General features: G+C 35.9%; 5 protein-coding genes across 7 annotated transcripts; 2 read left to right on the top strand and 3 right to left on the bottom strand.

Moving 5' to 3' along the window:
• The first annotated feature begins 15,192 nt into the window (after nucleotides 1-15,192).
• Nucleotides 15,193-20,406, top strand: LOC25483369 (carboxyl-terminal-processing peptidase 3, chloroplastic). The gene is made up of 12 exons (XM_013612053.3): nucleotides 15,193-15,574; nucleotides 16,562-16,643; nucleotides 16,820-16,950; nucleotides 17,364-17,450; nucleotides 17,647-17,725; nucleotides 17,878-17,957; nucleotides 18,279-18,314; nucleotides 18,453-18,572; nucleotides 18,965-19,051; nucleotides 19,152-19,301; nucleotides 19,449-19,556; nucleotides 20,010-20,406. The coding sequence occupies exons 1-12, from the start codon at nucleotides 15,260-15,262 to the stop codon at nucleotides 20,256-20,258; spliced, it is 1,524 nt and encodes a 507-aa protein (XP_013467507.1). The 5' UTR covers nucleotides 15,193-15,259; the 3' UTR covers nucleotides 20,259-20,406.
• A 5,152-nt stretch (nucleotides 20,407-25,558) lies between these two features.
• On the bottom strand, nucleotides 25,559-49,199 carry LOC25483365 (serine/threonine-protein kinase Nek4). 3 transcript variants are annotated; one of them, XM_013612047.3, is made up of 14 exons: nucleotides 33,455-33,612; nucleotides 33,200-33,329; nucleotides 32,815-32,881; nucleotides 30,640-30,705; nucleotides 30,483-30,529; nucleotides 29,825-29,870; nucleotides 29,178-29,258; nucleotides 29,052-29,094; nucleotides 28,910-28,959; nucleotides 28,596-28,677; nucleotides 28,464-28,513; nucleotides 28,296-28,369; nucleotides 28,148-28,199; nucleotides 25,559-28,066 (listed from the first exon to the last, which is right to left on the bottom strand). In XM_013612047.3, the coding sequence occupies exons 2-14, from the start codon at nucleotides 33,283-33,285 to the stop codon at nucleotides 25,826-25,828; spliced, it is 2,985 nt and encodes a 994-aa protein (XP_013467501.1). In that variant the 5' UTR covers nucleotides 33,286-33,329; nucleotides 33,455-33,612; the 3' UTR covers nucleotides 25,559-25,825. The 3 variants fall into 3 exon arrangements, with proteins under 3 accessions (XP_013467501.1, XP_024632238.1, XP_039682524.1); XM_024776470.2 differs by having other exon boundaries at nucleotides 33,200-33,585; XM_039826590.1 differs by lacking the exons at nucleotides 30,640-30,705; nucleotides 32,815-32,881; nucleotides 33,200-33,329; nucleotides 33,455-33,612 and adding an exon at nucleotides 49,179-49,199.
• On the bottom strand, nucleotides 38,399-42,371 carry LOC25483364 (chaperone protein dnaJ 6). The gene is made up of 8 exons (XM_013612044.3): nucleotides 42,051-42,371; nucleotides 41,863-41,961; nucleotides 40,522-40,623; nucleotides 39,592-39,651; nucleotides 39,394-39,500; nucleotides 39,235-39,317; nucleotides 38,906-38,996; nucleotides 38,399-38,823 (listed from the first exon to the last, which is right to left on the bottom strand). Exons 1-8 carry the CDS (start codon nucleotides 42,171-42,173, stop codon nucleotides 38,619-38,621), a joined length of 870 nt encoding a protein of 289 aa, XP_013467498.1. The 5' UTR covers nucleotides 42,174-42,371; the 3' UTR covers nucleotides 38,399-38,618.
• On the bottom strand, nucleotides 46,092-48,759 carry LOC25483363 (pentatricopeptide repeat-containing protein At3g49740). Its single transcript, XM_013612043.3, has one exon. It carries the CDS (start codon nucleotides 48,606-48,608, stop codon nucleotides 46,383-46,385), a length of 2,226 nt encoding a protein of 741 aa, XP_013467497.2. The 5' UTR covers nucleotides 48,609-48,759; the 3' UTR covers nucleotides 46,092-46,382.
• Nucleotides 49,200-68,828: 19,629 nt separating the features above from the next.
• On the top strand, nucleotides 68,829-69,782 carry LOC112418563 (uncharacterized). Its single transcript, XM_024774965.1, has one exon. It carries the CDS (start codon nucleotides 68,829-68,831, stop codon nucleotides 69,780-69,782), a length of 954 nt encoding a protein of 317 aa, XP_024630733.1.
• The last annotated feature ends 2,307 nt before the right edge of the window (nucleotides 69,783-72,089 follow it).

Raw genomic sequence — 72,089 nt, forward strand, 5'->3', positions numbered from 1 at the left:
AGAGAGCTGCGATTTCTTCAATTAAGGTAAGGGTGAGACTAATGATTCAATAGTATTAATCCTTATGATTCTGATGATCAAATTAGCAAGTTAGGATTGAATTAAAAAGTTTATGAAATTAGGGTTAATAGGTGATTTTGATGATCCAATGATGTTAGGTTGTTAGATTGATGCTTAAAACGTCCTTTGACCTTAGATTATGAATAGGATGAATTCTGGAATCGAAATTAGGCTTTAAACCATGTGAGATGATGAATTTTCGTGAAAAACTGCATTCTGCCCGAGCCTATATTCATCGCTCGCCCTCGCGAACGATGATCCTCGCCTCGCGAGTGATGCAGTTCATCGCTCGCCACGCGAGCCATTTCCCTTCACTTCGCGAGTTACAAGTCGTAGCTCGCCACAGCGAACAACCTTACTCGCCATATCGAGCATGATCAGAGAGCATGTTGAATTCTATAATTTTGACTTTTGAGTTGAACCTTAGATGCTTTTGAGTGCCTAAAGATGTTTATTAAAGATTAGATGATGACTTAGAATGAGATTGAACCTGGTTTAGCTTAGAACAACCTCAGTTGGGATTTTGGCTCGTACTCGCCATGGTGAGTAGATGCTCTCGCTTCGCGAGCACTTCCAGAACTGAGTGCAAGTGAGAATGTCGTGATCTGTGTTGCTTGACTTGATTAGGGATGGACCCTTAGGTAGTAATGTGACCTATATAAGATGTTAACTGCAATCTGTGAAGCTATTATGAACTGTTAAGCTGATTATAATGTGAATTAATGATTAATTGCATTACTTGAAATATTAATGAATGGATGATTGAGTTGATACTTGCTTCTATTTGATGTCTTTATATGATGTCATAATGTTGTGATCTGCCTGTGCTGCTATTGTTATTTAACTATGTTGCATGAGTCTATACAAGATGATTAAGATGATGTTGAACTCCAAATTATTGGATATATATATGAGATGATAATTTAAGATGTTTTAAGAGATTGAGTCCATGCATTAGCATACATTTGTTGGGGGCTCATGCCCTAGAGCTTTGTCCTCACCACGATGGAGCATTGGCTCAAAATAATGATGGAGCTTTGTCCTCACCACGTGAAGGTAAATCGACATGTACAGAATAAGCAGCGGAAAAAAATTTCGATTTACTTTCCTTGGATCATTACGAATTGGAACTTGAACCAGTGATTCGATTGTTACCTTGAACGATTAGTCTGAAACGATCGGTGGAATCTGCGAACCGGAATCACGATCACAGCCAAGCAAACAGCAGAGCCTCTATCAAGTCCACACGAACAGTGCTCCTCCAAAACCTCGGTGCTAGCCAAGAAGACGGAAGTCAGAGAACTAGGGTTTCTGCAAAGAAAAACGTAACCGCAAACTATTGCACTAGGTTTCTATTTATAGAACTCCTTATGTGCTTTGCAAGTCAAACTCGTTATTGACTTCACTAAGCCCAATACGAGTTTAGCAAATTTTGCTAAACCATTAGCATTATTTATGAAGCGCACCCTTTATATAAGTCATACTTATACATATCTCTTTTGACTGCTCTTTGTGTGTGACCCTTTAGGTTCTAGTCACGTTGGCAATGATATTAAATCTAATATTTAATACCATAAACAATGAGCGGTATCTAGCAACACATCATTGCTACCCAAGTGACAAGAATGTCAAGTGATCTGACGAAACCTTTCATGATAACACATAGGTGTATAATTACTCCTTTGTCACAATATCTTCATTGATCCCAAGGCATAGATAGTGTCACCCTTGTATAGATCAATGTTTATTTATCTTGATTCCGAAATATACTATTTAACGAATAAGTCCAATATCTTATATTGACTTAGTTCGGCACGGCCATGCATATTTATAGTCATATTTCATCAAGAGGCCTAAAGATATATCTCCTGTTTATGAGGAGGGACAAATCCCATCTAGGACACTCATGACCCTCAGCATGATTCATCAAGTGCCCATCAACCAACGTTATTGTTATCCTTTTACAAACAACGTTAGAATGGCAACAAAGCACTTGAGTCCACATCTAGAGATCATAGTGGTTTCAGGTCTAAGAGCGATATACATTATTATCATTGTGAGAATATCTTATGACAATTTCATAACTTACTATGTAGTATTCTCACAGTGGGTCAATCCAATATAAATATTACTCCTAATATTTATATCTATGTATAGACTTGATATCTCATATCTATGACCCATGAGATGCAGTCATCAGTCTACATACATAATAGTCTCGACGCTTTATTATTATCCTTTATTCATATTAAAGCTTTGACTACGGATACATTTAAGAATAGCGTTCTATAAGATAATGTAATCTCATGATTAAGTCACACTTAATATATTATTACACGAACTATCTATTCTAAGGACTTTATTAACATTATCTAAATATAATAAAGAGTGTCATATTTTATTCAATAATAAAAGTCATGATACATAAGATAGGTTTAACATAAACTATTGGCCTCTAGGGCTTACACCAACACCACGATGGAGCATTAGCTCAAAATAACGATGGAGCTTTGTACTCACCACGATGGAGCATTAGCTCAAAATAATGTTGGGGGCTCATGCCCTGAATTGGTACCACATGCATATAAGAGGTCTAAGTTGCATAGTCGCATAGTCGAGTCAATGATGAATGGTGTTATGATGCTATGATGATATGAGATGTTTATGTTGAAGATTTATGATGTTAATTATGATTGTTGAATTATATTGATTAATATTATTGTTTTGTGAAATCTCACCCCTTCTGCTTGGAAACGTTGCTCTTCGTATGAGTAACTTGCAGGTGATCGAGCGTAGGTTGTTGTTGTGCTGTCGTGAGTAGCCTTGCCTCACTTAGTCATAGGTTGCTCTGATACGTAACGGGATGGGGTTTATGATATGCATGCTTCATTTTCTTTACGTGTTCATTTATGATGTTTTATGATGTTTATTTGAGATATTATGATGGGGCCTACGTGCCAAGACAATTTATGATTTTTAAATTAACTCTGCTGCGATGATTGAAATATTTTGTTGGAAGTTAAATTGTTATTTAACTATTTTTAGATTATGTGAAATGTGATATCCCGTTTGAGATGTTTACTCTGATATTTGTTAAGAAATTTTTATGTTGGGAAAACGGGGTGTTACAATTGGTATCAGAGCAGGTCGGTCCGTCTGGCCAATTAGAAGAGTCGTGTCGAGTCTTAGTAATAATTGTATTACTATCTTATGTTGTTGTTACCTATTGTGTAGAATCTCAGAATGGCTGGAAGGAACGATGTTGCGATTGCTGCTGCACTAGAAACTGTAGCACAAGCTATTGGACATCAGCCTAATGCTGGTGTGAATGCTGAGACGAGGATGCTTGAGACTTTCATGAGGAATCATCCTCCTACCTTCAAGGGGAGATATGATCCAGATGGAGCCCAGACATGGCTTAAGGAGATCGAGAGAGTTTTCCGTGTGATGCAGTGCACTGAGGTTCAGAAAGTGCGATTTGGTACACATCAGCTGGCTGAGGAAGCTGATGATTGGTGGGTTAGTCTTCTACCTACCCTAGAGCAAGATGGTGCTGCTGTGACTTGGGCTGTGTTCAGGAGGGAGTTCCTAAGCAGATACTTTCCGGAAGATGCGCGGGAAGAAAGAAATTGAGTTCCTTGAGCTGAAGCAAGGAAACATGTCCGTAACTGAGTATGCTGTCAAGTTTGTAGAGTTGGCAAAGTTTTATCCGAATTACGCTGCTGAGACTGCTGAGTTCTCAAAGTGCATCAAGTTCAAAAATGGATTGCGGCCTGATATTAAGAGGGCAATTGGATACCAACAGATCCGAGTTGGTAAACAGCTGTAGAATTTATGAGGAAGATACCAAGGCTCATTAAAAGATGGTGAATGAGCGGAAGACTAAGGGCCAGCAGAGTCGCCCTAAGCCCTATAGTGCCCCTGCTGATAAGGGCAAACAGAGAATGGTCGATGATAGGTGGCCTAAGAAGAAGAATGCTCCTGCTGAGATTGTCTGGTTTAATTGTGGTGAGAAAGGCCACAAGAGCAATGTTTGTCCAGAAGAGGTAAAAAGATGTTTCCGGTGTGGTAAGAAGGGTCATGCATTAGCTGATTGCAAGCATAATGATATTGTGTGCTTCAATTGCAAAGAAGAGGGTCACATTGGTTCTCAGTGCAAGCAGCCTAAGAAGGCGCCGACTACTGGTAGGGTTTTTGCTTTGACTGGTACTCAGACCAAGAATGAGGATCGTTTGATCAGAGGTACTTGCTATATTAATAATACTTCTTTAGTTGCTATTATTGATACTGGTGCTACGCATTGTTCTATTGCTTTCGATTGTGCTTCTACTTTGGGTCTTGATATGTCTGATATGAATGGAGAGATGGTTGTCGAAACTCCAGCTAAGGGTTCGGTGACTACTTCTCTCGTATGTTTGAAATGTCCTTTGTCTATGTTTGGTCGTGATTTTGAGATGGATTTAGTTTGTCTACCTTTGAGCGATATGGATGTGATTCTGGGTATGAATTGGTTAGAGTACAACCATGTTCATATTAATTGTTTTAGCAAGTCAGTGTATTTCTCTTCCGTCGAAGAGGAAAGTGGTGCAGAGTTCTTATCTACCAAGCAGCTGAAGCAACTGGAACGCGGTGGTATTTTGATGTTTTCTTTGATGGCTTCCTTATCTATTGAGAATCAAGCAGTGATTGATAAGCTACAAGTGGTATGCTATTTTCCTGAAGTTTTTCCAGATGAAATTCCTGATGTGCCTCTAGAGAGGGAAGTTGAGTTTTCTATTGATCTTGTTCCTGGAACTAAGCCGGTGTCGATGGCACCTTATCGTATGTCTGCTTCCGAGTTAGTTGAGTTGAAGAAATAGTTAGAAGATTTTCTTGAGAAGAAGTTTGTTAGACCGAGTGTTTCACCTTGGGGAGCACCGGTTTTGTTAGTAAAGAAGAAAGATGGTAGTATGAGGTTATGTATCGATTATCGTCAGTTGAACAAAGGAACTATCAAGAATAGGTATCCACTTCCGAGAATTGATGATTTGATGGATCAGTTAGTGGGTGCACGTGTTTTCAGCAAGATTGATTTGAGATCAGGTTATCACCAGATTAAAGTAAAAGATGAAGATATGCAGAAGACAACTTTCAGAACGCGTTATGGTCACTATGAATACGAAGTTATGCCTTTCGGTGTTACGAATTCACCTGGAGTGTTTATGGAGTATATGAATCGCATCTTCCATGCATTTTTGGATCGGTTCGTGGTTGTTTTCATCGATGATATTTTAATTTACTCCAAGACTGAAGAAGAACATGCTGAGCATCTGAAGATTGTCTTGCAAGTGTTGAAAGAGAAGAAACTTTATGCTAAACTATCTAAGTGTGAGTTCTGGTTGAAAGAAGTGAGTTTTTTTGGCCATGTTATTTCTGGTGATGGTATTGTTGTAGATCCCTCTAAAGTTAAAGCGGTATCGCAATGGGAGACTCCTAAGTCAGTTACAGAGATTAGAAGCTTCTTGGGTTTAGCTGGTTACTACAGAAGATTTATAGAAGGATTTTCCAAGTTAGCACTCCCGCTAACGCAGTTGACTTGTAAAGGTAAAGCTTTTGTGTGGGATGTTCAATGCGAGAACAATTTTAGTGAATTGAAGAAGCAGTTGACGACAGCTCCGGTTTTGATTTTGCCGAAGTCCGATGAACCTTTTGTGGTACACTGTGATGCGTCCAAGTTGGGTTTAGGAGGTGTACTTATGCAAGATGGTAAAGTGGTAGCTTATGCTTCAAGGTAGTTGAGAATTCATGAGAAGAATTACCCGACGCACGATTTAGAGTTGGCGGCTGTGGTCGTTATATTAAAGATATGGAGACATTACTTGTATGGTTCGAGGTTTGAGGTGTTTAGTGATCACAAGAGCTTAAAGTATTTGTTCGATCAGAAAGAATTGAATATGAGGCAACGAAGGTGGCTTGAATTGTTGAAAGATTATGAATTTGGTTTGAATTATCATCCAGGTAAAGCTAATGGTGTTGCAGATGCCTTGAGTAGGAAGACATTGCATATGTCCGCTATGATGGTTAGAGAGTTCGAATTGCTTGAACAGTTTAGAGATATGAGCTTAGTTTGTGAGTGGTCACCTCAGAGTGTGAAACTGGGAATGCTGAAAATTGATAGTGAATTTCTAAAAAGTATTAAAGAGGCACAGAAAATTGATGTCAAGTTTGTAGACTTGTTGGTTGCTAGTAATCAGACTGAAGATGGTGACTTTAAGGTCTATGACCATGGTGTGTTGAGATTCCGAGGCCGAATTTGTATTCCTGATGATGAAGGGAGGAAGAAAATGATTCTTGAAAAGAGTCATAGAAGTAGCTTGAGTATTCACCCGGGAGCTACGAAGATGTATCATGATCTAAAGAAGATATTCTGGTGGTCTGGATTGAAACGCGATGTGGCACAGTTTGTGTATTCTTGTTTAGTTTGTCAGAAGTCAAAGATTGAACATCAGAAACCTGCTGGTATGATGGTATCTTTAGATGTGCCAGAGTGGAAATGGGATAGTATATCCATGGATTTTGTGACGAGTTTGTCGAATACTCCCAAAGGGAATGACGCGATTTGGGTGATTGTTGATAGATTGACGAAGTCAGCTCATTTTCTACCGATTAATATTAGTTTTCCTGTTGCCCAGTTGGCAGATATTTATATTAAGGAAATTGTGAAGCTACATGGTGTTCCTTCGAGCATTGTATCAGATAGAGATCCAAGATTTACTTCTAGATTTTGGAAAAGTTTGCAAGAGGCTTTGGGTTCTAAGTTGAGATTGAGTTTGGCGTATCATCCGCAGACAGATGGTCAGTCGGAGAGGACGATTCAGTCGCTAGAGGATTTGTTGAGAGTTTGTGTTCTTGAGCAAGGAGGAACTTGGGATAGTCATCTTCCATTGATTGAGTTCACATACAATAATAGTTATCATTCTAGTATTGGAATGGCACCTTTTGAGGCTTTATATGGTCGGAGATGCAGAACTTCGTTGTGTTGGTTTGAGTCAGGAGAAAGAGTGGTCTTAGGACCAGAGATTCTTCAGCAGACTACTGAGAAAGTTAAAATGATTCAAGAGAAGATGAAAGCGTCGCAGAGTCGACAAAAGAGTTATCATGATAAGCGCAGGAAAGATCTTGAGTTTCAAGAAGGAGACCACGTGTTTTTGAGAGTCACTCCTATGACTGGTGTTGGACGTGCTTTGAAGTCAAAGAAGTCGACTCCGAGATTTATTGGTCCGTATCAGATATCGGAAAGAGTTGGAACGGTGGCGTATCGAGTGGGATTACCACCGCATCTTTCGAATTTGCATGATGTTTTCAATGTGTCGCAACTTCGGAAGTATGTTCCGGATCCATCTCATGTGATCCAGAGTGATGATGTGCAAGTTAGAGACAACCTTACGGTAGAGACTTTACCGGTGAGGATTGATGATCGGAAAGTGAAGACGTTGAGGGGCAAGGAAATACCACTTGTGAGAGTCGTTTGGGACGGAGCGACTGGTGAAAGCTTGACGTGGGAGCTTGAGAGTAAGATGCTGGAGTCTTATCCAGAGTTGTTTGCATGAGGTAAATTTTCGAGGACGAAAATCTTATAAGTTGGGGGGAATTGTAACGCCCACTTTTGATTAATTAATTATTTAATCGAGACTAGAAGAGTTATATTATATTTATATAATATATGTATGATTTATGTGATTTATGATGATTTATGACGATTTAGATGATTTTAGATGAGTTATGTGATGTGACGATTTTTATGAGGTTATGAGACTTATTTTGTTGTTTAATAAAATAAGATTTGAAAATAAAATAAAATATTTAGTTAAGGGCTGTTTTGAGATTTTAGAGAGTTTTGGGGGAGAAAGTGAGATAAGATAAGATATTAGGAGGAGGTATATAAAGAGAAAACCTAGTTTTAGAAAACACTTTGTACGTACGATCAAGCTTTGGAAAACGGAGGAAAAAGCCATAGAAGGGAGAAGTCAGAGAGAGAGCTGCGATTTCTTCAATTAAGGTAAGGGTGAAACTAATGATTCAATAGTATTAATCCTTATGATTCTGATGATCAAATTAGCAAGTTAGGATTGAATTAAAAAGTTTATGAAATTAGGGTTAATAGGTGATTTTGATGATCCAATGATGTTAGGTTATTATATTGATGCTTAAAACGTCCTTTGACCTTAGATTATGAATAGGATGAATTCTGGAATCGAAATTAGGCTTTAAACCATGTGAGATGATGAATTTTTGTTAAAAACTGCATTCTGCCCGAGCCTATATTCATCGCTCGCCCTCGCGAACGATGATCCTCGCCTCGCGAGGGATGAAGTTCATCGCTCGCCACGCGAGCCATTTCCCTTCGCCTCGCGAGTTACTATTTGTAGCTCGCCACAGCGAACAACCTTACTCGCCATAGGGAGCATGACCAGAGAGCATGTTGAATTCTGTAATTTTGACTTTTGAGTTGAACCTTAAATGCTTTTGAGTGCCAAAAGATGTTTATTAAAGATTAGATGATGACTTAGAATGAGATTGAACCTGGTTTAGCTTAGAACAACCTTAGTTGGGATTCTGGCTCGTACTCGCCATGGCGAGCAGATGCTCTCGCCTCGCGAGCACTTCCAGAACTCAGTACTAGTGAGAATGTCGTGATCTGTGTTGCTTGATTTGATTAAGGATGGACCCTTAGGTAGTAATGTGACCTATATAAGATGTTAACTGCAATCTGTGAAGCTATTATGAACTGTTAAGCTGATTATAATGTGAATTAATGATTAATTGCATTACTTGAAATATTAATTAATGGATGATTGAGTTGATACTTGCTTCTATTTGATGTCTTTATATGATGTCATAATTTTGTTGTGATCTGCCTGTGCTGCTATTGTTATTTAACTATGTTGCATGAGTCTATACAAGATGATTAAGATGATGTTGAACTCCAAATTATTGGATATATATATGAGATGATAATTTAAGATGTTTTAAGAGATTGAGTCCATGCATTAGCATACATTTGTTGGGGCTCATGCCCTAGAGCTTTGTCCTCACCACGATGGAGCATTAGCTCAAAATAACAATGGAGCTTTGTCCTCACCACGATGGAGCATTAGCTCAAAATAACGATGGAGCTTTGTACTCACCACGATGGAGCATTAACTCAAAATAATGTTGGGGCCTCATGCCCTGAATTGGTACCACATGCATATAAGAGGTCTAAGTTGCATAGTCGCATAGTCGAGTCCATGATGAATGATGTTATGATGCTATGATGATATGGGATGTTTATGTTTAAGATTTATGATGTTAATTATGATTGTTGAATTATATTGATTAATATTATTGTTTTGTGAAATCTCACCCCTTCTGCTTGGAAACGTTGCTCTTCGTATGAGTAACTTGCAGGTGATCGAGCGTAGGTTGCTGTTGTGCTGTCGTGAGTAGCCTTGCCTCACTGAGTCATAGGTTGCTCTGATACGTAACGGGATGGGGTTTATGATATGCATGCTTCATTTCCTTTACGTGTTCATTTATGATGTTTTATGATGTTTATTTGAGATATTATGATGGGGCCTACGTGCCAAGACAATTTATGATTTTTGAATTAACTCCGCTGCGATGATTGAAATATTTTGTTGGAAGTTAAATTGTTATTTAACTGTTTTTAGATTATGTGAAATGTGATATCCCATTTGAGATGTTTACTCTGATATTTGTTAAGAAATTTTTATGTTGGGCAAACGGGGTGTTACAGCTGGGGGTAGTATAAGAGAGAAAACAGACCTTAAGGTTCAAACTCTAATTGAGTTCATGGCTCAGAATGAGTGTTGTGTTGAGATTGAGCAAAGTGAGATAGGAGTGCTTGGAGTGAATGAGAATAGTATTATCATGACTAGTCAGGCCTTGATGAGTAAACATATAGAAGCACTTTCCAAACCAATACAAGTCATAAGTATCAGACAAGTTCAAGTTCAACAGATTCACCAACCACAAGTTTTGAGGTGCGAATTTTGTGGTGAAGGACATGCTAATGGTGAGTGTGTACCCGAGGGAGTGAGTGAGGAAGCCATTTATATGAGAAATTATCAAGAAGAGAACCCTTACTCAAACACATATAATATGGGGTGGACACAAAATCCTGACCTCAAATATTCAAACAATAACACCTTAAACCCAATTACCTACCCATCCCAACAACAACCACAAACAAAGCCTACCGCACTTGAAGAAGCCTTGAGTTTCATTAAATTAACCCAAACCAACTTCCAAGAGATCAATTCAAATCAAGAAAGTGTGCAAAGAAATAATGAAGCTTACTTTAAGAACATTGAAACTTAAATTGGGCAGTTGTCAAAACTAATGGCAACACAATCAAGGGGAGGTTTTGGTGGCAATACTTCCAACATTAATCAAAAGAATGACACATGTAATATGATTGGAGTGGGTGATGGGAGAGTAGCAGCTAACCTTATGGGAGTGGATAAGAGTAAGAAAAAGAAAGTTGAGTGTGAATCCAAGAAGGAGGGAGATAAAATAGAGAATCTCATAGATGCAAGCTCCATTTTGAGAAAGTCTAAAAGTCAGCTCCTCAAGGATGGTGATAAGCCTCAAGTGATGCCATACTATGTGAAGTTGCCTTATCCTCATTTCAGTAAAAATAAGGAGAATGTTGAATATCCAAAGAATAAAAATTGCAAAGTCATTGAATTGAGAACCAGAAAAGTGCTCAAGTCAGTGAGTCTTGAAAGTACCAATAGAAAGGTTGATGAAGTGGATAGTGAAGATGATGTTGGAAATGTGCAACAAGAAAAAAATAAAAATGAAAAGAGATTTATTGTTGAATCAAAGTGGAAATATCCACCCTGACTTGGGTGTTGGTGCGTCAAGCTCAATGACGTAAAAGAAAGCGCTTGGTGGGAGGCAACCCATCTTTTTATTATGTCTTTATTTTCAGTATTTTATTTCTTTTGTTGAGTCAAACATTTTTTTTTCTTTAATTTTCATTTTGTATTAACTCAGTTGTATCCCCCTGTTATGTGATTGATTCTACACTTGTTTATTATTGATGAATTTTCTTGTTTTATTGATTTTTTTCAGTTTGGTAACAAATGTTTGTTCAAGTGGTATTTCAAAAGTTCAAAAGGAAGACTGACTTGTGATTCAAAGGCGAAGTGTACGACAGTGAAAGATAGGTAGTCACAACTCCCATAAATCTAAACTGCAAGGTTCATGGCCAAATTTTATTTTTCCAATTTACTTATAAAGAGTGTTCTATGCATTTATATTTCTAGAACTTGCAATTTTTCTCTACTGTCGATTGATTTTTGTCATTAGCACACTGAGGCAAAAGTGTTTGGTCCTGTGAGCCTTTTTGAAGCTTACCCTGTTTATAATTGAATAATTATCCTTTCTTTAGCCAAATTGAGCCGGTAGGTTTAGAACTTTTTGTTCGGTGACAAACTACATTACAAGTTTAGAGACTTTTAGGATTTATCCCTTATTGTTTTTCTGAGTTAGGCATTGTAGAATGTTGCTAAATATTAAGTTTGGTGTTGCTATTGGAATTTGCAACCAACTAAGTTTGGGGTGGGGGTACTAGAGAACAAAGAAAAGAAAAAGAAAAAAAATGAACATTCTCATGAAAACAAAATACTAAAATGGTGTATTAAAAAAAATAGAATGAAAAGGGACAAGACATTGAAAAACCGAGTAACTTAAAACTCGATTGTCCCAATTGTTATAAATAATCTCTAGTACCCTTGCAATAATTGTTGTTCCAAAAGGTGAATGAATGATGGATTGAGTTTTGTGCTTAACTTCCGTAAGAATGCCTAACTCAAATTTTGTGTAGCCTACTTATCCAAATATTATCCCACCTTCACCTAAGCCCCGTTATAACCCTTTAAGACCTCAAAGTGTACATTGACATTGATTTTGATTGACGTTTAGAAACTTTTCAAGCATATGGTAATATGTAGATTGCATGTCGATTGTGCGTAAACCCTTTCATATTGTTGCGTGGAGTTGTGAATTGGTGGTTGCTAACAAGTCAAACTAGCTCATCTTAAGCTAGTAAGGTGTTGAACTTTTGGTACTATCGCTTGATCAGGTAATTGTAATTTTATTATCGATTGTCAATATTACAAGTAAATTCCTTGAGGACAAGGAATGGTTCAAGTTTAGGGTTGTGATGACAGTCAGTCATTCGCTATTTTTAGAGTCTTTTATGATATTTTTGAGTTCGCAACCAAGCTTAAGCAGCAAGAAAAAACTGAAGAAACTAAAAAAAGGGCATCGTGTCACGATTACTGAAAAACGTGTCACGATTTGGAGCTTTTCAAGAAAAATGCATTCGACACTGGTGAAAACGTGTCACGATGGCAAAAATGTGACACGATTATGGAAACCCTAGTTTGGGTGGGTTGTTACACAAGAAGAAACGTGTCACGATTTACTTAAATCGTGCCAAGATTTTAGGAGCAGTTGTTGCCTATTTAAGCTTAAGATTATTCTGAAAACAAGGGTTACGAATTGGAGAGAGCAAAGTGCGATTTTGAAACATAAAGACGGCTAGGAGGGAGAATTCTTCAACCTTCTATCAGTTCATGTATGTTTTGATTCCATTATTGATTATGCTATTTGTAAACTCGATTATGAGTAGCTAAATCTCTTAGAGATTAGGTCTGAGATGATTCTTTGTAACTCTAATTGAACCATGTTGCTGTGAAACTCTATTTATTGTGAATGACAATATAGTTTTTATTCAATTCAACTGTTCTTAACGCTTTTTTATCTTGATCAAATATAAACATGATTTAGTGAGAATGAATGACTACTGACCATAGCTTTCTACTTAGACAGAATTGAATTGTTTTAATAAACAGGGTTAGTCTAGGAATGGATAATCGTTTGTTAGTGATATTAGGTTAACGTGCTTAAACCTTCAAAGATTATTAGACCACCTAAGGAATTAGGGGCTGTAGTTTGAGAAGAGGGTCATAAGTCAAGGGATTGATTAGGACTATTTTGTTAACTATCGTGGAACTAAAAAACCATTCATAAGAATAGGTTCAGTATACAAATTAGGGGAACATAGATGATTCGAAAGACCTGATCTCATCTCTCTTCATATTTTCTAACCAAATCTATATTTTTTAACCGAATCTTTATTTTATGTTATTTAATTTTATGCAATCAAATAAAAAATAAACAAAATAATTTATATATTCTAAATATTTACTTTATTGTTAAATTGAGGTTAACACAGTCCTCGTGGATACGAACTTATTTTATTACTTCGATGCATTTTTAGTACACCTGTTAAAAGTCTATCATTGGTCTATTGGCTAGATAGTTACCAAGCTAGAGGGGGGGTGAATAGCTTTTTAAAACATTTTCCGGTGATTTGATAAAAACGGATTTTAATGAAATCGACTATTGGAATTTTTCTCGAACAATCACAATCAATGAATCAACAAGAAGCAAATATATGTGGAATATTATTATATCTTAGAATTGAGAGATTCATGATACAAATCTTTTTATACAATCAAATATCAATAAACCTTGAACAAGGTACAAAACAATACCCAATTTCAAACCAAACCTAAGTGAGCAAAATTACTAAGCTATCAAATCAAAAACACAATGCAAGTGTAATTGAAGAATTGATTAGACTTAGCAATCAATTGATCTAAGCAAATTGTGTAAAACCTAATTCAATGAATTAGGTTAATTTTCAATGAAAAGCAACTTAGATCAACACTAACAATTAACCTATCAATTATTCAATTAATCACAAGCAATATCAAAAAGTAAAAGGATATATATAGAGAGAGAGAGGGAGAGGGGAGAGAGAGAGAGAGAGAGAGAGAGAGAGAGAGAGAACCGGAGTTTATAGTAGTGCACCCTTTTTTCGTCCTCGCTAAGGGTTGCGTCTACTCTACTTGATGAAGTACGCCTTCACCAAGGTTATCCACTATGTAACAAATGCTGATTACAATGTTTGCAAGAGTTCCTTCAAATTAAAGCCCTAATTCTTCAACTCCTATTTGAAACACTCTCCCAAACTTCATGTACCCCTTGAATTTGGTGCTTATTGAATCTTCGGATCCTTGAATTACCCGTGCACTCCTTCGAACTCTTCACTCGAGTCTTCAATGCTACGTTCGGTAAACGAACCCCCTTCGACTTCAAGAACAGTTAGAAAAACCCCCAAGGTCTTTGGAGGTGGAATAAGATTATTCACTTCCTTTGAAGCCTTGATTAAGCCCAATCAGTCTTCTTAAGAGAACCAACTTAAAATCCCTACTAGCACCCTAGAGAATCTATAGACTCAAAAAACAAAGTGATTTTAAGAAAAAAGTGTTTAATCTTGAAGAATGCATGAACAATGAGTTTTTGAGACCTAGAGAGAATAGTTTCAAATGATTCAATACCTTCGGTGATGTGGAGAGAAGTGTATATATAGGAAAGGGTGAAAAGACTCAATTTTTGTACAAAATTAACAGATTGAATCGATTCACTAAATGCTTGAATCGATTCAGACAACAAAAAACAGACCAGAGAAGTATGAAGGATGATACGATTTAAAAAACAATTGAGTCAATTCAAGTGAACCCAGAATGAAGATTGGTACGATTCAAATTTCTTATGAATCGATTTAAGGATGCTTGAATCAATTCAGACAACAAAAAATAGACCATAGAAGTATGAAGGATGATACGATTTAAAAAACAATTGAGTTCATTCAAGTGAATCCGGGATGAAAATTGATACGATTCAAATTTCTTATGAATCGATTTAAGACAAATCAGAGAGTTTTGTGACACGATTCAAAATGACACAAAACAACAAGACCAAACCACATAGATTAAGATGATTGTGATTGACAACTCAAATGAGTAACCTCTATCCACCTTTTATTAACAGATAACTAAGAATTTATGAAATGATAAGCGGTTGATATTTGTTGGTAAGATGCGTATACGGAAGCAAAGAGGAGAGTATCTAAGAAACAAGCATGGCCACAACCGAAGAAGATTCAAGTAGGGTCCACATACTACAAGTGTCAAGTTCAGCAACACATAAATAACCGTCACTACCAACTTCAAAACCAAATTTTTTACACGGTCATTCACCTCCAAGATTAATCAAAGTAAAGAAATAAACAATAATGATGAACTTTGATGTTAAAGCAAGAATAAATATTCCACCTAAAGTATCAAAACCAAATTTGGTAGGTTTGTTTCCTCATAGGTTATGGTTACAACCAACAACAACATGGGCATCACGGAAGAGGAAGGTGTCGTTTGAGGTTGAAGAGAAGGAGGTGAATAAGGTAGTGGTAGTGGAAAAAATTGAATCAGCTGCAAAAAGTGCTTTTAGATTTGGCTTTTCAGCTGCTCTTTCTTTCTATATTTTCTGTCATGCACCAACAGCTCTCTCTCAATCCCTTACCGTCGCTTTTCCTGTTTCACGCGCACCTGAGGTCAGCTCATATATCTCTCTCTCTGTCCCTTTTTTTGGTAGCGGTTCGAACCCCGAACCTTACATATATTATGCATTGTTCTTACCAACTGAGCTAAGCTATCTATATGTCCCTCTTATGATAAGAAATGTCACGAACACTTTTTTCCACTGTATGTAGAACAAGTTTTCAAAGTGTAAAAGCCACGCAATAGAAAAGTGTGTTAGAAAAAGAGGGTTTAAAATAATCTCAGTTATATTAGTTACCATAGTTGACATGTAAATTTTGTTGTTAAAAAATCATTTTTCTATTAATAGTGATAATAACTTTTAAAAAATGAAATGGCGTAAGAGTTAAAAGTATTTTTGTTGTAATGTTTTTAAAAAGTTAATCACTTTTGAGAAATTTTCATATGCTTGTTTTACCATTTTTTTTTAAATTGAGAATTTAAAAAAAAAATCTTAAAATTGCTTTAAATTGTGAAGTTGTTTTAAGTTTAGTTTTTTTTTTAAAATGAATAAATTTTTATAGTAGACAAACACAAAATAACTTATGTTTTTCTTAAAATTCTATACAATTTAATCTCAAAATTATTGAATATTAAATCAGTTTTTTATAATTTGCAACAAACAAAATAATGATAAAATCTTATGATGCCTTCCCATAAAGAGAAAAATAATCATATGGACACATTAAAATAATGATAAGAAAATGACAAAACCCATGTTGGTATTATTTTAATTGTTTTTTATTGGTTGTATTCATATAGTGTGCCCAAAATAAGTAGTACTCCATTTTGCATTATAATTCAAAGGGTACTACTAAATAAAACTAAGAATTTGGAAGATTAAAGTTATGCAAGCTTTGAGCATACTAAGTGTGATAATATTCGCAGGGACAGATCCAGTTAAATGTAACTGGATCCGTCCCTGAATACTCGAGTTTGTTAATTTGTTCATAAGCTTAATTAACATGAACCGTGCTTAGTCGAAAAGGGTTTGTTGCTAGGTGAATGCAGTTCAAAGAACTCTTGTTGAAGCATGGGGTTTGATTCGGGAAACATTTGTTGATCCTACATTTAATCATCAAGGTATTTCTCATCATTTCTAATCATATTCTATCTTAAGCTTCAGCCTTCAAGTACCAACTATGTATATAGAATGCATCATACTAACATCTATCGGAATAATAAAATGTATTCTTTAAATGCATCGATGTTTATTACATCGAACGATCAAATAACAAAAGGTACATTTTTGCTTGTAGATTGGGATATGAAGCTGCAGCAAACAATGGTGGAAATGTTTCCTTTGAACTCAGCTGATGCAGCCTACACCAAAATCAGTGGAATGCTTTCTACACTAGGAGATCCTTTCACTAGAATTATTAGTCCGAAGGTCTTACAAATAAGATTTCTTTTTCTGAAATCTCACTTACTTTCGTTTCTTGGTCGGTCAATAGAAAAAGTAGTAACTTAAGATAGGATCATAGCTCCAATATATGATAATGTTATTGCCTATTCTAAAGTGTTGCTAACATGTGAAATAGATTGTTCAAATGATGCCATGCCATTCTTAGATCAACAAATCTGTTTCAAGGTCATATTGATTGGTATGCACTGTCAGTGTAAAGATTTTTTACGCGACCAATGAACTGTAATGGCCGGATCATTAAATGTATCTGACTTTAATTATAAATATCTTAAAAGTCCTATTTACGGTTGGTCGTGTTTACATGACAGTGTCAAAATTATTATATGACATTGTATTCAAATTAAAGTCTTATGTTTAACGGTGATTCGTACTTACAGGAATATCAAGGATTTAGAATCGGAAGTGATGGAAACTTACAAGGAGTTGGCCTCTTCATAAATGTTGAGCCAAGAACAGGACATTTGGTCAGTTACTTGCAAACAACACTTTCAAATTTTCATGCTTATTGTTCTGATTTCAATTGATCATGCTTTTCGTTCAATTTTCCATTCAAAATTCTTGGTAGTAGCTAGAACTCGGTATTGAACCTGTGTTGATTTCCGTTCTTAAATTATGATTGTCTGTCTTTTAAAAAAAAATAAAAATATCTGAAAATCACAGGTTGTTTTGTCATGCATAGAAAACAGTCCAGCTGCTCGTGCCGGTATTCATCAAGGAGATGAATTAGTTGAAATAAATGGTACTGACCAAGTTAGTTATTCTAAAATATTTAATTTGAAAACAGTAATGTAGAATGATGCTGTAAAAAGTGATTTTCTGTAAAATTTTATTAGTCCTTCTGAAAATGAAATAGTAATTTTCTTTTGTTTGAAAATGGATCTGATTGTGCAGGGGAGAGGCTTAATGGCATTGATAGTGAAGGTGCAGCGAAGAGGCTTAGAGGGAATGCTGGAACAACTGTTACAGTAAAGGTCCATTGTGAAGTATCATAGTTTCATTTTTTTATACAAGCTTTTTTGGACGAACTATTGAGTTATGCCTCAGACATATTTTCTATGATCGTCTTCGAAACATTGTTTTCTTTTGTTGCATAGAGTTCTATTTTCAACTTTCAGTTTCATTTTCTTGGAAATAGGGGTCATTTGAACCTTGACTACTTTAAAAAATGAACATAGTGTACGATAGAGAGTGCTTATGGAAATATCTGTAGCTTCAACACTTCATTCTTTACAAGTTTTCTAGAGCATTTGAGTATAGTACTAGATACTAACTTGAAAACTTATCTTCTCTAGGTCAAAGATTCAAGTACAAACTCTTATATCCGAGAGGTAAAGTTGAAAATTTCTTCGATTTTAGTTTATGTTCTTATGTACAAATGCAATTAATACTCAGCTGAAAATCTTTTCCCTTTGTGATTGAACTTCAAAATTTACAATATTCCGTTGCTGGTCTAATATATAATTTAGGTTAAATTACCAAGGGAGTATATCAAGCTCTCGCCAATATCAAGTGCCATCATTCCTCACAGATCCTCAGAAGGGCAGGTCATAAAAACCGGCTATGTGAAATTGTCAACCTTCTCTCAGGTGAGCAGAAGAATCACCTATAGAAAAACCGGATGTCTATATTTTGCTAAAATAGAAAATATTTAAACCAGCTACTGTTTTGATCTCTAACTACTTCCCGTACAAACTTTATCTTAATATAGGAGTTTTGATCGACTTATTTGAGTTTATCTACTAGCATGTGCATTTGTGTGACTGTATGATAGAACTTGTAGAAACAGCTTATGACATGTCGATAAGATGTTTTCAGCTTGTTTTCGTAAGCTTTCTAGGATAACTTATCAAAACATCTTATAGCATAAATGAAAACAGATCGACTTTATTTTATCGTTTGTTCTGAAAATTGTTTAAACATAAACATTTATATGCTAAGGTTTGTGCTATAAGCACTTAACAAAGTTTATTATTGACAGAGTGCTGCTGATGACATGCGAAATGCTATTCAGGAAATGAAAAATCAAGGAGTACACTCATACATACTTGATCTACGGAACAATCCTGTAATTTACCATTTTCATGAAAATTTCAGTTTTACCACATCTTTGGATCGGTGTAACATAGAAGTGTTTTCCTACGTTTTTACCTGAAACTTTGTTGCAGGGTGGTTTGGTAAAAGCAGGCCTTGATGTTGCTCAGATGTGGTTAGATGGAGATGAGACTCTGGTGAATACGATTGATAGAGATGGAAACATGTCTCCCATCAATATGATCGATGGACATGCTATAACACATGATCCACTTGTAGTGATTGTGAGTACTAACTATAGTTACTCAATAACACTGATTATGCCTTTTTATTTTGTACCACATGATCCAAAAGTGATTGCGTCGCTCAAGTGGTTCATGAGTTTCCGTGAATGTTAAATTGATGAATGGCAATTTTTGTTTCCTCAACAGGTCAACGAGGGAAGTGCAAGTGCCAGCGAGATTTTAGCTGGGGCGTTACATGATAACGGTCGAGCAATTCTTGTAGGGAACAAAACATTTGGAAAAGGAAAGATTCAGGTACCAGTATTTTTTGTTACATAATGATCATACAGTGTTGTTTTTATTTTTTAAATCTTGTTATTAAGTAATATTTCCAAAAGGAAAATCATGAAAAAAGAGGTAATGTAATGTATATATGAGGTGCATCTATACTCCAAACGAGTCTTCCATAAGAGTGTTTTCTGTTTAAAAGGCGTGTACCAAGCATATTGACGGTAGGTGTATAGCTCCAACACCTCAGATTGAAGGCATGTCTGGTGTCCGAAACTAACATGTATCGTGCTTGACCCGAACACAATACTGATACATGTGGTTATATTGAATTATTCTATTTTCTCAAATTACCAGTACCAACATGTCTTTGTCGGTGTAGTGTCCATTGGACTCCTTTCATGTATGTTCTCGTCTTCATGTGTTCCGAGACTCCTTTAATTTCTGTCAATCTCATGGAATGTATCATTCTCATTGCAGAGTGTAACTCAGCTTCATGATGGATCAGCCCTCTTTGTTACAGTGGCAAAATATGTATCACCCGCCCTTCATGACATAGATCAGGTCGGGATAACGCCAGACGTGCAGTGCACAACAGAAATGCTTAATTCGCCAAAGGAACTATCGACCAAAGATAAGGCCTCAATCTCATCTCTGGAAGCAGATTCATGCATTATGGTAGCAGAACATGAGTTGGATATGAAGGATTCCAAAGGAACTGTTTCTTGAACATTGTACTGTCTTTTTATCTCATTCTCTTTTCAATGTTGAAAGTTGAAAGGAAAGTTAGCTAACTGCTGCTAATTTGTACAATGTTATGTTGTGATTACTTGTTATGTATATATATATATAAAATAGGTGGAACCGATTGTATATATCATTCAATATAATAATAGAAAATTTACTTCTATGTCGAAGTATATATATACTTTACTCAGTTTGTCCTAATACAATATTTTTGGACAATTTTTTATTTTATTTTACAGAAAAGAAACATTTAATTTTTTATATTTGTTTAACTCATTCTTATAAACAATTTGTAAGGTGAGGGTATCACTCTTTATAAAATAAATTGGGACGAAGAATTTTCTCAATACACCTTGACATCCGTGGCTAATTTTGTTGGTAGCTTGAATGAATTAGATTTTCATATAAAATCTAATTCAACCCTAAAAAATCAACTTGTAAGGCGAGGGTTGATGTCACTTTTTATGATGAGTGGTAGGAACTAGCAAGCTTCACTCTAACACTCTTTTTTTAAAACTCACTATTTTATTGCATGGAAATAGGTTCTACATAAAGTGGTGAAATCCAGGTAAAAATAGGAGACTCTCATAAATTTCACTTAATAAGAGAGTTTTAGTGAAAGAGTGTTAGTGAGTGTTTCTGGCACTACTCCACTTGATACAGAGAAAGACATTCATATGGCATAGACTTTGCAGTCACCACCCTACCATGCTAGCTTTCCAATTTCACCACCCTACTATTGACAATAAGGCCAACAAGCCACCATGTTTGACAATATCTATTTTTACTAGATTGTGTTTCCATTGATGTGTTAATTATTATTACTATTTCAACTACAATCTGGCCTCTAGGATTGCTATAAATAAGACCACTTCCTTCATGTATCAACATCAATTGAAATATATAAAAACTTGAGTTTCTCATTTCAGAGTTAGAGAGTGGATACTCTCTTGGTTTCTGAGCCATTTTGGCACCAGAGCAAGGTTCCAAATCCGGAGTTGAGTTTGAGTGAAAGAATCAGCGAAAAGTTTAAGTTTTCTACTTTACGGCCTCAGAGGATTCTCTCTTGGTTTCTGAGCCACCACTCTTCATAAACTCATTCCTAGACTTATACCTCGTACTTGGATTTTTCTCAATACATCATGCAAAGGGAAAGAAGAAAGATACTTATTAAGAATTTAATTAAATGAAACAACAAAAATAATCAATTATAATGAATTCAACAAATACATATATATATCAACAGACACCAAATAGGTGAGTACAAATTACAGGCCTAGTACAAATAATAAAGCTAGTTTTCAATACAATACTATTTTCAACAAACAAGCATAAACTTATAATTGCTATAAGAAATTTAAATCCATTGTTTTCAAATTCACTTCAACATAAATGCCACAAGAGAAGCCAAAACAGAAGAACACAAAACCACCTTAGAAACAGGCAATGAAAATCCAGCTCCAGCCTCCAACTGACCAGTTGGTGCAATCCCTGAATCTTGTGCCATAATATTGGTGATACAAAACATGACCACAAACATCAATGCCATCAAAATGTTAGCAGTGATGCTACCAAATGATGCCATTTCCACAGAATGTGTTTGTTTTACTCTGTCAAAGGGACTGGAGAGGATTTGTTCAATGATAGAACCAAGACTTGGACATATATATATATATATATATATATATATATATATATATATATATATATATATATATATATATATATATATAATTTACTCAAGTTTACATCAAAAGGAATCATTTTTAAGTTGGTGAAATGGTGTATTAAACATTAAGATATGTCAATGTTACTATCCCTTTTAAGGATGTTAAAGACCCCACAAGACCAATCAAAGGTAGTTGGTAAAAGGTGGCATATCAATCAAAAATAAGGTGACGAACACTTACAGTATGTAGCACCGACACTTTAGATTAAAGATGTATTTGATGTGTCAGACATGTGTTGGTGTCTGACACAATATCTATATACGTGATTACATTTACTCACTTCTGTTTACTTAAATTATCAGTGGTGTCTATGTGTCAATTTTAGTGTCGTGTCTAATATTGGTATATCCTTCAGTGCTTCGTAGCTTATTATGGAATACTCTTGATTTTCCCGCATGAGTGGGATGACTTGCACGTTTGGATTCTGAAAAAGCTTTTGCTGAAGTTATTGGTTACTTGGAAAGGAAAAAAAGAAGTGAGAAGAAACGTGAAAGGAATTATTTGGCAGTCTATCTTTTCTAAATTCAGTGCAAATATGGTGGGAACTCTCTTTCAGTACAGCCAAAGCACCCTTGACATAGCAACGATTCTGATTGGTTTTGAAAGCTTCTAGAAATACTTTCATTAAGAGATGTCACAAACAAGATAGAATTTAAATTGGATTATTTTGAATTCTTTGTGAGAATCAATTAGAAAGCCACTTAACTCTTTTAGGTTTGTTTGGTGGTGTTGCCGCATTGGTTTAAGATCTGTGTGTTCCTCTTAAATTCTCAAGTTCAAATCAATTTCGATAGGTACTATAGAAAAGTAACGATATTTTAAGGAGTGGTTAAATAAACGAGAAAAAAAATATATATTCGTATCTCAGGATTAAGGAGTAGTCTCTAACATCTAGTTGGACATATAAGAAAAAATGGAGCTATTAAAAAAATAATTCATTTCACATATTATAACATTTATGCAACTCATTCCTTATTACTATGCTTTTATTTACTCATCTTATTACTAATAGCAATTCAATCAATCAATGATATTATTATTGGAATAGCTATATATTTTATAAATTCATTATTTTATAAATTCATTAGGGATATTTTGCATATACTATACTTATCAGTGATATTTATATTGACTAGGAACTAAAAATGTATAAGAGCATCAAAATCTTTCTGAAAGGTATGAATTTTAAAAAGTAAGCATATATTTCTTCAAAAAAAAAAGTAAACTTATGTATTATTATTATTATTATTATTATTATTATTATTATTATTATTATTATTATTATTATTATTATTATTAGGGAAATGTTAACTTGTGTCTTAAGGACACAATATAAGAATCTTAAAATAGAATTAAATAATAAATATTGTATTGAAAAGATAACTTTTTAAGTTTTTAAGGTATTGAATGCACGATTTTCAAAGTTAAAATTCTTTATTTAGTTTCTTATCTTGTGCCCTAAGGGCACAAGTTAACAAGACCCTTATTATTATTATTATTATTATTATTATTATTATTATAAATGTTAACCCGTCTCGCTATACTTAACCTAATTTTTCCCTCCACGCTTTTGCATTTAATGTTTATCTGAAGTAAAATAAAATAAAAAATAAAGGAATAAGCGTTAACCAGTCTCGCTGTACTTAACTTAATCTTTTACTTATAAATGTTAACCCGTCTCGTTGTACTTCACCTATTATGTTACGTTACGGTACCAAGGACGATGTCATGGAAATATTATTTTGTGGTACAGTATCAACGTCTATGCTTCTTAATATTATGAAATACTATATGACAATCATGACATTGATCTAAACTATTTTATTACCTATTACCGTTAAATAAACGCACGGGTCGATCGTCTAGTTATTATTATATGAACTATGATGGTGATTGATTTGTAAATTAAAAGGGTTCGAAAGGTATGGGTTATATCCAATTCCATTGGATATCATCGATATGAGAATTGTGGTTCTCTCTTATTTTCTATAGTGTGTAGCTCCTCTGATCTGAATGAATGAAGAGATTACCCGCATAATTAGTATGAAAAAAAAACTATATAAAATATTTTTTGAGAGAAGATTTTAAATTTTTATTTTTATAAAATCTGAAATAGATAAAAGATAGATATCTCATTTTTTTTTACAAATTTTCCAATTATATCATGATTCACATAAAAATTTGGGATCAGATTTCATCTTACTTTTTTTCAATTTTTTTATTCATGTAACAAAGAAAATAATGTTTGTATTAAGATAAGATAACGAATGATGAGTAAAAATTTTAAGTTGGTTTGGATGATAAAGAGTTGATTAATTCGAAAAGTCGTGGAATATTAAAATACATTTGTAAGCGTTCATTGAGAGCCATTAACTGGTTATCAATTATTTTATTATAGTACAAAACCAATTAGAGAACCCTGAATCCTTGGAGAGCCATACATACATAACCTTTTAACAACCAACCAAAGTAACATTTTGCCCAAAATAACTTCAAACCATGTCTTTTAAAGCTCATTCATTCTACCTTAATACATGCAACCAAAGACAATATCAATAAAACAACACAGTTTTCCTCTTTATACAAAGTTCACACACATTTCATCATGAACATGAAGAAGGTTACATGCGCCGTTCTCGTTGCCGCTCTCTCCATGAGTGCAGCATTGGCTGCCACTCACGAGGTTCCTTCCCCAGCCCCAGCCCCTGGCCCTGCTAGCGGTGCATCGACAACTGTTGTTGGTTCTTTGGTTGGCGCCTCATTGTTGTCTTTCTTTGCCTTGTTCCAGTAAACTCGGAAAACATGTGAAGGGCAACAGGAAGAGAAGTTTATACAATATATGTAATGTAATTTATATGGAATAAAGAGTGATTAACCATAATTATGTGTTGATATGTTTTACTCTATTTGTAACCATTGAAAATGTAAAATGAATTTGAATTCATAGTTATGTTAATCCACAATTCTCTGTCATTATTCTTATGTAGAATTTAAGAGTTTAAAGCTATGTCATAAAAGTACATGGAAAAAAAAAATACAAATGCTTTCGATCTTATTTTACCATGTAGATCATGTTTGAGAAAGTAATTTAAACATAATGACATTAATCGCATGTATAAAATTACATTGTCAATATATATTCAGTACACGTGCTTTATAAATCTTACATCATTGCTACATGAAGAAAATAACCACACAAAAATTGCAGCTTAGGCATTAATTATGAAATTAATATGTGATTTTCCTTTTAAAACAAAATGTCCTTTCTATATAGATAGTATTTTTATAGTTATTAACAAAAAGTATCAACTAAAACAACCAGAAAATCAAAAACAGTTTAATGTAAAAGATACTGGACAAGTGAATCATGCACTAAAGTTCCCGCATATGCGCAGGTTCTGCGAGCAGGTTCCATCATTTGGTGTATTGTACACATTCCAGTACTTGAACCTTTGACCTTTCAGTCGCATGACAACAATTTTACCGGTTGCGTCAAGGTTACCTCTTAAGTTATCTTCTAAATAAATCCAACAAATAAATAAAACAAGAAAGGGAGGAAACATGATAATATTTAATTTTGATACAATCAAAGCCATATAACTTACAGAAAAACACGAATGAACATATCAACAGTTCTCAAATATAAATCAAGCCATTTACAGTAAAAAAATCACCAAGAAAAAAATATGGGGATGTAATTTTCCAAGCCTCCAATCCTCAATCAAGCAAGAGTCTCAAATGAACAAACTCATGTAACTTTTTGAAATACACATTTTTCTAATAATAATCAATGATACATAATGAGAACCTCTCACCAAACTAGGTTTCCGGATGAAATTTTTGCGACGACATGAGGCTTTTTGTCAGCCATATAGCTGTTTCTCTGGATGAAACTGTGTCTTCTCCGAACGGTCTTAGCACCGCAGCAAGCTCTTCCAGTTTTCCTTGCTTAAGTAAATGTGCACATAACTCAAGCAGAGACTCCAAAGCATCAGCTCTTTGTTGGCCGGAATTTTTCAACAACCTCTTTGTTTTGTCACCCCCTAGTGAAATATTTGTGCTTAAGGAAATTTCATTTGGTGTCTTATCAACAGAGGCATTTTTATCGTGTTTATGTGTGAAACTGCCTTCATAATTGGCTGGAAGTGAATCATTGCTCTCAGAAGCCGGAATGTTCATGTGTGAGTCCTCTGTGAATGCTTCAGGTTTTTCACTTTCCTTCGTGCAGCTTACAGTATCAGGGTCATGTTCAACCCTAACAGAATGCACAATCGGTGATTCCATATCCTCGTTGATGAAACCAATTTTATCATTGTCACTTATGGCTTCAACTTTATCAAAACCTTCGTTCGAAAAAGTATCATCAACTTTTGTAGTCACTGCATTTGTGTCGATTGTATCTGGATTACGAAAGTGTTCAGCAGAAAATTGCTGTTCTTCATGCACAGAATCGCCTGTGCTCTTTGATGTGATCTCATCGATAGACTCTTTTTCGTCATTGATATTGCGGTAAATGATTGACATGCCTGAGTCCTCAGGTTTGACATCCTCTGTTTGAGCTTCAACTTTATCAAAAACTTTACCGGAAAGAGTATCATCAACATTTGCAGTCACAGCATGTATGTCAATTGTATTTGACTTTGGAAAATTCTCAGCGGCACGTTCCTGTTCTTCGAGTACAGAATCCAGTGTGCTCTTTGAAGTGATATCACCAATGGACTGTTCTTTATCATCTCCATTGCAGTCTTTGATGTAAATGATTGAATTACTCGAGTCCTCAGGTTTGGCATCTTCTCTTCGTGCTACAGCTTTATCAAAACCTTCACTAGAAAGACTATCATCAACTTTTGTAGTCGCTGAATTTATGCAAATTGTATTTGAGTTCTGACAATTCTCGGCGGTACATTCCTGTTTTTCATGTACAGAATCAAGTGTGCTCTTTGAAGTGATATCATCAACGGGCTCTTTATCATTTCGATTACAGTCGTTCCTGTAAATGATTGATTTATTTGAGTCCTCTGCTTTGGCGCCTTCTCTCTGTGTTTCGGAGAAAGCATCGAAATCACATTCGGAAAAAGTATCAAAACAACCTTCAGATAAAGTACCTTCAACTTCTGTTGTCACTGCATTTATATCAAATGCATTAGGATTCTGACAATGTTCAGTAATAAATTGTTCTACAAGCAAAAACTCTAGTGTACTTTCTGAAGTGACCTCATCAATGGACCCATCTATATCAATGCCCAATCTATTTTCACTGGACATTATTGATTTAATGAAGTCCTCAGGTTTCACATCTTCTCTCTGTAATTCAGCTTTATCAAAACCTTTATTGGAAAACTTGTATCTATCTTCTGTGGTTAATGCATTTATGTCAATTGAATCAGCCTTCAGAAAATGTTCGACAGTAAATCTTTTTTCTACGTGCACAGAATCTCGAGTACATTGTGATGTGACATCGTCACTGGTAGATGCATCTTTATCATTGCCACTACTGTCTTCATTGGAAAAAGTATCTTCGACTTTTTTAGTCCCTGTATTTATGTCAACCGCATACGACTTCTGAAAATGTTCAGTTGCAAATACTTGTTTTTCATGTGCAAAATCTAGGGTACTCTTTGAAGTGATCTCTGTATCATCCATGTCTCTTACAGCTCTATTTTTTAAGTCTGCTTCCTTGCACACGCTGCAAACGGTTGATTCAGATGTTGTGGACTCGTCTTTTGAGCCACTAAAACTTGTAGAGAATTCCAATGAGTAGCTGGTAGGATCAACCCTTTTAGTCTCAAGGTTGTCTTCTGTGCTCACTGACACTGCTAGCTTGCGACCATTTGGTCGATTTCTTGTCTGTACGTCTCCATTTCCCTCAATGGGATAAACTCGCTCCAAATGGTGTACAAATCCTTCTTCTTTGTCCTTATTGTCTTTGCCACCACTAGATTTGTAAGATTTTTTCGGTGAGTTACAACTTATGAGATGTACCGGAAGAAAAACAGAGGGTGCATCACGAGAGCGGAGAACAAAAGGTTGTAAATGAGGATGCCTCAACAATTCAGCCGCCTGTCAACAAAGAGAAATCAACATAAGAATGAAACAGTTTCCTGTAAATGAATCTTACATGAAAGGCTCGCTTGAACTCACTGTTGGTCTGTGTTCAGGGTTTTTCCTCAGCATGCTCTTGATAATTTGTTTCCTGTTGCATTTTAGCATTTAAATTATATATAAAAAGGAGAAATCGAAATTGACCAGAGATATTTTTGAGATATTCTCACATGAATAAGTGACTTACAGTGTGGAAGAGTAAACAATTGGCAGTGGAGAAATGGTGGATCTATTTATTTTATTGATAAGTCCAGCCCTGTCCTGTTCAAATCATTAATCAAATTATTTCACTTGAAAACATTGGAAAATGAAAGACTTCATCAAACTCTTGTAGAAGGGCGGAGTTTGTTCTTACTGGAGCACGAAATGCCGGTTGATGTGCAACAATTTCAAACATGCAGCAACCTTACAAATAAAAACGATACACATTGTCAGATATCATATCATATGGCGTTGTCAATTAGAGTAAAGGATCTGTAGCTCTTACCAAGCGACCATATGTCAGATTTATAACCGTAAGGCATATCAGAAAAGATCTCAGGACACATGTAATTTAGAGTTCCAACAACCTACACAAGATATAAAGCACAAACAATAAACAGACTTCAATTTGTGGATTTAGTTATATAGTATTATCATTAATTAATGATAGGAATTTCAAAGAAAGAAAACAAAATTTATTCTTCTTTTAGTTTGAAATCACCAATTACTAGACATAACAATCCACAGCCAAACAACTACAAATAAGTTTCTTGAAGAATAAGTTGATAAATGTAAAGTTGTTAACGACGTAAATAATACCGAAGAAGCAGGGTCGTCTGTGTCAAGTAGCTTTGCAAGACCAAAGTCACCTGCAGGACCCAATCAATACAAATATTGCTTTAGACTACATGATACGTGGAAGCCAAAAATAATGAGCGTTCAAAGGTTAAAGCGTTCATACCTAAACGAATGTTATTTTCTTTGGTGAGGAATATGTTGGAACACTGAAATTAAATGAACTTGCATTAATTTAAACACCATATCAGGATTTCTTTACTAGGATAAGGAAATAGGTAATACTTAATACCTTAAGATCTCTGTGGAGCACGCGGTTAGAGTGCAGGTAGTCCACAGCTAGCAACAATTGAGTCATCCATTTGCAGACTTTCTACAAAGAGAAAATGGCATGCAGAGTGAGTTCACAGTACTTGTACGAGAAAAGCATTATAGAAGGGCTTGTTTGGATTGGCTTATTTGAGCTTATCTACTTGCATAAGAACTTGTGAGACTGTTTGGAAGATGGAAACTGTTTATGACATGTCCATAAGCTGTTTTCAATTTATTTTCATAACCTCTCCAAGATGAAGATGGCTATATGAAAATGTTCTATAGCTTACATAAAAACAGTTTGACTTTATTTTATATTATGTTACCAGAACAGCTTATACATAAGCACTTATATGATTAGTTAAGTTGATTTCATAACTGGGCCCAAGTTTAGGAATTTGGAGGGAAAGGGAATCAAAAGAGAATGAAGGGAAAGAAAATATGAGAGGTTAAGACAGGGTTTAAGAAGGGTTACATGATAATTCCTTAATTCTCCTCCATTCCATGTGAAAGGATCATGAACAAGGGAGAGCTTTACTTAAAACCTTTCACTTCCCTCCCTTTTCTTCCATTCACCTCCATCAAAAATATATAGTAAGAAATGGTACATTAAATATCACTATTTACCTCCTCTGGAAAGAAAGATCCCCGAGCTTTCTTTATATTCTCAGCCCTGCCGAACAAAAATGCAGTATTGCGTGATTAAGACTGTTTAGTTTAATCAACGGCTTATAATGCTCCTAAGTAACATAAAATAAATGTCACATCTATGAGATGAGGTGTAATATTCAACAGTATTGCTAAATTTCAGCAAAAAATTAGAGATCAACTGACAAGCCATAACATGTACAAAAAAACTTAGGTCTACTTGCTTAAACTTTAAGGTCTCTGACTTATTTAACTGGCCACAATAAGAGTCACTGATACATTTATCGCTCCAAATCTAATGATTAAAATTTTAGAATAAAATTTACTTTCCTATGGTAAAACTCTGTATAATGTTCAGTGTGATTTCGGTACATGATAGAGGTTTATAGTTCATCGACATTCCAGGTCCGTTCTCGTCTGTTATAGCCGTGTTAAGAGATGAAAGTCATTCTTCGAACCTTTACCTTCCCTAACAGCTTAAGCTTTTAGGTAAATTGTATATTCGTCGATTTCTAATAAAACATGTTGCCTCTTAGATATCATTATATGGTATTCTCTGTAATAAAAAAACTATATCTCAGCACCTTAATTTATGCTAGTAATAATCACTGTCACTAACGAATATTACTACACTCACATGTCACCTCCTTCGCAATAGCCGCTTATAATGTATATATAGTCCTCCTACAAATCATGAAAACAGCATAAATATTAAGTAGTCTTAAATATTGAAATAAGTCTATACATCTTAAGAAATACAAACTTTATTATAATCTCAAAGATTCTGTCCTAACCTTCTCCACCCAAGCATCTTTGTACTCCACAATATAAGGATAATTTAGTTGTGCGATCAGGTCCAGCTTCAACAGAATGAGAGACAATATAATCATTTTTATGTAAGAACTAAGAAGATAAATAAACCATTTCAAAACCATGAAGAGGACAAACATTTAACAATGAAGTTAGAATATTATCATATATTTATAAAAATTCTAGCTTCAGTTCATGTGATATTTGTCTCAATTAAAAATGCTATATAACATGGTGCTCGGATGGTAACCTGGTATTTTGTTAGAAAGAATACGGAAAATCTCCATTGATTAGAGAACAACAATGCAGAACTTCAATGATAACAAACTCCTTGTTTTAAGGCACCAATTCTCTCACAACTCACTTTCTACCTCTCATTAGTCCTTACCAACCCCTGTTGTAAGAAAACATGCCTTATTCTCAAATTATCCCAAACCCTAATTAACCAACTAACTATGGGACAGTGGCGTTAATCATTCACCTTATCCTCGAGGTGATCAGTTTGTAGTGACAAAAATTATATTCAAGATCGGATTTTTATAGATTATAATAAGTTTGTACTTCTTTAGATGCTTGTAGTTGCGAAGAAAAGGGTCCCTGGCTTAGAGATTATCCTCAAGGCGAACCAGTTTGTAGTTGCAAAAGTTATATTCAACACTTTTTGCACCAAAGACTCGGTGCTGTTTGACTCTTGCATCCATCAATAGCCTCCTTCGGGCCACCTCCGCTACCCGTTGACTCAGTTCTTGAAACCCTCTTTCAATTGCTTCAATTCTTTATTCACCCTTTGTTTCACCGTCAATCTACACCACAAACGAGGGCTCTCATACTAGGGATAGAATCCGTGTAGTTTATTAGAAGGAGTACAGAATATCATCCTTGATTACGGAGAAACAGTGCAGAACTTTGAGGGTCTGCAACCTCCCTATGGCTCTAATTCTCTCACTAATCACTCTCCAGTCGCTGCTCTCCGGCTCAACCCCTCTTTGTATTTTTATAGACAACATGTCTTATTTCTCTAAGCCACTTGTGTAAAAAACAAGGCAAGGCTGCGTACAATACACCAAATGATGGGGCCCCTTCCGGCACCCTGCGTACGCGGGAGCTTTAGTGCACCGGGCTGCCCTTTTACATGTCTTATATCTCTAATTTTCTCAACCCCGAAGTAACTAAGGGATTGCCTACCATGCTGAAAGCATTTAATAAGCATAATACAATTTACAAAACAAAAACCCTGATGTAGAAATTTCATCCTATGAAGCATAGACGCTCCTTGGATTAGGCATGTCCCAATGTCAAATAAGCCCGACATGACACCGAAACAAATGATTAAAATGAATCATGTCACTTTCTCAAATTATTATCAGTGTCGACATATCAGTGTTTGTGTCTGTGTTTGTATCTGAGCTTCATAGGTTTCATCATTACTTCAAAAGAAATAAAATTAAAGTCAATGATATTTTTCTAGTCATTGTTTCTGTACAGAAGTAGTGTTGCTTCTGGAACTAACTCATACAGATGACTGATATATGTATAGCCTCTGTACCTCCGACACTTCGATGGAAGCAAGTCTGACACTGATATTACGTTCAATTAATTCATTTTTTCAAATAATCCACTTGGGTTGACCTGGTGGTGTAGGCTTGGATCTTGGAGTGTGCTTTTCTCAAGATCTCAGGCTCAATTCTCTGTGGTACCAATTTCGGTGGGCTAGTCCATACAGAGCTTTACGCTGGCTTTAAATAAGGCTCCCTCAAGTGGACGGTGGTATTGGACCCCTCGGATTAGTCGGTCATTACCAAGTTTTTAAAATTAAAATCATTTTTTCAAATTTCCACCGGTGTCAACGTGTCAGTGCCGTATCCGTGTAAGCGTAAGTGGTTCGGTTCATAGCGTATAGCAGGAGTAATGATATATCTATACTACATGTCTATAAATCATCATGGACTCATGGAAGAGAAATAAAGACACTAACAAGTACAAGCTAGTCAGATTAAGCAAATTCAATTCACCTATGACTCAACATATTAGGAAAGAAACAGATCAACTATTAGGAAAATTAAGATGTACATCTATTATTTATAATAAAACAAATAAATAATTGTATGGTTGACACTGAATATATGCAATAAGTGGAAGAATTTGTTACACCAACCAACCTCTTGGTATGCTGTCAATTTGGACTTCTCTGTATGCTTGGCCAATCTAATCTTCTTCAACACATACCTACCATGAATGAAATCATCATAATAAGTAATAAATAACAAAAATTTGAAAACCAAAAACATAATTGAATTAGCATAGTTTTCAATCTCAAACAAAGCTTAAAATTTCCTCTCTCAAAAAAATTGAAAACTGAAAACTGATTCACCAACAATTCAACACAAAAAGATTGAAAATTTTCATCTGGGGTTGACCAATTTTGAACAAAAAATTCGATCTTGAAGTTGAAACAGTTCATATGATGCATGGTTTAACATAACCGTTACCAAAAAAAAAAAAAAAACAGACAGACAGAAAAAAAGAACAAAACATTTTTGTTACCTCTTTCTTTCAGTTTTGTGAAGAACAAGAAAAGTTGCACCTAAAGCACCTCTACCAAGTTTCTCTATCACTTCATAATTTTCCATCTTCTGAAGAAGACAGAACAGTGAAAAACAGTAGCTAACAGATCCTGAATTGTTACAAAATCTAGATGAGTGAAATATTTGGATATTTATTTTATACCAAAGTATAATATAAGTTTATGAAATAAATGTGAGTGTGAATGAATTAGAATTCATGGTATTAGTATGTTACCAAACTCTTGTAATTAAGGACAAAAAATAGATGCAGTTTGTAAGAGAATTAATTAGGAGAGTGTGACTTTGGTGAATAATGAATGAGACTTGAAGGGTTTCACGTTTGACATGAGGAATGAGTAAAGCCACATTTTAAATTTAGTTTATCTAGAAAAGAGAAAGAAAGAGAATGAAGGGTATGAAAGTCAAGTAAAGCTAATATGGGACCAACATCATGTTGCTTTCATTTGGCCACCACTAACCAATCAACCAAAAAATAAAATTTGCGATAATCACTCTCAAAGATAATTCTTTAAAGCATAAGTATATACTCTCTTCATAGTAGTGTCACTTTAACCTATGCCCGTACGACAGTAGTTAAGCAGATAAAAATGGAAAGAAAAAATAAAATCAACATTAAAAGCAGCATTTTTTCGAGTTTCAAAAAGTAAAATACACAATTTTTAAAAAAATATTTTTTTTATAATTTCTTAATCAATGCTCCGAGGCACTGGTCAACATTTTCCTTTTTTTAAATACAAAAATGTGATGAGTTTGATTTTGGCAACTCACATATGCCACATAAAACTTTAAGTAACTATTCAACTTAAGATCTTACCGATGAGTTAACTAACAAATGTCATGTTAAAAATAAGGTATGATAATAAGTGTTATTATGATACGTTAAGGAAAACCAAAAGCCAAGGTCGTCTTAAGGGTAAGGCGACCAAAGCCCTCGTTTTAGGCCCCTAACAAAAAATTATTTTTCATTACATTTTACGAGACAAAAAGCCTCGTCTTAAGGGTAAGATGATGAAAGTAATATTAATTAGAGTTTTTTTTTTTTAAAAAAAAGTAATTAATATTGTATTGAAAAGCAAAATAGATCAATTAATTTAGAACAATTTCTTTTGCAAAAGGAGAGAGTTTTTTTTTAAGCAAAAGAGGAAAGCAGCTAGCTCTCACTCCCAAAACATATTAACCAAAAAAGATTGATACAAAAAGAAGAAGGGGGGCTATACCAAAACCTTCTCAAGAGTGATTAAACCTAAAATTAGGCCACCCAAGCCTATTTTTAACATAATCACTTCTGATTTGTATAGGCAAAGAGTAGTAATATACAAATGTGTTAAGAGTTAATTTTATATTAGCAAAAGAATCTGCAAAAGCATTGCCTTTCCTATAAATATGAGATTTGAGGCAGTTGGACCACATGTTCCTTAGTTGCCAAGGAACAATGTCTTGGTTACTAAAAGCTTGGACAACCTGTTTTGAATCAGTAAGGAGAGAGTAGTGCTCAATTGGAGACAACAATTTTTAGACTTTCAAAAGTTTTTTTCTTGAGGAAAAAATCTTAAACTTTCAAAAGTTGAATTTACTATTTTTCATTGTTCCCAGCACAATATTTCTATTTTAATTTGTTTAATGTTTAAAGACACTTTTAGTATTTTCCTAAAAAATATTAATGAATGAAAAATGTATTTATAAGCTTATTTTATTTTTGTCAAAGAAAAACTTAATATTCTTAACCAAATAGTACAATTTTTCTCATAATAAACCTTTGTTAAATAATTGTACCTAAAAAAAAAAAACCTTTGTTAAATAACACTCTTCCTTCACAAATAACACTCTAATACAAAGTTGACTTTAGAACACTTAAATATATGTTTTTATTTTTAATTGTTTTATTATTTTTCCCTATGTAACAAAAAACTATTATTGGGTAAATTTTACGGTGCACCATTTTGAATTGATTCATCCGTTGGTGTGAATCCACTAAGAATAAATTCATTAAAAAAATACTGAAAGTGGATACTTTGTTTGAAGATCGATTCATAGAGTAATATAAATTCATTGGCACCTTTCGAACAAAACAAAAAGAATAAATCCATTTGCACGTTGCATGTTAGTTTTGTAAGCTATTTTAATTTTTTCTCACTTGGAATTCATATAAAAAACATTTCATTTTTAAATAGAAAACATTGATGTTTTGTCCCTATCATCATCAGTGAAAATCTTTCAAAGAAAATACAAGTTATGTGGGATCCAATTTTCCATAGGGTGCTTCTTTTCTTGTACTAAGGTAACGTTATCTTTATGGCGTTGAATTGTATTGGGTTGTTGAAGAAGGGATTGTCAATATATTATTAAGGGTTAATACCTCTTTTTGTCCCTGTAATATTAGCGAATTTTAGTTTTAGTCCATGTAAAAAAAAGATTTAGATTTTGTCTCTGTAATTTCATATTCTTCCACTTTTGGTCCCTTATTCCACCACGTCAGCAGAATCTGCATACATGGCACGTAAATGAGGGACCAAAAGTGGAGAAATTTGAAATTACAGGGACGAAAAGTGGGAGGAATCTGAAATTACAGGGACGTAATTTATGCAGATTCTGCTGACGTGATGAAAGAAGGGACCAAAAGTGAAAGAATATAAAATTACAGGGACTAAAACCGGAATTCGCTAATATTACAGAGATGAAAAGAGGTATTTACCCTATTATTAATTGGTATTCCAAGAATCTTTTAAATATGTATCAAAAGTCCAATTCTGAAATAGTGAAATACAATTTCATAATTTCCATGGGACTAGATTAGGTCACACGAGAGGATAAGTTACTGAACTAGGATAAAAATAGTGTCATCTTTTTCATCCTTATTTTTACATTTTAATGTATATTGTTTAGAGCTCTTGCAATGAATAAAAGATTATAGATTGTTTTAATAAAAAAAATAGATTGAAAATTGAATTAGTCCCTGCCTGATTAAATTGATCTAAGGCCATTGTACATTAATTTAACAAAATTCAAGCTAGTATAGAGTTTAATCAATTCAATCCTTATGTGAAAATGTGAAGCTTCAGTCTTTTTAGTGGTTGAAGTTGTAATATGTTACTTTCGATTTTGATTATCAATTGTAGAGGCGGAACCCTTTACATTGCTTAAATACAATTGTTTAGCTTGTTTCTTTCCTTTTGGTGCTTCTTTGCCTTTGTGGCTTTGTACGGTGTATCTTGAACTTTGATCTTATCTAGGCTTTTTAGCACTCCTTGTGCTAAAGCGTCTGGTTGTGGTTTTTTTAATATTATTTTGACATTTTCAAAAGAAAAAAAAAAATCAATTCTATAGAATTTCTTCATAAAATTTCTAAGAACTTTACATTTTGGGGAAAACGTTGAATTATATTCAAGTCCAGGTCACTTTTTTTTTTTTTGACGAAAAATCTAGGTCACTTGAATAATACTCTAAAAATAAATTTGACTTTTGAATACTTAAATAGGGTTATATTCAAGATATTTTTGTTGTGATTTTCTCTATGTAATCAAAATAATTATTATTCGGTATATTTTACATTTGCTTACTTTGAAGTAGAAGCATGTGGTCTTCCTCCTCATCCTACCAAATGATATGATCTAATTGATATCAATTTGGATAGAAAAAAAGTTTAAAAAAAAAAGAAAAAAAAAAAAAGGAAACATCTATTGTTGCCGATAACTTACGTGAGGTTGAAGCAGACAAATAGCCGATAACTTCTACTTTTGAAAGGAGACATCTCTAAAATCACTTTTCAAAGTTATGAACAGTGAAATCAATCTTGTATCTGTTTGGGTTGGCAGTAGAAAAGCCAAACACACGTTTCAAGGAGCTACTTTCGTGGAAAAATAGAAGCTTACTTTCCTAGCTTTTGCTGCAACGTGGTTTCCTACCGGCGTTTTGAAAAATTTAAGCCATTCCAAACACACACCTTAACTATTACAAAAAAATCATATTGAATTAAATTAAAATATTTATCTAGTTTGAAAATTTAAGTCTATTTATATCATTTCATTTTCAAGAATAATTGTATTCCTATCTTCTTCTCTTCAATCCAAACAAACAAAAAATAATGGGAAAAGAAGACCTTAACTACTATAGCCATCATCTCTCTCTCTTTTCACCTTTTTCTATCTTCTTGTTAGTTATATCAAACATAGCATATAATAAGGGTGGGAAAACGAAAATACACGGTATATACACATGTTATGCCTTTTCACAAGTCACGGCAGCAGTCAGGAAAGAACAATACAAGAGTCAAAGGGAATGTTGCCGCCAAGATGAAATGACATTCAAGCTCTTGTAACTATACTTTGCAGAAAATAGAAAAAGTACAAATTGATCTATGACTCTGTTAATAACTCAAAATAGTCTCTTTCTTTATCAAACATTTCTTAAATTGTATTTTATTTGATACGTTAATATGAGAAACATTTGACAAAGACGGAAACTATTTTGAGTTATTAATAGAATCATGGACCAAGTTGAGAATTTTATATAAAAATAGAGATCAATTTGATGATTTACTCGTAAATCAATAGTACTTTGTAGTTTTGTTAATGTTTTGCAGTTTTGGTACTTTAAGCTTTAGAGGTTTAAAGTGTCGGTTTCCTTGAATTTTATTAGTATTTTTTGCAAATATCTTTTATGTTTTACTTAAGACTTGTGACTTTTATTTCAAATAAGGAATACTTCATGAATTTTGAGTAATGTTTAAGGTATTTTAGTAATTTTTTTAACAGTATAGTATTTTAATATTAAATATATTAATGTCCGTGTCACCGAAATAGCTCCCGCTACACGCCCACACCCTGCACCACGTCAATTTTTGGGGTGGCTGCACCGCGCCGCATTTCCGCTTTGACAACGGAGCTTTGTACTACTACTTTACTAAATATATCAATGATCTAGCTCGGGTTGCGATACTAATTTGCTTGTACGCAATAGTTAAAGCCTCTAATGCTACTCTTGATTCTAGTATTAAAAAAAATATGTAGTGGTCTAAAATATAAGAAAAATTTACCTAATATTATTTCATTTGGTGTTGTTATTATTAACGCACCCTTCAATAAAATAAGTTTTTTAAAAAAATTAAAATTGATGTTGTTATTATTCAAGTATCCTTCAATAAAATAAGTTTCTAAAAAAATTAAATAAAAAATGGTAGAACGTTGGCAACTTAAATTGCTAAAAGATAACACAGGCTACAAATTTGTACGATGGTTCCTCGTCTTGAACTACAAGTTAAATTAACTTGTATACGAAAATAACCCCATTGTTCAGCCTTAAAAAGAGTTAAGAATTCCAACTAACAATAGTGAGGTGACATTCACCATAACAGAAACAGACTATACCGAAAGGCAAATTGGTTACTTTCGCCTAGGCTTTTTTGCGGATCTTCGGCTTTCCATCTTTTTCTGCGTAGCTTCAAATTCCTCTTCAGAGGGTTCTGGCACATGGCTTCCACCATATTTTGATATTAGAGACGAGAACATAGAATCAAACCGGTCTTTCCTCTCATCTCGTCGTTTTGATATGATAGCATACAAATCTGTTTTTGGCTCCTTACTTGATCTGTAGAAGATTTAAACACGTGATTATTTATACCTACATTAAAGTGTCAATAACAAAGCCAAACTCTACTTGATAAACTTACTTTTGCTTCCTTCGTAAAGGACTAGTTGGCGGCTTGGTTTCTGATATTTTCTTTGCCCATTTCTTGTACGCTTTCTTTTCCTTTAGTTCTCCTGCAGATATAGGAAAACAAGCATCAAGAAAACCATCAAACAAAAGTGAAATATTTGCGTATCTATTAATATGCAGAATAATATTAATATGCTAAAAGTAATCTGCTTCCATTTTCTTTTGAACTTGGTGATCTATTTGCATTTGAAAAATCAATATCTCTTTTATATTAGTGACAGCTAGATCTAGAGAAAGCGTCTAATTTAAGTTTGCACCAACAAAAGTTAGAAATATTCTTACCAGAAGCTATAGCCTCATCAATAATATCCTTGAATCGGTGCGAGTCGAGTTTAGGATCCGAACAAAGCATTGAACAAAATAACCTGCAAAGGGAATATCAAATTCAAAACTGGAATCCCTAACAAAAAGCTGGTTTTACTCATCAAAATGCTTTATTACCTGTTCATATTACCCTTGCATTCCTTGTAAAGTCTAATTAAATCATTTTTCTCAGAGTCAGATCCCCTATAGTTTGCTTCAAACTCCTCAATATCAGCTTCAGTGACCTATTAGCACGAATTACAAAGTTAAACAAACCGAGAACAAGCGTATACAAGGCACTGGGAATAAAAAAAGATAAGATACATAAACAAGTACCTTCTTGTACAATGTTCTGAAATATTCTTGAAGATCCTGAACTACATCTCCTGCAAGGTCCTGGTTTTCAGAAATAAATACGCAAGTTACTGAGCTTTCTAATGTACAGAAAAATTTTCGTAATGAAAACAGTTTCCTTAACTACAGTTACCAGAGCAAAAAGATCTAAACATTGAAAATTAGAAAATAAGTTTTATAGAAATACGAAGCAAGAATGAGAAAGTTTTAGTCTAATCTACATTTCAATCAATTTCTACATTCCAACATTTTCTTCTATTCTTGGATAGCCAGAAAAACTAACAAAAGCAACACCATGGAACCACAAAAATGACCCTCCATAGGATCAGCACCTACCAAGGCCCTTTCACAGCCAACCAACTCAACCGATAACATACACTACTGTCTGGTGTTTGCTTCCTTTTCCCTACCTTGCCTTTGATATAAAAAAAAAATAAAAAAAATAAAAAAAAACTGACAATTTGCTTAACAAGTTTATTTTTCTTTCCAGTTTTAATTGTCATGATCGGATACATGATTTGTTAAAAATCAATAAATTTGCTTCATTTTGTGTTAACATATTAAGTTCCTGGCTTGTTGCGTTGTTTTCAGAACTTGTTATCTTATATATCATGAAAACTGCAACCAAAATACCAACACAAGTTCAGAACTAAGTTATTTTAGAATGTTTAATAAAAGAATTAAGAAAAAAAGCCCCCAAGCTTCAATATTTGATCATCCTTGTTTCAACACTATGACACTGCGTAAACATATTTTAAGAAGTAATAATAAAATGCGACAAGATAAACATGTGTAATATTTCATCCCTATGTAGTTAATAAAGTCATTATAGAATGCTTTTTTTTTAGGGAAAGCCATTATACAATGGTTTTGTTTGGTTATATTTGGAGGTTGAAATATTGAAAGACTTACAGCATGATCAACACAACCAGTTTCATCATAAAGTGCCCGTTTTTCTTCATCCCCGAGAATGGAGATAACATTTTGCAATTGCTGAAACTTGGCTTTAGCTTCCTGCAAATGAAACAAGGAACAAACGTTTTGAAATTACAACCACCACAAAATGCAGCTCAAGTGGTGTGTTTAGCTAAGACACCTGAAAGAGTTTGACAAGGGGGCTATAAGGCACTGTTAGTACAGCAACCCTTAACAAAAGATAAACGAAACGATAAATCGCAAACAAAGAAACACTTTGGTGCCGAATTGCGGACAAGTATGCCTACATCTCTGAGTATAGGGACAATGTAGTTCTGTGTTATTATCAGTGAAAATAACCAGGGTTTAAGATGTTACAACTAACATCAAAATACTACGGTTACAGACTAGTTTACACAAAACCCTTGAACCGTAACATGGGGGCTTTGTCCCCCACACCCCACTCACCCCAAAAACAAACATTTGGGCCAAGCGCAATTCGCTCTGCTCATTCGTCCCTGCCCACTTGTCAGAACCTTTGAAGCATGGGTACTTGTGAAAAGGTGAAGTACACATAATGTGTAATTACCCATACTGGGTACACGTACGGTACTCATGGTAGTTCATTTTTCTATTGTGGGTGAAAATTGTGGCTTTCTTTTATATATTAATATGATAATATAGTATTTATGTGTGCATGAGTTTTTTTGTTGTTGAAACCAACTCTGATTTTCAACTTTTTAAAATTTTATTATGATGGTTTTGTTGTAAATTGAAGAATTTAGCTTTCTCATGTTATATTATATAACAAAACTCGTTATATTATTGATATACTCGTAGCTTGATTTTTAAAAAAAGTTGCCATATTCTTGTACTATGCAACATAGGGCTAACAAACAGGTACCAAAACAGACACAGACACTAACATTGACATCGATAAAAATTAGATAAAATAGAAGTAATTTAATGTAGCTACATGCATCAATGTTGTGTCAGACACCAGCATGTGTCAAACACGGAAAAGCCTTCAATCCGAAGTTTGGATGCTAAATAACAAGTTGGTCTAGGCCTCTAGGGTTCAAATTTTGACTACTAACAAAACATATTACTAACAACTAATATTGACCTATAAAAAAATTACAATCATGACAATTTTTATTAATTTTTTAAACTCGGTATCTGAGCCAAAAACAAACTAATCCCACCGTCCAATAGCGGGGCCCAATTGAAGTTGAAAAGCTCTGCATGGACTGGGCGAACACAGAGATTGTTGGCAATCGGGAGATTCGAACCTGAGACCTAAAATTACAATTACTCAGCACAGAGAGAATGACTAACCTCATCACCAGGATTCTTATCAGGATGAAGTCTCAACGCCAATTTATGATACGCCTTCTTTATTTCTTGTTTAGTTGCTGTCTTCTCCACACCAAGAACCTAATCATAAATAATTCACATAAACAACAATAATTAGAAAAATTAATAATTAAATGTGATAATTAGAAATGTTAAAGTAAGGTACTTACCTGGTAGAGTGAGTTCGGGTTTTGATCGGAACTGGAACCGTCGTTGTTATCCGATTTCATTTCTTCATCTTCGTTGTCGGAGACGGAAACCCTACTTCTCTTCTTCTTACTCTTCTTACCCATTTTCTTTTTTCTGTTTTCTGTTTTCTTTTTCTCACTCAAATCAAATTAATATATCTGTGTGTAAATGATTAATTTAAATCAATTAATATTCATAACTATTTTATTATTTAATTAATTTAATTAATAACCAGGATTGGGCGTTCCAACTCAATTTCTTCCCGCCTTTTGGCTTCTGCCATCACTCTTTTCCCGCCGTCACGTTCTGCAAATCTGCCGTTATGCTTTCACATTTTTATCTTAAAATATCAAGAATTATCATTAATTACTATATATTAAATATTAACTCGTCTGGCTTCAAAATATCAAAATTGCTAGATCGAATGTCGTCATTGATATTTATACTCAACTCCTCCACTTATATGTATAAATTTTCTATAGTTATTGTCATTTTATATAATAAAAAAAAATAGTAATAGAAAATTTAAATAAAAATATTTTTCTGAGTTGCTAACAAGTATTATAAAAACAAGTTATCGAACCCAAATGTATGAATATTCTCTTCAAAATAACAAATTTTTGATTAAAAAAAATGAATACACCATTTTTAAAGCAATTTTTCTATTGTCCTCGTGATCTTAGCTCTGTTGGTAATAAATGCAAGGTTCGGAGTTCGAACTCTGGCCACCACAAAAAAAAACAATTTTTCTATTTAGTTATTCTTTAACATAGATCTATTCACCGAGAGGTTTGGACATTAAAGATGTTTATGTATAAGTGAAAGAACTCAAACTCAAATCATTGTCAAATATAGGTTGCGTTTGATATGGTAAACAGTACTTTCTTCTGTCCCTTGATAATTGAGCCATTTGTAAAAAAATATTGTCACCCATTTCAATTTTCAATACAACATTAATTACTTTTTTTCAATTATAACTCTAATTAATATTATTTTCACCACTCCCAATTCAATATATTCTACTTTACATAGATGAGTTTCCTATGCAAAGGGGTCTGCGTCAAGGGGACCCTCTTTCTCCGTTTCTTTTCGTATTAGCAGCAGAGGGTCTTTTAATGTCATGATGTCCTCGTAGAGAATAACTTGTTTACAGGATACAATGTTGGTAACAATAACACGACAGTTGTGTCTCATTTGCAATTTGCGGATGATACATTGTTGTTGGGCACTAAGAGTTGGGCTAATGTTCGTGCTTTGCGAGCGGTGTTGACTTTGTTTGCGGATATGTCTGGTTTGAAGGTTAATTTTAATAAAAGTATGTTGTTTGGTCTTAATGTATCGAAGTCGTGGTTGAATGAGGCAGCGTCAATCTTAAATTGTAAAGTGCGTAAAGTGCCTTTTTTGTATCTGGGTTTGTCTATTGGTGGTAATCCGAGCCGGTTAGCATTCTGGGATCATATGGTGCATATTATAAAGTCTAGATTGTCGGGGTGGAAAAGTTGTTTTCTCTCCTTCGGGGTCGGTTGGTTCTTCTCAAGTGTGTCCTGACCTCGCTACCTGTCTATGCTCTTTCCTTCTTCAAAGCTCCGTCATGTATCATCTCTATCATTGAATCTATTTTTAATAAATTTTTTTGGGGAGGGAGTGAGGATAACAGGAAAATTTCCTGGGTTGCTTGGAGCTCTATCTGTTTACGTAAGGAGTTTGGTGGGCTGGGGGTTAGGCAGTTGAGGGAATTTAATACTGCGTTGTTAGGGAAATGGTGCTGGAGGATGTTGGTGGATAGAGAAGGGTTATGGCATAGGGTGTTGGTGGCTCGGTATGGTGAGGAGGTTGGAGGTAGGGGGCAGGAGTGGTTCTCTTTGGTGGAGGGAGATAGCGAAGATTAGGGATGGGATAGGCGATTCTGAGGAGAGTTGGTTTGCAGAGAAGGTGTCGAAAAGGGAGGGGGATGGAACTAGTACTTTATTTTGGTATGATATGTGGTTAGGTGATGTTCCGCTGTAGCCGTCTATTTAATTTATCGAATAATAAACTATGTACGGTGGCCGACATGTTTAATCTTGGATGGGAGGATGGGGGAGCAGCATGGAGTTGGAGGAGGAGATTGTGGGCGTGGGAGGAGGAGTTGGTGGTGGAGTGTAGGAGTCTTCTTAATGATTTTGTTTTGCAGGCTGATTTTTCTGACAGGTGGCAGTGGATCCCAGATATCCAAGGGGATTACACTGTCAGCGGCGTCTATAGTATTTTGACGACTCCGACTGAACCTACAGAGGTTGGCTTACTTGATCTTGCATGGCACAATCAGGTTCCGTTGAAGGTGTCTATTTTTGTTTGGAGATTGTTGCGCGACAGGTTACCAACCAAGATTAATCTTGTCAGAAGAGGTTTGCTTAGTGTCGAGGAGGCTGGGTGTGGTGCCGGTTGCGGTCATGACGAATCAGTGTCTCATTTGTTTATTCATTGCGAGCGCTATGGGGTTTTATGACGGCATCTTAGATTGTGGATTGGTGTTTTGGGTGTTGAACCTTATGATATAAGTGAGCACCTCTATCAGTTCATTCATATTACAGGGAATTCTAGGAAACGAAGATCCTTCCTTCAGTTAGTTTGGATTCTGTGTGTCTGGGTGGTGTGCAATGACCGTAATGACATAATATTTAATAATGTCCATACCACCATAGATCGATTATTAGATAAGATTAAATACTATTCTTTGTGGTGGCTTAAGGCTAATAATGTTAATTTTGTGCACGGTACGTAGGCTTGGTGGTCGAACCCTATGTTTTGCTTGGGAATCGACTGTTTGTAATCTTGTAAATATTGTATGACTGTTTCTCTTTTGGGGTGACCCTTTGGTACATCTTGTACTGAAGTGGATGCATCGCCGGTGTTTATATATTCCATTTTTATGTCTTAAAAAAAAACATTATTGATAAAGAAGAATGCACCAATACTTGACAAAGACACTCAAAGCCATTTTTCTTTCATTTATACACTTTTCTTAATCTGTGTGAAAAACTCAACTAACTCAGTTAAATTGGGACGGAGGGAGTAAGTAGTATTAACCAAAAGTACAAGACAGAAAAACACAACACAAGGTAGGGCACTATACGCCAAAATTTTGTGGTATTGAATAAATTTTGGTCTTACATGATTTTTGTTGGACAAAATACTATTTTTCTATTGTAAACAACTTATTCGTGGGACAAAAAGTTGTGTTATGGTTTAGTAATAGACGAGAATTTCTATGTCTTTAAAATAGTTTTACAAATCAAACATTGTATAATGGGAGTTGTTCCGTTCTTTCCTTCATTTTTTTAACATATCAAACATATCTTATGAGTTGAATCATTATCGACTTAATTAATCTTAGGTTAATGTGTTTTTAGTCCCTATAAATTACAAAATTTTAAGTTTGGTCCCTACAAAAAATTTATTTACTTTTAGTCCTTATTTGCATTTTATAGGGACTATTTTGGAGGACTAAAAGTATCTATTTTTTTTGTAAAAAGTTTTCAAAATAGGGACTATTCTTGCAAACTACAATATTTTAGAAGACTAAAATTACCATTAAAATTTTATAGGGACTAAATTTAAAAACTCGTGATTTTGTAGGAATTAAAAACATATCTAACCCATTAATCTATGATTTTTTTCCAATTATTATTGCTTATAAGCTTTATTTTTAAAGGATGTTGCTTTTACGTTCTTATCATATCAATAATCAATAGTAATATATATAATACTAACATTTTATCTTTTATTGATTATTATAACTTTTTACTAAATAGTCTGAAAATCTTTAAATTAAAATAGATTTCAAAATTACAGTATAACTGAGTATGTGGTGGTCTAAACCCAATTTCAAGCAGATAAGTGTGAACCCCATGGGACTAATACATAAAGCAAATGTCTATATAATAACTCAAATGGTTTTTAACTTCTTGTTCATACTGTTAAGGTTAAACAAAGCCTAATGAGCTTCCTGTGAAAATTAATCATTATATACAGTAATTGAATAAAGATAATATGCATGGTCATGGATGTCCTATTACAGTATTACTTCCAGTAAAGTACAAATAACAGAGAATAGTAACAACTCATTGACATTCACCTTTGATGCCAAGAGCGAAATAAAAACCAGCACTTTAGCCAGCTTTTAGTCAAGCACAGGAACTCCACTTTGGAATATATCTTTCATATCACATCATCCTCTTCTGTTAAGCGTATTCGAAATTAAACTATGTACACTAACTACATCGCATTTTGCTCATACTTATACATTTACAAACACCTATATCTTGCAAGTCCTAGGTTGATATCCAGCTGCAGCCAGGCTGCTTTGTCGTCCCAAATTGTTTCACCATATCTCTCAGTTTAGCTGCTTCTTCCCACTGGCCTGCTTCTGCACAAATATTTGCTAAAAGCACATAAACTGATGGGTTGTTCTGTTCCCTTTCTAAGAGAAGTCTCGCAACCTTTCTTCCTAGTGTTAAATTACCATGAACTGCACAAGCACTGAACAATGACCAGCACATATTGGGATGTGCTCCAAAATATCCATCTGTAACTACTCTTTCAGCCTCATCGAGGTAACCGCTGCGACCTAAAAGATCAACTATGCAAGAAAAATGATCCACACTTGGCACAAATCCATAAATGTTCACCATGATATCAAAAATACGGGTAGCATCATCAACTAAACCTGAATGGCTGCAAGCTGAAAGGACGGCAGTAAAGGTAGCGTGGTCTGGTTTGATTCCAGGGGAGATTTGCATCGCCTCAAAACAATGCACGGCTTCTTTGCCTTGTCCGTGTTGTGAATAAGCAGATATGATAGCATTCCAAGTGATTGTATCTCTTTCAACCATTTCATTAAATACACTCAATGACCTGTCTAGAAATCCACATTTGGAGTACATCGTCACCAGGGCATTACCCAGTGAAATTTCTGAATCAAAACCGTGTCGTAGTATGTAACCATGAACCTGTTTCCCATGATCCATGTCTGGAGTGCAGGAACAAATGCTCAAAGCTAGACTGAGGGAATAAGCATTTGGCTTGAGATGTGTATTAAGTAATGCAGAGAATTTCTCTAACCCTTGCATTGGGTATCCATTTAAAACGAACCCAGATATGATACTATTCCATGATATCAAACTTTTATAGGCAAGATCAGAGAAGATTTGAAAAGCTCGCTTTATCTGTCCATTTCTAGAGTACGAAGAAATCAATGCATTCAAAACTTCAACTTTGTTAAGCCCATTTTTGCAAAGGACGGAGTGGATCATCTCCACCATTTGAAGAGAGTCTGAAGCAGATAGCAGACTTCCATAAGTAAACGCATCCGGTTCAATTCCTTCCCTCCTCATTTTTATATAGGTCAAGATTGCGTCCTCATTAATATTCTCTTGAAAAAACATCGAAACCATTACATTCCACGAAACAAGATCCCTACTTTCTTCCATTATCTCAAAAACACTTCGAGCCTCATTCACCTTCCCAAAGAAAGAATACATGGTCATTGTAGCATTATTAACAGCAGTATAACCACAATCAAACCCCATCTTAATCGCCAAACCTTGTGCTTGACACCCAACTCTCAAAGAACAACAAGAACTCAACACACTCACAAAAGTAACTTCACTCAAACAAACACTACCCCTATGCATATCCCTAAACATCAAAAAAGCATCTTCAAATCTCTCCACGCTCACAAAACCATCAATCATCGCATTATACGTAACATGATTGCGAACCCCTCCTTCCATTTCCTCAAACACCTTATAACCATCCACAACACAACCACAATTAAAATACATAGTAATAAGAGAATTAACTACAGAAGTCCAATCCAAAAACCCACTTTTCACAACCACAGAATGAACATGTCTTCCGTAATCCAAACCCTCTGATAAAGGACACAAACTCAACATTGTCGCAAACGTGTAATTATCACCCCTAACATTCATCCTAAACATATCTTTCAACAACCTAAAAGCAACATCTTCACATCCATTATCACTACACCCAGTAATAATAGCATTCCAAACTGCAACATAACACTTCGGCATTTTATCAAACACATGGAGTGCATAATCAATATCACTTAATCTAGAAATAGCAGATAGAACCGTTGTCCAAGAATAAACATCTGGGCATTGAATGTCATCAAAAACTAACTCAACAGAAACAAGATCATGAGCTTTCGCGTAAAGCGAGAGTAGCGAATTCGCGACATGGGAATAGGCTTTGAGGGCGGTTTTAATGGCAAATGAGTGAAGCTGGTTACCAAAAACGGTGACATGACGGGTTTTCGAGGTGGCGGTTATGGTGGTTGAGAGAGTGCAGTGATCTGGTTTATGAGAAGAGTGGATTTTGGTGAAGAGTTTGAGGGATTCGTAGAATTGGTTTGTTTTTGTGAGGTGTGTGAGTTTGTGGTTGAGTTTGAGGATTTGTTGGTTTGAAAATGTGTCGGTCCATATTCGTTGGGAGAATAACAAGGGTTTCATTTGTGGTTTGTTTCGTTGTTGCATGCATTGCTTATATATAGTCCTCCTACAAATCACGAAAACAGCATAAATATTAAGTAGTCTTAAATATTGAAAATCAGAAATACAACCCTCCCTATGGCTCTAATTCTCTCACTCATCACTCGATAGTCGCTGCTCTCCATCTCAACCCGTCTTTGTATTTCTCTAAGCCACTTGTGTAAAAAAATAGGGTAAGGCTGCCAACAATACACCTAATGGTGGGATCTCTTCTCGGACCCTGCGTATGCGGGAGCCAGTCTGCCCTTTTGTCATGTCTTATATATCTAATTTTCTCAACCACGAAATAACTAAGGCATTGCCTATCATGCTCAAAGCATTTGATAATAGTTTACGAAACAAATACCCTAAACTAAAATACAGTACAAGCAATTACAATTTGTATTCGATTTCAATTTGTCCCATTACTTTCCTTCAACACAGTTTAGAAAAGAAAAGAAAAGGGTTTGATTAGGTTATGGGGAAATTGGCTGAAACCAAATTCATTAACAAACAAACCAACACAATATGTATTCAAAAATCGAAGGGAAAATGGGAAATCAAAGCATCACTTACAAGTTATACAGTTAAGGTTTGTGGAGAGCCGGAGTTTAGAGACGACCGCTGAGCTTCGATGGAGATGGAGGGCGTCGGTGTCGTCGCGGCGTGAACTGAAGGTGGTGAATGTGGTCCATATTATGAAACACATTCATCATTAAATGAATGAACTTAAAAAATTGTTGCTTATGTTTAAAAATTGATGGAGTAATTTTTTTCATTTACTTTTTTTATTCTAAATTTTTCTTAAAAATCCATGTGATCCTCTCAAATCTTAAAATTTCATAAACTCTATTGAAATCTTTGCAATTCTGTGTTATAAATCTATTAAAATTTTGTGTTAAAAATCCTGATTCTAACATCATTGGTCCATCCTCTTAGTATATAGTGTGGTGGAACAACGAAGACTCCAGCAGTAATGGACCGTCATAATATTCCTAAAGACATAAGAAACTCCTAGAAGGGCTCTCTGACCCTTCAGAAGGCCTTAGCGCCCTTGATAAAGCCTAAAACACCCTTCAGATGGGCTTTTAGGCCCAAAGCGCATCCTCTTAAAGACGTCACCTTAAACTGTTTCCAGAAACATCTAAAAATCACCTAATTACCTAGATAACCTTGTTACTTGCTGGCCAAGTAACCACAAATCAGGCCCATAGAAGGCTATAAATACAATCCTTGAGAGCCTACTCAAGGCATGACTAATAGGATACAAACCCTAATACGATTATTGTACTTTTAGCAAATACAGTTGGCGCTGTCTGATAGATATTTGGCAAGTGTACCAATAACTATCGAAGTAGTAATAAATATCGTTCCACAAGGATTATATTAATTCCAATTATAGCAAGTACATTATGATTTTTTGATATGTAAAAGTTATTTTGATTGCCCTAGGCAAATGATTTGAGTGTAACAGAAGTAAGTAAAAGTTGTTTGAAAGATGATTTGAGAAGAATGATTAAGCCGATGAATCCCCTATTGTTCTATATGAGTAGTTACCTCCCTTATTTAGTAATTACTATTTAGTCTTTACGACAAATTAACTAAGTAGTTTTGATCAATCTCTTGAATCAAAATCCTTTCCTAAGTTATAACCTTTTAATCTCTTAAACCGATTGAATAACCGCGGAAGCAATATCAGAACGTTAATTCATATGTCATGATTCTCAATTTCCTATCTCTAGGTTCCTATGTTGAATCAAACAAAATTATTAATTCAGGATTAAAAGCTAGGGTTAGTAGTCATTCAATTCTTAATATCAATTCATGTAATTTCAAGAAGTTAGGGTTAATAGTCATACATGCAATTAAATGAAAGCAATGAACACAAATAATTCTGAATATAGACTGAATAACATTATTAAATAAGATAGTATCAACTACTAAATCATATATTACAAAGGTTCATCATGGCTCAATCATACCAAGAGTTTAGCTACTCATGGCTTTACAATTATAAACATAAATAAGAGTGAACATACATAAATCCGGACCAACTATGAGTTGGTATGAGATTCAGGGCTAGTTCTTCGGTCTCCTGGTGTCTTCTATGCTCAAAATCGCACTTCCCAATCGATCCCTAATCCTTGGCCGCAACTGGCTTTATATAGAAATAATTTGAGGGTTCTAGAAAGCCCATCATCGTGCCACGATACGATCCAATCGTGGCACGATTGCTTCACTAATCCTACGTGGCAGCAGACAAAACCTAGCATCGTGGCACGTTGCATATTGCTTCGTGCCACGAAATTTCCAGCGCTGAATCCTTTGTCCCACGTTCACATATCGTGCCACGAACAAGCTTCATCGTGGCACGATTCTTCACTCATAGGAATTTTTCATCTTTTTCTCAGTTTCTTCTCTTTGAGCTCTTGTTCCTGTTTTGGTCTGATTTAACCATGATTTACAGGTAGTTGTCTCTCTAATTGTCATAAAAACGACAAACATAACTAAAAACTAGTGTTAATGCAACATCATCACAACCCCAAACTTATACTATTCCTTGTCCTCAAGGAATCAAATTTGAAAATGGAAAAATTGCAGTAAGATAACAGATTACCAACCAATGAGATGTTCAAAAGTTCACGCCTTTCCGGTGTAATGATGAACCGGATGCCTAGCTCATACCACAATTTCCACAACTCCACGCATATGTTTGAATAGGTTCTCTCAATCATCATGCAGGTCTACTGTATTACCATAAGCTTGAAACATTTCTATCAAAGTCAAAATTAAGTACACACTTTTAAGGTCTTTCAGGATTATAACGAGGCTTAGGTGAAAGGTGGATATATTTTGGAAAGTAGTTTGACAAACAATGAAGTTAAGCTCATTCTACTTGGATCACTAAAAACACATCACAATAATTCTCCTTTACAATTTTAAACAAGAGAGTACTAGAGAACTTTTTCTATTCTTCCGAGACATATAGATATTGTCATACCCCAAATTTTGACCTAAGGTCCCACTGACACACGTCTCCGAACTCGGACAAGACTCACATTTCAATGAAAAACTCGGCAGGGAGGTATTTTGAAATACCTCATAAAGTTCCGAGTTGGGCCCTCTTCTCTTAGTCCTCAATCATTTATTTCCATCTTTTATTTATTTTTTTTACTTTAAAATCAATTTTTCTTTTAATTCCATTTTAGATAAGTCCAAAAGAAGTCTGCATTTATTTTATCTTTATTTTTATTTTCTCATTTATCACTTTATTCATTTGTTAATATCCATAAAAAGTCCAAAGTCCAAAAGTGTCCAGGTTCAGAATAACAGTGTCACGCGTATGCCATTCCAATCCAACCTTCACCAATCCTCATCCGCAAGAACTCAGGAACACAATCGCGTCCTCCTTCTTTCATCCTAATCCAACAACCGAAATTGCTTTTTCTCCTCCCCAAGCCACTGATTTCTAGCCTCAACCCAGCACTATAAATAGAGTCCTGCACAACACAAGAAAAAGACACTGGATCACACAGCAGGGCGCACACGGAAAGCCAGAGAGAAGAACCGCAACCGTTTCCAATACAAATCCGATCGCAAGCATCAACGATCCAGTAGCAATCGGCCGATCCAAAGAAACCAGATTTCAGTCTCGGATTCAGACGCACGACTCAGCCCAAATCAAGGCAAATCCGAAAAGAAATCCGAATCAAAAGCTCAACAAAAGGTAGTATTTACTTCTCCTTTAGATCTAGGTCTCTGGGTGCGTGTTATTGAAAATTTAGGCTTAGAATCGTGTAGAGGGGAAGAAAACAAGTGAAAGAGCTAAAAAAAACACAAAGAGGTCGACTTTAAAGTCCGGCGCGGCGGCGGCGCCACCCTTGGCCGGCGACCACCGCGCCGGAAAATTCATGCTTGCCGGAAAATTGCTAGAAGGGAAGAACATGAAGAGAGAGAAGAGAGCATAGGGAAGTAGAGAGAGAAATGATTTGGAAAAATGAAGAAAAAAACCAGCCACTGCCTATATATATCTAGGCTGAACCGGTTCAGCCATTGAACCGAACCGGACCAAAACCGGTTCCCTTTAAGCCCAATTCCACAACCCGTGAGGCCCAACGCGCGCCTCTGAGCCCAGTTTCTTTTTTACTATTCTGTACACCCCATAATACTGCTGCACCCCACCTTGTGATTGAACCCATGCTCTGCATGCATCTTAGAAATAATTTCATTATTCAATTCTTTATTTTTATGTCATTTATTTTTGCAGCAAGGATATTAGAATGTAAATAATAGGCTTAATGTAATTTATTTATTGCAGACCTTAGAATGTAAATAGGCTTTTTTGTAATAATTTAGGTGCATGTGTGCGTGTGTGGGTGTATGCTTTATTTTCCTGCTTAGGTACCTACGCTTTACTTTCCTTGCTCCGTTAGTTTACATTCTAGTTTAGCAATTATTCAAAAACGACAAAAAACATGCAAATAACAAAAAAATCACAAAAAACATTTTTCATAATAAACCTTGATCCAAATCAAGTGATCGTCTTTTATTTTATCTCTTTCATAAATCAAAAAATTGCAATTAACTTTAAATCTACTTTAAGTCATTTTCTTTTAAACCTAAAAAATACAAACCAATTCTTATTTGCCACTTGGCTTTTCCTTTTAAAACCTTTTTCAAAACTAATAAAAAAACACACCACCAATCAAACGTCAATTTTTACCCCGAACTACGAGGTTTTGATCCTTCACGGGTACGTAGGCAGAGGACCATGTCCTTCCAAACAATAAAAAATGTAGATAAATTAGGTCTCATTTTATTTTCCTTTTCATCACATTAATTCATTCTTTTCAAAAGCAAGCAAGTTATAGCACAATTAATTAAATAAAACCAAGAGGTTCCCGTAGAGTACTACGGACATAAAGGGTGCTAATACCTTCCCTTTATGTAATTAACCCCCGAACCCTAAATCTTTTCAAAATGGGGTAGTTTGAACTTTTTTCCCCTTTTCTTAATAAAATTAAATGTTCAGTCGTGAAATAATAAAGTGAGTCAAAAGCTAATCAAATAGCCTTGATCTCCGAAAAATGACGCGACAGATATTTTTGGTCTCTAAACAATTTTCTCTTCTTTTATTTTTCCTGCACATGTAACAAGTGCCTTTTGCTTTTTTTTTCTTTTCAAAAGATATACAACAAATATTTTTTTTCTGTTCTCTAGTATCCCCTACCCCAAACTTAAGAAGTTGCTAATACCAGAAGCAACCCCAAACTTTGCACATTTCACAAAACCTAAAAGCTTAACTTCAATAATTTCTTGGAACATTCTTCCTAAGGCTTTCTAGGTTTGTAACATGGCTCATCACCGAACAAAGGATCTAAACCTAAAGGCTCAAATTGGCTTTACAAAGGATATTTTAACAATTATATCAAGGTAGGCTCAAAAAGGCTCAAGGTACCAAGCACTTTGCCTTAGTGTGTACAAAAAAGACCAATCAACAAATAGAGGAATATCGCAAGTTCTAGAAACAACAGTTGCATGGAACACTCATATATGTAAAATGGAAAAATAAAAATGTGGCTATGAACCTTACAAGTTGAGGTATCTGGGAGTTGTGGCTACCTAATTCCTTGCCGTACACTTCCCTTTGAAACATTTAGGCATCATCCTCCTTTGAACTTTTGAAATATCATTGGTATAACACTGTTATGAGACTGATAAGTTTCCAAAAACAAACAAATTCATTAATAAAGAAAAGTATAACAATCTTACGGATTAAACAAGTGATGCATCAACACAATGTCTGTAAAAATTAAAAAGTAGATAGAAATTTAACATAAAACGGAAAGCTGAAAAGAAAATCTTGGACTCCAAAACCAATCACTGCTCATCCTCGGAGCTCCCCTCAATGTTAGCATAGAACTGACTAGCCCTTTGCTCACTGCCTGTCTTCCCACATGCGTAGTCAGCTCTGGCACGTCGCTCCCTAGCCTGTGCTCGTTCTCTCTGATTAACAAAATAATTCTCCATAGCCTCTTCATTACCAAATCTCTCAAAGGCGTTGCCCTGAAGAGGCATCTGACGGTGCTGATCAGCAGCAAGAGAAAGTTCCGCTCCAAAATAGGGCCCGTCCAGATACAGCTCTGATGAAGTATCTTGTGCCCAGTTGGCCATACCGCAAATGTAATCCTGCAACATCGGGTGTAGTGGTGGGTGTTGGGGTGCATCCTCCTGCATAGGTTGAACTTGTTGAGGTGCATGACGACCTTGCCTAGCTGACTCCCTTTCAAACTTTGTCATAGCTGTATCATCAATTGCTCCCTTAGAATTAAACATGATGTCCCCTCGCTCTACCGGAACTGCTTCAGCATTGCATAAGGCATTGATCAAACAACAGTGACCCAAAGTTACAGAAGTGCCACAGTCAGCCATCTACTGAATACTCATGTTCATCAACCTTCTCACATTAATACCGTGCCCTTTTTGGTTCCAAGATATACAACCTCTCAAGAGGCAGTTCAGAAGTAGCGGACACACTCTCTAGAGTAGAGTGAATAAAATATGCCCAAGCTTTATATTCCGACTTCAAATCAACCACATTCATCCTAGTCGGATAACCAGTTGCCCTTGAGCGCACATAATCTGCACCTACCTTACCTATCTCAGCCAGAATTTGAGCAAACTCATCATCAGTGGGGAAGTTTCCGTTACTCCTAGATCTCCTCCATTCCACATGACACTGTCCAGGTTCTCTCAATCCGAGAAATTGATTAATTGCCTCTGGACTATAATCAACCTTCTTACCTCTAACAAAAACCTTATCATCCTCCTTACCATAAGCGTTCGCGAAGAACTCCAGTGCTATTGTACGGTTGCTCTCCTTAACCACTATGTTGTTGAAATTCTTCCACCCCAAAAGAGTGAATTTTGTTTCAAATTGTGGATACCTTTGAAGATTAATAAAATCAAACTTCCTTTCACCTGCAAACCTGTACCCCTTGATTTTCTCGAACCTTTCTTCACATTGAAGATCCATAAACTTGGCATAAATGGGTTGTTGTGTTGGTTGGGTTGGTTGAGTGTTACGGGATCCTCTAGTGCATTTGTTTGATGTGGAGGCCATTTGTGGAGTTAGGTTGGGGTTAATTGAAAGTTAAGAGATGAGATGGTGGTTTTGAGAGGTAGGCTTTGGTTGAATTGTGGTATAAGTGGAAATGTTTATGAAATTTATATGGTTAGGGGGTTGTAATGATGATGTTTAAGATGAAGATTGGTGATAGTGGACGAATTTGTGAGGAATTTTGGAGTTTAAGAAAAATTTGGGCAGAGTTTTGATAAGGGAAAGTGAAAAGGAGTGAAAAATTTTCGTGGCTTGTATTTATAGAAAAGCAGGTTCGTGCCACGATTTGGAGTAATCATGCTACGATGCCTTCTGTAACGGTCAAAAGAATTTGAAACTTCCCACTCTCGTGCAAGCCAACGTGACATGATAATATTTTCTGAGTTTGAACGTGCCAGGATCATAAACCCTTCGTGCCACGATCTTAGTTCTTCCAGCAAAACGTGCCACGATTTGAGAACTATCGTGCCACGATGTTTCTAGTGGCGATCCTCTTTGCAGATGTTCTCAAATCGTGCCACGATGAAGATTAATCGTGCCACGACGGTTATGACTTAGAGAAAAAAAAATTGTTTTCAACTTTCCAAAAATATTTTTGCTGTTTTTGTTTGTAAAAGAAATTGAAATAATTAAATACATAAATAAATAAAAAGAAACTACATGCGCGGATCTAAATCCGATGGGTTGCCTCCCATAAAGCGCTTCTTTACCGTCACTAGCTTGACGTATGACGACCCCTAAGGATCATTCAACACCACTCCCGCTTTGTTTGTAGGGAGTTTACCTCCGAGGTACGGTTTTACCCTCTGAGCATTAACTTTAAATGTTCCTGGTTCTCCAGGTTTGCTCAGCTCCACAACTCCATAAGGAGATATGCTTTAAAATCATAAATGGTACGGACCACTTGGATTTTAATTTCCCAGGAAATAACTTTAACCTGGAATTAAACAGCAAAACAAGTTGTCCAACATAAAACTGTCTCCTCACCAGGCCCTTGTCATGATACTTCTTAGTTCTCTCTTTGTAAATAACGGCGTTCTCATACGCACAAAGTCTCATTTCTTCTAGCTCATTGAGCTTCAAGAGTCTTTTCTTACCAACTAGAGTTTGATCAAAATTAAGGGCTTTGATGGCCCAATATGCTTTGTGTTCTAACTCTACTGGAAGATGACAAGCCTTGCCAAAAACCAATTGATAAGGTGACAACCCAAGGTGCGTTTTAAACGCAGTCCTATATGCCCAAAGAGCGTCGTCTAACTTCCTAGACCAATCTTTCCTAGAAGACGCTACAGTTTTCTCCAAAATTTGTTTCAACTGACGGTTTGAAACCTCTACTTGACCACTAGTTTGAGGGTGGTAGGGAGTTGCAACTTTATGTTTTATGTTATACTTTTTAAGCACAGTTTCAAGAAAGTTGTTACAAAAGTGCTTCCCCCATCACTGATCAAGACTCTAGGTGTTCGAAACCTAGTGAAAATATTTTTCCTTAAAAAATTGACAACGGTCTTGGAATCATTAGCAACACATGGTATCGCTTCAACCCATTTGGTGACGTAGTCAACACACACAAGTATATGGAGATAAGAATAAGAGGGAGGGAACGGTCCCATAAAATCAATGCCCCAACAGTCAAAAGGTTCAACTTCAATGATTCCCGTTAGGGGCATCTCATTCCTCTTAGAAATACTACCTGTTCTTTGGCAATTGTCACACCGCCTTACAAAATCATGGCAGTCCTTGAAAAGAGTAGGCCACCAGAAACCGCTTTGCAAGACTTTTGCAGCGGTTCTTTCGCCGCTATGGTGTCCCCCATAAGTTGAGCTATGGCAATGCCACATAATGTTTTTGATCTCTTCACCTGCAACACAACGTCTAATCAAACCGTCAGTGCTTACCTTAAACATATAAGGATCATCCCATAAATAGTGGTTTGCATCCTTGAAAAACTTTTTCCTTTGATGCTGCTCCATGTCATCAGGAATTATGTTCCCGGCCTTGAAATTGGCCATGTCGGCAAACCAAGGTCTTTCTCCTATAGCAAACAGCTGTTCATCTGGAAATTCAGCCATGATGGCCCCTTCTTTCTTTGTCACCTCGTTGTTTTCAAGCCTTGAGAGGTGATCAGCCACCACATTCTCTACTCCCTTCTTGTCACGAATCTCGAGATCAAATTCTTGCAACAAAAGGATCCACCTCAAAAGTCGAGGTTTGGAATCCCCTTTTGTCAAGAGATACTTAAGAGCTCATGATCTGTAAAAACAATGACTTTGGAACCAATTAAATAAGAACTAAATTTTTCCAATGCAAATATTACTGCAAGCAATTCCTTTTCAGTTGTGGAATAGTTTACTTGATTTTCGTTTAAAACCTTGCTTGCATAGTAAATTGCATGGAAAAATTTGCATAATCACTTGCATTGCATCACACATAAGTTCAAAGGGTAAATCCCAATTTGGCGCAATGATTATTGGTGCCATCACCAACTTGTTTTTAATCAAAGAAAAAGCATTTAAACATTCAGTATCAAAATTAAACTCAGTTTCTTTGACTAAGAGGTTACAGAGGGGCTTAGCTATTTTTGAAAAATCTTTTATAAAACGCCGATAGAAACCGGCATGCCCCAAAAAACTCCTTACCCCCTTAACATTCATAGGTGGGGGAAGTTTTTCTATAACCTCTATCTTGGCTTGATCCACCTCTATGCCTTTAGCACTTATTTTATGCCCCAAAACTATACCTTTAGTTACCATAAAATGACATTTTTCCCAATTTAAAATGAGGTTAGTTTCGGTACATCTTTTCAGGACAGCATTAAGATGAAACAAGCATTGGTCAAAAGACTTACCAAATACAGAGAAATCGTCCATGAATACCTCAATGTTTTTCTCTATCATGTCAGAGAAAATGGAGAGCATACACCGTTGAAAGGTTGCCGGTGCACCACATAACCCAAAGGGCATTCTCCTATAAGCAAACACACCGAATGGACAAGTAAAGGCAGTCTTCTCTTGATCTTCTGGGGCCACCGCTATCTGATTATACCCCGAATACCCATCCAAGAAACAGTAAAAGGCTTGGCTAGCCAACCTTTAAATCATTTGATCCATGAACGGTAACGGAAAGTGATCTTTTCTTGTTGCGGTGTTCAACCTCCGATAGTCTATACACATTCTCCAACCAGTGACGGTACGGGTGGGTATTAACTCATTTTTTTCATTGACCACCACCGTCATTCCACCCTTCTTTGGTACCACATGAACAGGACTCACCCATGAACTATCAGAGATAGGGTAAATCATACCTGCATCCAGTAACTTTAGTACTTCCTTCTTGACCACTTCCTTCATTGTTGGGTTTCGTCTTCTTTGAGGTTGAACAACTGGTTTGTATTCAACCTCCATGTGAATTCTATGCATACAATAAGCTAGACTAATACCCTTCAAATCATAAATGTTCCAACCTAAAGCTCCTTTATTTTCCCTTAGCACCCTCATCAATTTTTCTTCTTCCAAAGGTGTCAAGGTGCTGCTGATGATGGCTGGTTTTGAAGCATCCTTGCTAAGAAAGACATACTTTAAGTGAGAAGGAAGTTCTTTTAATTCCGGAATTTTTTCTTCCTCACCACTCAACGATTTCGCCCCCAGTTTCCCTTCATCACATATTTCTTCGATTTTTGGGGGTTTAAGCAGTTGCTCGCTTGCTTCAAGTTGCTTGACACATTCTTTCACCTCAAGATCTTCGACATGTTCACAACTCTCTATAGAATTAACAATTGTCTCTTCCAGAGGTTGTGTTTGTAACACCCCGTTTTCCCAACGTAAAAATTTCATTTATTTAATCAGAGTAATTCACATAAACGGAATGTCACACTTCTTTTCTTAAAATCATAAACGGAATAATTAATTAATTATCCTTCAAAATTCAATAACATAATATTTAATATTTCGCAGCGGAAATTATTCGAACATCTAAAATAATTTTGGCACGAAGGCCTCATCAAAGTATCTCATAAAAATCCAATTAACAACTTAATCATGTAAATTCATAAGCAATACGTAAGGAATAGAAAAGCATGCAACAAAGTTATCATCCCGTTACGTATCAGAGCACCTAAAGACACACATGAGAGATAATCCACTCACGACAACAATCTAACAGCAACTTAAACTCGATCACCTGCAAGTTACTCATACGAAGAGCAACATTTCCAAGCAGAAGGGGTGAGATTTCACAAAACAATAATATCAAGCATATAATTCATTAATTATATTTAACAACATAAATAACTTCATCTATTAGTAATAATAATCCTGTATGTAATGATTCTTAATAACTCAACCAACTTCTAATTATTATTAACTTCATATTCATCGCATTATATACATAGTCACTTAGCACATAATAATCAAATCATAACCATCATCATATAACATCATAAATCATCACATCATAAACATCATCTTATAACATAAACGACACAACATAATCATCATCTCATAATAACATAAACAACACAACATAATCATCATCTCATAATAATATAAACAACACAACATAATTGTAACGCCCACTTTCGTTTAATCGTTTATTTAATCGAGTTTAGGTGATTATATTATATTTATATAATATATGTATGATTTTGGTATGTCTTGATGATTTATGATGATTTGATCGATGACGTGTTAAGTTATGAGCTTTGGAAGATTTGATAAGAATAGGAGAATTATTTTATTGTTAAATAAAATAAAAATTTGAAAATAATATAAAATATTTAGTTGAGGGAGAAAGTGAGATAAGATAAGTAATTAAGAAGAGATAGAAATAGGTGAAAACTTTTGGAAAAAGGGAGAAAAGCTTAGAGAGGAGCAAGAGACCAAGAGTGCTGCGATTTTCTTCAAACAAGGTAAGGGTGAGACTAATGATTCAATAGCATTGATTGTTGTAATTCTGATGATTAATTGACAAAGTTAGGATTGATTTAGAAAAGTTTTGGAATTAGGTCAAAACCCTAAAAATTGATGATCAAACGGTAAAACTTGTTTAGATTGATGTAGAAACCGTCCTTTAACCTTAGAACATGTTTAGGATGGATTATGAGATCAAAATTAGGCTTTGAACCATGTTTTTTGATGGATTTGCGAGAAAACCCGTAGTCTGCCCGTGCTTCTGTTCATCGCTCGCCACGGCGAGTGATGATCCTCGCCTCGCGAGTGATGACCTTCATCGCTCGCCACGCGAGCCCTTTCCCTTCGCCTCGCGAGTTGTTTGGTGCAACTCGCCATGGCGAGCAACCCTTTCTCGCCTCACGATCTTAGGCAGAGTGCATGTCATATTTTGTGTTTCGACCTTTTTAGTTGGACCTTGGATGCCTTTGAGTGCCTGAACATGCCTAGTATTGATTAGGAATGAATGTAGGATCAGAGGGAACCTAGAACAAGTTTATTTTGGGAGTTGAGTGGTACTCGCCATGGCGAGTAAGAACTCTCGCCTCGCGAGCACAGCCAGGATGCAGTTGCTTGTGTGTTGGTGTGATCTGTGTCGCACGTGTTGATCTAGAGTGAACCCCTAACTAGTAATAAGACCTAATGATGACGTTTAATGCAATCTGTAAAGCCTTTTAAGACATGTTGTCGTTAATTGAGCATGATTAATGTATTGTACAATCATGTAAGATATGAAAGTTAATTATGATGCAAATGATTTGCTATTGATATGATGATATCATCTTGTTATGTGACTTGTTTATGCTGCTTCCGTTATTTAACTAAGTGCATATGGTATATGATGAAGTTTAGCTCCAAATTATTGGATGCATGTTGATATGTTGATTACGGTGTTTTGTTGTTAAGGGTCCATGCATAGCATATCATTGAGCTTAGTCCTCACCACGTTTATTAGGAGCTTTGTCCTCCGCACGTTTTATAGGAGCTTTGTCCTCCGCACGATTAAAGTATATTAATACTTATGATGACGATTGGTACCACATGCATATAAGGAGTCTAAGAGCATTGTCACATTGTCATGATTAAGATGCCTTGTTGATAATGATTGAATATGTGATTACGTGATAAGTGTTTATCAAATTATGTAATGTTGTTAAAGAAATGATTATGATGTTAATTTATGATTCGCAATTACATTGGTTAATGTTATTTTGTTATGAAATCTCACCCCTTCTGCTTGAAAATGTTGCCCTTCGTATGGGTAACTTGCAGGTGATCGTGCTTAGTGTGCAGTTGCCGTCGTGAGTGGCCTTGCCTTCTCTGTGTCGTCTAGGTCGCTCTGATACGTAACAGGATGGGGTTTAATGTTATACATACTTCATTCTCTTACGTGATTAATATGTTATTTTTATCATGTTATGGATTACGATATGAATTGTTTTGATGGGGCCTACGTGCCAAACTGATTTATGATTTCCGAACAATTATTCCGTTGCTATGTTAAGATATTATGTGAAAGTTAAATTATTATTTAACTGTTTTTGGAATTACGTTTCTATGTGATATCCCGTTTATGGTTTTTACTCTGATAAATGTTTAAGAAATTTGTATATTGGGAAAACGGGGTGTTACAATAATCATCATCTCATAATCATATAAAGAACAACATATTCATCATCTTATAATAACATAAGAAACAACATATTCATCATCTTATAATAACATAAGCAACAAAATATTCACCATCTTATAATAACATATGCAACAACTTATTCATCAATATTTCATGGTTTGTCTTTATCAACAACTTCAACGATTCATCAACGACAACGTCAACCTGACAACACAACTACGTGAGAGTACACCACCTCTTATAATACGACAACGTAAGAATACACCACCTCTTAAGAATAACAACGTAAGGGTACACCATCTCTTATAAACGACAAGTAAGAGTACACCACCTCTTAAAGAATAACAACATAAGAGTACACCAACTCTTATAAACGACAAGTAAGAGTACACCACCTCTTAAAGAATAACAACGTAAGAGTACACCACCTCTTATAAACGACAAGTAAGAGTACACCACCTCTTAAAGAATAACAACGTAAGAGTACACCACCTCTTACAAAACACCTGAATATAAACAGTCACCAATAACAGCTTCAATTACGACTTCAACAACTTAGACAACATTAACAACTTAAGACTCCAATACTTTGGAAAGACAACTTACAACTTTACAACTTAGACCAACACCTGCAACTTGATCAATATGCAACAGCAACAGAAACAATACAAGCAATTCACAACATAACAATATTAATGAAGAGCATCAACAACTTAAACATCATACATTTTCCACATAACGCATATAAATATTTCACATAACCAACAACAGCAACATAGGCAGCACGTAAGCATCTCAAGATATAACAACATCAAATGATAATCAACATCAACTTAAACATCATATATACATATAACACTTCATCAATCATGGACAATATCGTATTCGCAACATATACATACATATACTAATTCATCAATCATATTCAATTATTCACTGTGACCTATGTGCAGTAATTTGACCATAACTCAAGTTCTATAAATCTTTTTGAAGTCAAAACAATGACATTAGAAAGATAACATCCATACCTACAACTTTTGTGTTTACACCTAAGACCAATTTTGTACCAATCAATACCAGTTTTCATTTCAAATTCGGACAAAGTTGTGCTGAAATTCATAAAAGTTCACTGTGACCTACGTGCAGTAATTTGCCCATAACTCAAGATCTATAAATTGTTTTGACGTCAGACCAACGGCATTAGAAAGCTAACATCCATACCTACAACTTTCGTGTTTACTCCTAAGACCAATTCTAGACCTATCAATACCAGATTTCATTTCAAATTCGGGGCAGAGATGAAAAGAAAAATCAGAAAAAGCAACCTATATTATTCAACTTCACTTTCATTCAAAATCATCACAATCATCACTCTTAACCCTAATTCTCAAATTCTCAAAAACTAAACCAACAACATGTTAAATACAATTTTCAGAATCATAGACTCAAGATTATTGAATGTTAGTCCCACCCTTACCTTAAGAAATCGATTGCAAGGTTCTCTTCTCGTTCTTCCTCTTCTTTAAGTTTTCTCCCTTTTTCTCCAAAAACTGGTTGTACGTGAAAAACTATTCTGACTTCTCACTTTTCTCTTTTTATAATCTTAACCTACCTATTTTCTCTTAACTCCACTTATTCTCTTAAACTCTTCTAAATTCTCAAATCAGCCCCCAAAGTCTCAATATTCTATTTTAATATATATATATATATATATATATATATATATATATATATAATACTTCTACACCAAATAACAAATATATTTCTATAACAAATATATTTCTACACTAGATAATATAATATAATATACTACTAAAACACCAACTTATAACACAAAAATAACACACATCATCATAAATCAAATAAATTATTCAAAAAGACTCTAAACTCAATAAAATAATCAAATAAAACAAATAATTCAAAGAGGGCGTTACAGTGTTGGTTTGGGTTCATGGGAATTGTCTTCAACTACTTCATCAATCACATCAATTCTGTAGCACTTAGGATTTTCTGCTCGGTGTTTCATCGCTTCAAAGATGTTGAACACCACTTGTTCATTATGGAATCTCAACATTAGCTGTCCCATTTCAACATCAATCAAAGCACGGCCTGTTGCAAGGAATGGTCTCCCTAGAATGAGAGGCATGTCTTCATCTTCAGCCATATCTAAGATGACAAAGTTAGCAGGAAATACTAGATCATTAACCTTCACAAGCACATCTTCAAGTACCCCAAAGGGATAAGAAATTGACCGATCAGCTAGAGTGAGGGTCATTCTTGTTGGTTTTGGCTCTCCTCCTCCAATCTTCTTCATCATTGAAAGGGGCATCAAATTGATACTGGCCCCTAAATCACATAAAGCTCTCCCAATGTCTACCGGCCCAATGGAACAAGGAATAGTAAAAGCACCAGGATCTTTTAGCTTAGGTGGAAGCTTCCCTTGGAGAATAACACTACAATTCTCTGAAAGAGAAATGTTCTCATCATCTTTTGGCTTTCTTCTACCCGTTAACATTTCTTTCATGAATTTAGCATAAACGGGCATTTGATCAAGAGCTTCACCAAAAGGATTATTCACCTGAAGTTGTGAGAAGAGTTGCATGAATTTCTTGAATTGTCCTTCCTCCTTCTTCTTCTTTTTGGCTAGATGAGGGTATGGAAGCTTCACATAAGATGGAATGACTTGTGGTTTATCCCCATCTTTCAAAATTTGGCTCTTAGACTTTCTCAAGATCGAGTCTTCATCTATTAACTTCTCACTTCTTTCTCCCTCCGTTTTTTTTCTTCCTTTCATTTTCAACTACACCTTGATCACTCTCTTTTTCAACTACTTCCTCATTTTCAACATCTTCATCTATCTCCACAACATTTTCATCAACCTTCTTTGGAACTTTTTGAACTAATTAAAGGTGTCAAAACCTTTTTGCTCCTCAACTCAATAGCATTGCAAGTCTCATTTTTAGGGTTCACATGAGTGTTACCTGAAAATCCCCTTTTGTTCTGTTCATCCAACTGCTTACCTAATTGCCCAAGTTGTGTTTCAAGTAATTTCATTGAGGCTTCATTGTTCTTCCTTTCAATATCTTGACTTTTCTTCATTTCCTGAAAGTTACCTTGAGTCATCTTCATGAAGTTCATCATTGTCTCTTCAAGACCGGAAGGTTTTCTTGGTTGTTGTTGTTGTTGCGGATTAGGAATCAAAGGATTCAATGTGTTGTTGTTGGAGTAACTCAGGTTAGGGTGCTTGTTCATTCCTGAATTATAGTAAGGGTTTTGCGTTTGATAATTCACATATTTTGCTTCTTCACTAGCTCCCTCAGGTACACACTCACCATTAGGATGGCCCTCACCACACAAATCACACTTTATTGCAGCTGCTTGTTGTTGTTTGTTGGACAATTGATAAGCATGTAACTCCTTGGTTAGAGTTTCAATTTGTTTATTCATGGCTGCTTGGTTAGCTAGTATGGAAGTAGTATCACTTACCTCAAAAACTCCTCTCTCTTTCTTTTTAACATCAGCACGGTACTCATTGTTTGCCATGTTTTCAATTAGAGTTTGAACTTCGTAATCAGTTTTGACCTTTAGACTACCTCCAGCTGAGGCATCTAGAAACATTCTGTTGCTATGAGTTAACCCCTCAGTGAAAACTTGGAGCTATTGTTTGTCAGAGAACTCATGACCAGGGCATCTTTTGAAAAGTAAGTTAAATCTTTCCCAAGCATCATAAAGTGACTCACCTTCCCCTTGCCTAAAGTTGGCTATCTCTTGTTTCTTATCCAGGTATTTGGACATAGGGAAAAACTTCTCTAAAAACTTCAGCTCCAGCTCATCCCATTTTTGGATGGTCCCATTAGGCAAAGTCAATAACCAGTCTTTAGCTTTACCGGTTAAAGTGAACGGGAATAGTCTGAGTTTCTTTTGATCTTCAGTAACATTTGCTGGAGGAACACAAAACTCACAAGTTTCAGCAAAGTGGCTTAGATGTTCATGAGGGCTGATGATCTCGGTCCCATCAAACTGTCTTTCCTTCAATCCATTCTGAATTGATGCCTTGATGTCAAAAGCAACAGGGTTAGCAGGTCGGAACACATGAGTTAGGCGACCACGGTGATATGCTAGCCCATAATCTCCCAACTTAGGCCTTGCTGCTGGTGGATCAACATCTCCCATTGTGATTAAATTAGGAGATGTGGTTGTTTCAGCTTCAATAAGTGTCGGACCTGGTATATGTGTGCGTGCACTCGGTGGAACTGACTGTGACAACCTTGACAACCGGACAGCTTTCCGGTTAGCTCTCGCAGTCCTTTCGATTTCAGGATCGTACTCGAGGTCGTCTGAACTTTGTCTACCTCGCATAAACAGCAAAATACCTTAGTAGCACTGCACGATACAAAATAATTAATGAGTACTGAAATAGTAGAAATTTTTTAAACAGAAAATTAAATTGTAGAAATCCTAAATTAAAACGCAATTTCCTTGTTGAAATAAATCAACAGTCCCTGGCAGCGGCGCCAAAAACTTGATAGATATTTGGAAAGTGTACCAATAACTATCAAAGTACTAATAAATATCGTTCCACAAGGACTGTATTAATTCCAATTATAGCAAGTACGTTATTATTTGTAAAAGTTATTTTGATTGCCCTAGGTAGATGATTTGCGTGTAACAGAAGTAAGTAAAAGTTGTTTGAAAGATGATTTGCGAAGAATGATTAAGCTGATGAACCCCCTATTGTTCTATATGAGTAGTTACCTCCCTTATTTACTAACTACTATTTAGTCTCTATGACAAATTAACTAAGTAGTTTTGATCAATCTCTTGAATCAAACCCTTTCCTAAGTTATAACCTTTTAATCTCTTAAACCAATTGAATAACTGCGGAAGCAATATCAGAACGTTAATTCATATGTCATGATTCTCAATTTCCTATATCTAGGTTCCTATGTTGAATCAAACAAAATTACTAATTCAGGATTAAAAGCTAGGGTTAGTAGTCATTCAATTCCTAATATCAATACATGTAATTTCAAGAAGCTATGGTTAATAGTCATACAAGCAATTAAATGAAAGCAATGAACACAAATAATTCTGAATAAAGACTGAATAACATTATTAAATAAGAGAGTATCAACTACTAAATCATATATTACAAAGGTTCATCATGGCTCAATCATACCAAGAGTTTAGCTACTCATGGCTTTACGATTATAAACATAAATAAGAGTGAACATACATAAATCCAGACCAACTATGAATTGGTATGAGATTCAGGGCTAGTTCTTCGGTCTCCTGGTGTCTTCTATGCTCAAAATCGCACTTCCCAATCGATCCCTAATCTTTGGCCGCAATTGGCTTTATATAGAAAGAATTTTAGGATTCCAGAAAGACCATCATCGTGCCACGATACGATCCAATCATGGCACGATTGCTTCACTAATCCTACGTGGAAGCAGACAAAACCTAGCATCGTGGCACGTTGCATATTGCTTTGTGCCACGAAATTTCCAGCGCTGAATCCTTTGTCCCACGTTCAGATATCGTGCCACGAGCAAGCTTCATCGTGGCACAATTCTTCACTCATAGGAATTTTTCATCTTTTTCTCAGTTTCTTCTCTTCGAGCTCTTGTTCCTGTTTTGGTCTGATTTAACCATGATTTACAAGTAGTTGTCTCTCTAATTGTCATAAAAACTACATAAACATAACTAGAAACTAGTGTTGATGCAACATCATCACCATCTATGGGAAGAGGTAAAATTAACCTTGACCACGTTTTCTGAATCGCAAAATCTTGATTTGGAAACCCTAAAAACCATCTAAATCGGAGGAACTCTTCCACGATTTGGAAACCCCTGAATTGCACCTCACGTGGTGATTCAGAGAAAATCCAACCATCATGCTAACCACAGAAGAAGCTGAGACGATGAATACTCAAATCACCCAGCTGCTCGAGCGAAACAAAGCTCTTCAGGCATCGGTCAACACTATCCAGCAACAACATAATCAGGAAAAAGCAGGCTCTCACCATGGCGAGTTAGACGAGCCAGAACCCCAACCAGTGTCAACAGAAATTTGGAACGCTCCCGTCCTAGAAGGCTTCAAATCTGCGTCCCTATCCTCTTACGATGGAAAAAGCGACCCAATAGAGCATGTCACCTCGTTCAACACCAGAATGGCCGTGCTAATGGCTCCCGACTCCCTCAAGTGCAAACTACTGGTGGGAACGCTGACTGACGCCACCCTCCGCTGGTACAAGAATCAACCCAGATTCTCCATAATCAATTACCTAGACATAACTAAGAAGCTGATCCACCAATTCTCTTCAAGCTGCCATCGAAAGATATCGACTACTAGTCTACTCAACGTCCGACAGAAACCAAATGAATATCTTCAAAGCTACCTCGCCCGATACAATGACGCCACGATCAAAGTGGTCAATCCTAACCAAGAGTTATTCGTGGGAGCATTCTAGAACGGGTTACGAGCTGGTCCATTCAACGAATCTCTCATCCAGAAGCCTGCAGATTCTATGGAGGAAATCATGTCCAGAGCCGAGTGTTACATAAAAGGCGAGGAAAGTAATGCCGAGAAGAAGACGAGAGACACCAAGGAACGTAACAGTTTGACAACAGATAGGCGCAACTACTACCCGCCTCCAAATAGAGATCGAGGCACCTTTAAAAGACAGGAAAGGCGAATTTACAGTGTAGACGACTTTACCCCGTTAAACACAAGACCGGAAAGAATCTACAAGGAGGTATATCAAACCAAGATGATTCCCAAACCGCCAGAACCTCGTGGCGATCGCATGGGACATGATCTAGAAGCTTGGTCCAAATATCATAAGATCCGAGGTCATACGACTGACAATTGCTGGAGGCTCAAGAAAGAGATTGATAAGCTTATACAAGAAGGGAAACTAGGAGGATATGTCAAAGGTGAGCGAAGCGAAGACGAAGGGCGCCCCCCAGAGGAGGAGAACGAAGATAACCACCGAAAAGATCCAAAGGAGTGCCACACCCTCAACACCATCTCAGGAGGCTTCGCTGGAGGTGGCGAGTCCAGTGCATCCCGAAAGAAATATGTACGTCAAGTGATGTTTATTGATGACAGAGCTACGAATTCAGAGAACGAACAAGATATCACCTTCACATCAGATGATTATGAAGGCGTAGTTCCCCATGACGATGACCCCATGGTCATCACTTTGCAGATTTTTAACTGGGACGTAAAGAGAGTTCTAATCGATCCAGGAAGCTCGGCTGATATCCTATATTATGATGCTTTCGAGAAATTAGGTCTCGCCCCAGAACAATTACAACCTTTTAAGGGCACTGTGGCAGGATTCACTGGAGAACAGGTGCACGTCCGAGGTTATGTAACTCTAAAAACAACTTTCGGGTCTGGAGAAAATGCCGAAACCATTAAAGTGAAATACTTAGTGATTAACGCGCCCAATTCCTACAACATCATTATTGGGTGACCAACTTTCAACATCTTTGGTGCTTTCCTGTCAACAAAATTCCTGGTCATGAAATATCCCTTAGAGAAAGGAAGGATAGGAATTATACGAGGAGATCAGAAAATTTCCAGAGCATGCTACCATAACAGCTTGAAGCTACAAAAGACAAAGAAAAAAGACAAGGCAGGCGACAAGCCGTTAAGCGTCAACATAATTGATCTCAACCCTAGAGAAGAATATCATTAGGACTACATCAAACCAACTAAGGAGTTAAAGGAGGTCCAGATAGGGTCTGAGCCACATCAAGTTAATAAACTAGGTACCTCTTTAAGTATGGATGAAGAGGTCGCCCTAACACAATTGTTGAGAAACAATTTGGACCTTTTTGCATGGAAGCCATTAGACTTGCAAGGAATTGATCCCAGCGTTGTATGCCACCATCTATCCGTGAATCAAAGTATCAAGCCAGTAATCCAAAGGAAAAGAAAACTTGGAGAAGAAAGAAGAAAGGCGGTCGAGGAGGAAGTAAAGAAGCTAGCAGACGCCCGATTCATCAGTGAAATTAAATACCCCACTTGGCTAGCCAATACTGTCCTCATCAAAAAAGCAAATGGGAAATGGAGAATGTGCGTAGATTATACAGATTTAAACATGGCGTGCCAAAATATCCATGTCCACTCCCAAACATTGACCACCTGATCGACAACGCTTCTGGATTCAAGACCCTCAGCTTCATGGATGCCTACTCCTGTTATAATCAAATCAAGATGGATCCTCTAGACGCGTCTAAGACGACATTCATGACGAGCAACAAGAACTATCATTACGAAGTTATGTCTTTCGGATTAAAGAATGCCGGAGCGACCTTCCAGCGATCATTGGATAAAATCTTTGAAAAGCAAATTGGAAGAAATTTAGAAGTTTATATAGATGATCTGGTGGTAAAAACAAAGGAGGGCGACAAGCATGAAGAAGAGTTTAAGGAAATCATGCAGCAAGTTCGTAAATATAACATGCGACTGAACCCGACCAAATGTACGTTTGGAGTTCAAGCTGGAAAATTCATGGGCTTCCTACTAACAAGGAAGGGTATATAGGCGAATTCAGACAAATGTGAAGCCATTATTGACATGAGAAGCCCGGCGACCATTAAAGAAGTACAACAGGTAACATGAAGGTTAGTAGCCCTATCTCGCTTCCTATCTTGTGCCGGCGACAAAGCCTTCTCCTTTTTCGCCTCCATCAAAAAGAAAGAAAGCTTAACGTGGACGCCAGAGTGTGAAGATGCCTTCAACACAATAAAGACATTCTTATCCAGCCCGCCCGTTCTACATTATCCCGTTAATGTCGCCATTCTTTTTCTATATTTGTCCATCTCTACCAACGCAATGAGCTCGGTCTTAGTACAAGATTCAGAATCTGGAGAGAAACCAATATATTTCGTCAGCAAGGTATTCTGGGGCGCCGAACTCAGGTATCAAAAGATCGAACTCTTAGCTCCAACCGTTGTTATACCTGCAAGGAAACTGCTCCCATACTTCCAAAGTCATAAGATCGTCGAAAAAACTAATTTTCCCATCAAGCAAGTATTATGCAAACCAGATATCGCGGGAAGGATGGTGGTTTGGTCAATCGAACTCTCAGAGTATGGCATCCAATTCTTACCAAGAGGAAGTATCAAATCACAGATTCTAGCTGACTTCGTGGTAGAACTCACATCACCATCAGGAGAAGCAACGCCCCACGTTTGGCTCCTCTCCGTTGATGGATCCTCCAACTTAAAGGGAAGTGGGGCAGGGGTCGTGTTGGAAGGTCCCGGGGATTTTCTCATCGAGCAATCTCTACGATTCGAGTTCAAAGCAAGCAACAACCAGGCGGAATATGAGGCGCTCATAGCAAGAATGGTTCTAGCAAAAGAGATGGGCGCTGAGAATCTCAGAGCAAAAAGTTGAAGGTGAGAAAAACACAAGGGGGGTTGAATTGTGTTAGTTTTTTCTTCGTTTTCTCCTAAGCTGAAAACACTGATCAGAAGCAGATAGAGTCTGACCTTCTGGTCATCACTTGTCACCATAACACAAAATATCCTCTTCATGCCCTGCACCCAAGTCTGAGCTCCTTCCGGGTCGAACCTCCCCTTGAACGTCGGCGGATTGTTCCGCAGGAACCGATCGAGTCTCCGCTCCTCAGCTTCTCCCTCGTTCCGACGACTAGCCACCGCATTCTCATTCCACTGAGCCAACACCTGAGCCTTCGTCCTAAGGCCTGTGCGATTGCAATATCATCTCTGCCACCTTCCATCTCAACACTACACAAGCCAACCAGAAGATA

Source organism: Medicago truncatula, chromosome 1 (genome assembly GCF_003473485.1).
Source record: "Medicago truncatula cultivar Jemalong A17 chromosome 1, MtrunA17r5.0-ANR, whole genome shotgun sequence".
Lineage (NCBI taxonomy): Eukaryota > Viridiplantae > Streptophyta > Magnoliopsida > Fabales > Fabaceae > Medicago > Medicago truncatula.

Coding starts and splice junctions, on each gene's coding strand:
- LOC25483364 (XM_013612044.3), bottom strand. CDS start 42,173: ATGGGTAAGAAGAGTAAGAAGAAGAGAAGTAGGGTTTCCGTCTCCGAC. Junction 39,652..40,521: donor CTGGTTGTGTTGATCATGCT/GTAAGTCTTTCA, acceptor TCTGAAAACCAG/GACCTTGCAGGAGATGTAGT. Junction 39,501..39,591: donor TCAGAACATTGTACAAGAAG/GTACTTGTTTAT, acceptor TCGTGCTAATAG/GTCACTGAAGCTGATATTGA.
- LOC25483365 (XM_013612047.3), bottom strand. CDS start 33,285: ATGGAAAATTATGAAGTGATAGAGAAACTTGGTAGAGGTGCTTTAGGT. Junction 29,095..29,177: donor TGCTCCACAGAGATCTTAAG/GTATTAAGTATT, acceptor ATTTAATTTCAG/TGTTCCAACATATTCCTCAC. Junction 28,678..28,909: donor CAGACGACCCTGCTTCTTCG/GTATTATTTACG, acceptor TATCTTGTGTAG/GTTGTTGGAACTCTAAATTA.
- LOC25483363 (XM_013612043.3), bottom strand. CDS start 48,608: ATGCAACAACGAAACAAACCACAAATGAAACCCTTGTTATTCTCCCAA.
- LOC25483369 (XM_013612053.3), top strand. CDS start 15,260: ATGATGAACTTTGATGTTAAAGCAAGAATAAATATTCCACCTAAAGTA. Junction 16,951..17,363: donor CTAGAATTATTAGTCCGAAG/GTCTTACAAATA, acceptor TCGTACTTACAG/GAATATCAAGGATTTAGAAT. Junction 19,557..20,009: donor TTGGAAAAGGAAAGATTCAG/GTACCAGTATTT, acceptor TTCTCATTGCAG/AGTGTAACTCAGCTTCATGA.
- LOC112418563 (XM_024774965.1), top strand. CDS start 68,829: ATGGAGGAAATCATGTCCAGAGCCGAGTGTTACATAAAAGGCGAGGAA.